Source organism: Lactuca virosa, chromosome 4, assembly GCF_052849685.1.
Source record: "Lactuca virosa cultivar CGN04683 chromosome 4, Lactuca_virosa_CGN04683_v6, whole genome shotgun sequence".
Taxonomy (NCBI): Eukaryota; Viridiplantae; Streptophyta; class Magnoliopsida; order Asterales; family Asteraceae; genus Lactuca; species Lactuca virosa.
In genome coordinates this window covers 219,773,354-219,845,442 of record NC_136429.1, presented here as the reverse complement: position 1 = coordinate 219,845,442, position 72,089 = coordinate 219,773,354, and the positions used below count along the sequence as shown (strand labels likewise).

The window sequence follows — 72,089 nt, the reverse complement described above, 5'->3', positions numbered from 1 at the left end:
TTGTCCTCATTAAATGGTTTTATGACTCCATAACTTGTCCTCAAGTTATGGAGGTTCAAGAGTCACTTCATTAAATGATAAAATGTGTAACCTTAATTAGTTCCATAAGTTACAAAAATAAAGAAAAGTTACATTCTTTTATTAGTTTAAAGTCTTCCATAACTTGTCCTCAAGTTATGGAACTTGAAGAGTTTTTTTTTAATTAAAACTACTTTAAACACATAAGTTATGGAATTAATTAGTTTTGAATATTTTCAAAACTTGCCCTCAAGTTTTGGAATTTGTAAAGTTTTCCCCATGAATACTTTAATTCCAAGTTAGCCCTTAGAATTTTAAAAGTTAAAATTCAACCCTTATACTTTATAGTATTATAAGTTAATAATAAATATATGTATAAGAGCAAGTCAGTCTTACCGTTAGTAGGCCTCATTCACGAAGCCGGTCTATAAGGGGGGTATAAGGTTACTGCCTATAAAATGGCAGTTTAATGGGTGTCCACTCTCACCCACCGCTTCCTTGACTGGTGGAGGGTCGTTAGCCGAACGGGTATGACAAGGACTATAATTCTCCTTCATTAAAAGTATTAATGATAAATACTAAGTAACTAAACACTTATAAATTCCCAATCTTAGTTACTTAGGAAAATGTGAATAAGGTGCTAATCCATGAAATTACACTTTGCACTTTGTTTAAACCGTTAGTGGAGCGTGGATGGTTAACCGGCACACTAACCTGGATTTAACAAAGTAGGCAAAGGGTAACTTAATATTTATCATAGTATCGGTGGAGCTCGTGTGGTTAACCGGCACATCGATTGAGGGGTAAATATTAAGGGTACCAAGTATATTTGCATGGTTACTTCACACCTTGTTTTGTGATCCTCGGCATCCCAGTCACAAAACCTGAAGGGCACACTCGAGATTGAAACATGCCATTGAAAAGTTCCATGAATCTTAAAAGATCTAGGAGTTTCAAATCCAATTAAAAACCTAATTACATTATTTCATTTTTCATGGTGGAAATTGGTAAATCGTCATTTACCTACCTTCAACTATTTTATAACTCGGATTACGGCATCCCTCTTCCAGTTATAAATAGGTTGTTGGATCATAGCCTTAATATTTCATATTAGGTGTTATATTAAGGACTTTAGATCAACTATCTTGAATATCTCCCAAAAGATGTCTAGTTCAGACATCTATGATCTTCCCAAATCTCTTGGAACTTTACTTCCTCCACCTCCTCCAATTATTCTCCCTAACCCACAAGTTCAAGGTCACTCAAGCCCTAATGGCAAACAAGGTCTATGTGTGATCACATCTTAGAGATGAAGTCACATATTGACAAGCTGGGAGAGTTGGGTGTCAAAGTCTTGAGAAAGTTGGATGTTCAATCACTTTCTAAGTCACATAGTGAGTTCCTTTGGGACTACTATGAAACAGACTATGACATGAACCTTAATGATCATATCTATTTGCTTGGTGCTGCTGAATCAGCAATGATTTGGAACGATAGTAAAGCAAATTTGATTAGAAGATCAACTTCCCAAAAACTTTATGGACAGTGACAATGGTGACACTGGAAATCCATAAAAAGCATTCTCTTCCCAATGGAAAGGGATTGGCCATAGTCAACCCGGTTGACCAAATGGTAAGGAGAAAGGCTAAGTCTGAGATAGTCCCATTACCAAAGGGTCCATATGTTTATTTTTCCAAAGGAAGGGGCGTTGATTGCAAAGCTGCCAAGTTTACCTAAGGATGTTAAAGTCAATAAGTCTGACTCTACTTCAGGTAGAGCCCATTATCTAACTCTGTTAAGTTTCTATTCTAAGATCCTCATTACATGATGTGACTGGGTCACATGTTGATGTTTTAAGAATCAAAGAATAGAGAGAAAGCTTAAAGGAAGTATATGTTGATTCTGATCGCGTAGGTGGATTTCTATCGCATCAGAATTTTGAAGCTGTTACTTAGGAGTTATGATATATTGCTTAGGAATAGATAACAACAAGTTTTTCCGTATGCATTTGCACTATAAGGATAAGTTTTTTCCGCAAAGTTTTGAAATAAAATAAAAGTTTTTAATTTTATATTTATTTTAAATATCCTTACAAGTGGCATTTGTGAAAAATGGTTGTTTATATGATTCCATTGATAGCAATATTTGAAAGAAAAATGGACTTGATTCTTTCGTTTGTGGTAGTGTCATAATTTACCAAATAAGGAAAGATTCTCATTCCCAAGGCTTTAGTTAGATAGAAACTTGGAATCATGCAAGTTGAATAGTATGATGAATGAGAACTTTCAAGCATTGGAAAATTAAGACTTGTTCACATGGATGTGTGAGTCAAGTTAAGGACTAAAGGGATCGAGTACACATTCTTGTGCACTGGTCAAGTCCACCACAAAGCTCGTTAAGACTATTCATCATGATTTACTAAATTTTAGTAAATATGGTTATACTTACAAGTTTAAGTATAATTCTGAAACATTGGAAAAGTCTCAATGTATGGCAGAACGAATGGGAAGAATCAAATTAGGCAGACAGATAAAAGTTTCTCAAATCTGAAAAGATGGGAGAGTACTTTAGTATCATGTTTTGTGATCATCTTAATGATTAAAGAACCACATCACAGTTGGTCTTCTAAGGACATCTTAGTGCATTCTTATGACTAAGAAGAGGAGTCATGAATTGTTGAAATGGTTAAATCAAGAAGATGAGTCATACTTCGTTTCAAAACAAGTCTTAGAGTCATACTCCAAGACTATAAGTTGAGTGACATATCTTAAAGAAAGGTTTATAACACTTGTCAAATGTAAGAGTAAAAGTGTCCTACTCTTGTACATTTGAAGTTGGTAAGTTGTGATGTTTTGGATTAAACAAAGACCAACTAAGGCCAATTGTGTGAAGTGTTTGTCTTGATAAAGAATCCGCACTATCTCTTGAATATTTGGCAAGATAGTCTTATATGTCAAGAGGACAGTGGGAGTCTTAAAGATCCTAAAAAGAATTTCAAGAACTAATCAAGAATAAAACCTGAGGTTCTTCACTAGCACACGACTTGAGGTTTATAACCTATCATGTTGACATATTCTGTGCCCATTCCAGTTAAAGTTGGTTTTGCATAGGAGTTCTGAAAGTTCTCAATTGGTTGCATAACAACTTGGAAGCAATGGCAGGCCCTGTACTGCCAGGTGGCAAGAAGTTAAGATTGCATAAGTTCAGTCCATATGAGTTTGGATTTGTCATTATCCTTGTCTTGTGACTATGGTTTTGACGATTCACATGGATAAGAACACATACACCATAAAATCTAAGGGTCATAAGGTTTCTCTCTGATTCATGAAAATGATGGTGAGGAAACACTTCCACCAAGTAGATTTGAAGCAGATGGCAAAAGGTCTAAACAATTGAGACTATGATTACGGCATCCCTTTTCATAGTTCTGAAATTGTTTAGACACACATGCATGCTATCTAAGGAAAGGTGTATGATTTTGATAAAGTTTTATCAAAGCATCTCGTATCAGAAATCTGAACTTTGGTAAGAAGTTCAATAAAGTATTGATTTCTAGAAGTCCAGCTGATTTCTGAGTACATGTCTAAGCTAGTGGGAGCATAAGTGTTATGCTAATAATCATCATGTTAGTGGGAGCATGATAATTATTGTTAGTGTTGCAAGTTAGCAATGTTAATTATAGAAAACAAAAGTTTCAATTCGTGAGGCTGCAGGGATTGAAAAAGTTGTTTTGCTATAATTAAGGGAGAGGATATACTTCATTTCAGTTCTAAAGGCTTAGATTGAGACCTTAATCATCTTTAGTCAAGAATATATATATGAATTTCATGTTGGATTGGTTCAACTTAAGGAAATTCTATATATTGCATTCTCAAAATTCGATTATGATTACGGCATCCCTCTTCATAGTCAACTTTTGAAAACATGGCAAATAAAAATATTGTAGCAAAAGACTGGTCTATAATCATGTCTTTATGTGAGACATCATGAATCGTGTACCATTTGCTTTGGGTACAGGATCGATTGCATGTGCTATAATATTTGTTATTTCTAAATTTTTCCAAATGCCCAGAGGCATTAAGAAGGGAAAAGGTCTAGAAAATGATATGACTAAAATGATTAAGCAATTGTCAAGGACAATCTGAGGTTTACCAAAGATTGGTTGCTCAGGGACAGTTGGAAGTATAGTGCTAATTTTGGAAGGACCATATTGACATATTTTGAAAAGAGGCATCTCTTATTCAGAAGTGATAGTCAAAATGAGAATATGGAGTTGTCTCCATAGGTCGAAGTTATCTGTGTAAGAGTAGAAAACTTAATGCAAGAAGCATGTCCAAAGCAATGTACTTTGAATATGAGACTTAGTTTCCATGGAGTTGATCTCCATTGGAATACCTTATAATGACTGTTGACAAGTCTTTGTGACTTTGTACATATTCATTACAGGAGGGTCAGTGCATATAAGTTTAAAATCTAAACAGATTTCGATAAATGATACGAATTTGAAATTCTCACATTTTTCGATAAGTATTTGGGAGTGTGAAATTAGAATCATTGAAACTATGTTCAATTGGTTTATTTCACAAAGTAAGGATCATAGACAAACATAGAGTGCATACTTGGTGTATAGCAAAGCTATTGTTTAAGAAAAACATAGTGTACATGCTTGGAGCATGGGACAACTAGTGTTTTTAATTCAAGTATAAAGTTGATAAAACCGAAACAATGAATAATGAGTAATCAATATGGTGATAAATAAAAGTGTTTATTTATATTCATAGGGTTTGATACCATATTTGATTCATTTATTCTTGTGTTTCACTTTGCATGTTTTGACTTCCAGAATAACTAAGTCGCTCTTCCTGAATGATTAAGTTATTCAAACCATCCACAGTCGGTCATATGTTAGAAGTAGATATGAATCAAGACTGTCATGGGTTGGTTTGTAGAGGTCCAAGTTGGTGGACAAAGTGGTGCTACAACACTCATGAGTGCTCATAAGTTATGAGTATTAGATTCAACCCGCGCTCATTTGAATCACTTCATGGATTTTATCACGAGTGATCATGAGACGATAATATCTTATATTCTTCAAACCTAGAGATATGAGTTGTTACTATGAGTTGGTTGTACATTGATTGCACGAAAACGCATTCGGTAACTCGATGTTATAAAACATGCCTTTGTGTATGATTCAACAAGTAGTAGAACAAGCCATATGAGTCAAAGTTTATCCATTCCTTTTACCTTCGGGATAAAAGCGATATCTGTGGGCCCCTCGATGATTTAAAGATGATACATGTGAGTGCTTGGCCAAGCCAGGACTGATTTGATTTGTTCAATCAGTCAGTCATCATGAATCGAAAATCAGGAAACAACAAATGGACAGAGAGAATGATTGATAATCCATGTCTCAGTCCATATGATATCTAGAATGGAGGAATATATGATCCGTTATCTAATGGACAAGTCATTGATAAAGGTCAGAGTTCATCGACAAGGTCAGAGTTCGACATAAGCTTTTGAGAGCTACGATTGCTGATCGGTTCCTGAAGTCATACGCAATAATAGTTTTAGACTTATCCAAGTGGGAGACTGTTGGATTAATGTCTAAGTCCATAACTATAATTGGTAAGACTTGACCCGACCCGACATGGTCCATTTGGGTTGCATGGCATCATGCATTTGGATAGACTATAATGAGAGAAATAACACTTAAGGTTGGTTAATATATTATAAGTTCTAATATATTAATAAGGTTATTTAATTAGTATTGATCAAGAATTAATTTGGAATTAATTAAGTGATCAAAAGGAGACTAATTAAATATATGGGTTGATTATGTAAATCATTCATTCTTATATATGTGGGCTTGTGATCCAAGATTCCTTATGTTGGACTAAGTCCATGGGGTGACCCATGGATACTCCATGGAGGTTAAAATCCATGGAGCATAAGGAATGGGTAAAGTTATGAGTTACATGGTGTAACCCTAATAGCCACCATATAAAAGAATCCCATGGCTCAAGAAATCGTGCACTAATGTGTGAATACGAGGGCTAGACGATTTCAAGGAGTGTTCCATTTCTCTCAAGTCATTCCATGTGCATTTGGTGTTGTGTGAACCATTTGAGGTGTCACACTTGGGGCACTAAGCACTCAAGCTTCATGGAGACAAGCTACATCAAACAAAGGTATGTATTCTATCCATTTGATTACCCAAGTATCAAGTATTGTATGCTAGATAGGGTAATGCCTTGGAAAGTTCATAATTGCATGTATAATAGAGAAAACATAGATCCAAGGTATTTAGGGTTGCATGTACACTTAGGAGTGTTAGAATGCGCAAAATCCATCACATCAGTAACCTCACGGAAAAATGGAGCTGTTGGAAGTCGCCATTTGGAAATGGGAAGAGATTACGATGGATTTCATCACCAAAATATCTAAGACGGTGTACAGAGTGGATTCGATATGGGTCATCATGGATTTATTGACAAAGAACGCACATTTTATTCCAATTCAGAAGAGCATTTCGGCAGAGAAGTTGGCCGATATCTACATTCGGGAAGTGGTGGCAGAACATGGGGTACCGATTTATGTGGTATCTGATAGAGATGTCCGGTTTACTTCTAGGTACTGGAAGAGATTCCATGAGGATTTGGGTACTCTTCTGCATTTCGGCACGAATTTCTACCCGTAAACTGATGGTCAGAGCGACCAGACTATCCAGACCTTGGAAAACATGCTTTGAGCATGTGTTCTGGATTTTACCAGTAGTTGGGATACGTATCCTTCTTTGGCAGAATTTTCGTATAACAACAGTTATCACGCCATCATTGATCGACCTCCTTTTGAGATTCCCTACGGGAGGAAGTGTAGGACCCTGATATTTTGGGTGAGGTCGGTCAGTGGGTTATGGGGAGTACAGAGGTGCTACTCAAGACGATGGAATTGATTTAACAAGTTTTTAGTAGGCTTCAGACAGCTCAGATCTGATAAAAAAGTTACGCAGATAGACGTCGGTCAGACATGGAGTTCCAGGTTGGGACATGTTGCTCCTGAAGGTGTTACCTTGGAAAGGTGTCATCCGATTCAAGAAGCGGGGCAAGCTGGGCCCCATGTATATTGGTCTTTTTAGGGTGTTCGCACTGGTGGGAAGGGTTATGTATCGTTTGAATCTGCCAACAGAGCTTAGTCAGATTCATAGCACTTTTCATGTCTCTTAACTGAGGAAGTGTTTGGTTTATGATTACGCAATGGTTCTATTAGAGGACATTCAGGTGGATGATCGCCTGAATTATATAGAGAGACTGATGACGATCCTTGATAGGAGGAGGAAGACTCTGCAGAATAAGGTTGTGGATCTCATGAAGTTGAAGTGGTAGCACCGAAAGGATTTAGAATGGACCTGGGAGCCGGAGGACGAGATGAGAGATCATTACCCTCGAGTCGTTTGGGTGGCAGACTTGGAGGACGAAGTTTAATTCAAGTGGGGGAGAGTTGTAACTCCCGGATCTTGAGGTACTTCATTTTTAATTAAAAAAATATCATTTTGAAGTTACCACGGCATGGTGGAGGCACCACCAAGATGTGGCGAGTCGATAATGGGTCGCATGTTCATCCAAGTCACCACGACGTGGCAGTATTGGCCTCGACGTGGTGGCGACTAGCATGCAACCACTATTTTCCAGGTTTTCTCCCTATTTAAAGGAATGAGGAGGCTAGGTTTTGCTCATCCCCAACCTCCATCAGCCCCCTCAAGCCCTAAACAAAACCATAATAACTTTCCTCCATTATTGAGCTAGTTTTGGTGTTCCTTGAAGCTAATAAGGAAGAAGGAAGCAAAGATCAAGCACGAAAGTCTCCATTCTTCACCCTAGCACTCTTCTAGACCTTTGTAAGTTTCCAAGACTCAATTTTTATCATGCTAGGTTTCTAGATCTTGAGTTTTGTCCCATTAACTTCTTGTTCTTGTAGGTTGAGATGATGAGATCTCATAAAGTTTGCAACTTTATCAATCTTTGGGACATTTGGTGTATTTTGTGCCATAGATCTGTAGTTTGGATGGGTTTTTGATCCATGCATGAGAATAGGTCATCAAACCCTCATTTTTGACCTAATATGGGTTCAAGACATGCATTGGACATGCATGTATATAAAGCACTAAATTTTAGGTTACTTTTGGTGCTTGAATCACTTTTGGAAAGGATGGGCTATGGACTTTATAAATTAAGTGCTTATTGCTTAACTCTTGCATTGTTAAGCCTTTTGGAACATAGGATTTGTGTTGGGTTTTAGTATACTACAACATCCTATGGTGCACATACAACCCTAAATACCTTGGATCTATGTTTTCACTAATTATACATGCAAATGGTTTGCAAGGTATTAAACCTACAACTAGCATGCATTTGATATAAACCATATAATATACTAGTTAGGATAACATACCTTTTAATGGAGCTTGAAGTCTTGATGTATTTGGCCTTAAAGAGCTTAGCCCCAATAGTGTGGAAGCCTCAAGTGGAATCACAACACATCATGAACAAAGGAGGAACTTGAGAGAGAATTCCATACACCCAAAAACACCATGAACTCAAAGAAATACACCAGTGTCTATTTTGGGTAATGAAGTATGTATTTATATGTGGGATTTATAGGGTCATGGATATAACCCAAATCCATACTCATGGGTCTTATGATCCATGGTTCATGTGGCCCAACTCTTTATGTATCCATACATAAACATGGTCCAACATGGATCATAAGCCCAACACACATAAATATAACTAATTAACATAATTAGTCCCCATAGATTTAATTAGTCTCTTTTTGATCACTAAATCAATTCTAAATTAATTCTTGATCAATACTAATTAAAACCATATTATTTCATATTAATATATTAGTACTTATAATGTATTAATAAATCATATATAACCTTCTCTCAAGAGTCCATCCTTATAAATTGTCCTGATGATATGCAACCCAAATGGACCATGCTACTCTCGGGTCAAGTACATACCAATAATAGTTATGGGCTTAGACATCTAATCCAATAGTTTGGACCTTTGGGGTGGTCCTAATGGATAATGCATTAAGTTGTAGGAACCACGACAACCACGACGTGGTCCTAGGTCACCACGGTGTGGCGGCTGGGATTTTCCTGCCAGTTTAGTCGTATACGAACCACGGCGTGGCCAAGTAAAACAAACTTTGTGGCAGTCGGCTGGAGTCAACATCGGCTATTGACTTTGACCGTTGACCTTGAGGGTTGACTTTTGACTGGATTTTGGCTCGACTATTAATGTCCTAAAAGTTAGATTAAGGTTTTGCCTTGTGTGATTTTCTAGGTGGCGTTCAGCACCGGTTGTGGGATTTTGAGGATGTATTGACTTTTGAGCTGATTTGTGAGGTGAGTCTTCTCATAGTGCTTGTGGGTCGAAGGCACCAATGCCGGCCCATTGGATTATGTTATAGTATGCTATCTATCTTTGTAACTCTTGCATGTATTTTATGTGTTTGTATATATACCGGGCGGGGCCCGATGCCAGGCCAGGCCTGATGAGTGTGTTGGGTGAGGCCCATCGCATGATTACTGACACATCTATTACGGGTGTGGCTATGTGGTGGGGTGGCTCCATTGTCTGTATGTTGTGTGGTATTTGGGGAACTCACTAAGCTTTGTGCTTACGGTTTTTAGGTGCTTCCAGTTCGAATGGGAAGAGCTCGGGATGATCCCAGTGCACACACCATGATTTTCCGCTTATTTGACTCTAATTTATTTTTACGTTGTTTATTGATTTACATTTAATACTTTTTGGTTTCTAAAAACATGTTTAGATGACGGTCTATTTATATAAAAGAAAAAAATTATGGTTCTAAGTTTTGTGTCGTTACATACAATTTTTTGTAAAACGCACCAGTAAATGAACATCACGAATTAATAGGAAAACCACACCAAAAAATATAATCGCACCAATAAAAAACCTTCACAATTCATAGTCCAATATAGCCTTCAATGTCCATCCTCGCCGCATCTTCACCATCACCTGCTCAAATCGTCATCACATCTTCACCGTTACCTTCTCACATGTTTATCTTCCTTATCCTTAACTTTATGCAGTTGGTAAAATCTTCAACACCCTAATTTCGTTCATGAATTCTTGCACTCACCTAGTCTTCTATATATGTAAACTGAATCTGAGTATTTGGTGTATTAAGCCCTAATATGGCCATCAAATTTCACGATACGATGCCATGTGTGTAATAACTTAACATAAATCGTAGAAAAGAAGAAAGAACAGAAGATTAATGTGGATGTTAAAAGTAAGAAGGTCTTCACTTCCATCCATTGACATACTTCGTGAAGAAATCTCATGTGCATCAAGTTCTAGGTGTTCACGGCCAAAGCCTCATTCACGGTCGTGAACCTCGTTCACGGTCTGAAGTTCTGGCCTCGCATGGGTTCTTGGTTCAACTTGTTTCACTTCATTAAGCACTTACAATACTTTGAATACAAAGTGTAAACACTTAATTAAAATATTAATCTAACTCATTTAAGATGGAATAAGATTTAAGTTGACTTTATTTGACCCAAATTTGACTTTTCATGAAAAAAATAACGGGATGTTATATTATCCCCCTGTTGAAGGGAATTTCGTCCCAAAATTAAGTCTAAAGAATATACATGGACGAAGGTGAGAGGTACGAATACTCATGTTCCATTTGATCTTCCCGTTCTTAAGTGTAATCAGGCCTTCGCTATGCATCTCAGCGGGCTTTCACTAATGAAGGTAAGCATCTGATTTTTCCTAACAAGTTTGCTGTCTAGGATTTCCATGGATTCTTCCACAAAGTTGAGGCTCTCGCTTACCTCGATCTAATCGAGTAGGATAACAAGAGTCTCGTCGGACAAACAGGTTGAAAGATAAGGACGTGGAAGGTAGGGTGTACGTTATTAGATTCACATGACGAGGTCACTAACCTGGAATTCCAAGGGTTTTCTCTTATCGAAGGCGTAGTTTTTCTATCTGACCCTGGGAGCTTCACGTTGCTCCCAGATTCGTACTCCTTTCTCTGAAGTCTCTCGGAAGATTTCCGGACCAACGACGGTGCTCTCTGGAAATTCGACCTCTAGCTAGTTGCTTGTCACCTAATTTAGTCCAGCGTAGAGAGGATCTGCACTTGTGACCACAGAAGGTTTCGAATGGAGCAATGTTAAATGCTAGTATGATAAAGGACTCGACTAATTGGTAAATGGGTATCCCATGCTCTACCAAGGACGATCACATGTGCTCTCAGCATGACTTCCAATGCTTAAATCGTTCTCTATTCTGTCTGTCAGTTTAAGGATGGTAGGCTATGCTCATGACTAGTCTAGTTCCCAGAGATTTCTGAAGTGACTGCCTGAACTGGAAGATGATTCTATTATCTCAACAGAGATAACAGATATTGGAACACCGTGCAGTCTAACTAATCTCTCTTTTACACGTTCTAGTTATCTTCTCTATTTTGCCTGTTTCTTTAAAATTGTAGGAGGGGTGCGGACTTGGCTAATCTGTCGATGATCACCCAAAATGGCATCAAGTCAACCTGTTGCCTTGGTAACTTGATTTTTAAGCCCATTGTAATCCATTACCACCCCCACTTAGGTATCTCCGGTTGTTGTAGTAAGCCTGCGAGCTTTTGCTCTGAAGTTCATGATAAAACTAATACTAGGCTCATCCATCATAACCTCGTGTATACGAGTCGTATATAATTTAGATCAACAAAACGTTCGGTTGGGTGGCTCTGCCCCAAGTCCACAACCAGACAAGGAACATGAAATAGGGTGGAATCACACATCCTAAATCGTGTTGAGTCTAAATTATATGCCACTCTTGTGAATACATTTAGCAGCGATAGATTAACCTAATGAGTTCTTAGACTCTATTCTTGAACTTGACCTGCGGTACAAGTGGTCTTCCTCGGAGATCTGTTGGGTATACTATGGGTGGTTACTGGCTTCTGAGACTTCTTTGGTGCTTTTCGCTTCAAATTTTATATCTACTGAGCAGGCTAGAAGGTGTGGTACCCTCGCATGGGTACTTCTGAAGTCTTGAAGTGAGAGATGATATGAGGGTTTGCATTATGGATTGGAAGAATTTCATCTGACGGCTGATTAAGGAAAAGTTCTTTTACACAGCATAATAATTTTTATATGGTAAGGACCAAGCCAAACCATGTCGGATGAGGATGTCGTAATTTCTCGACGAAATAGATATTAAGTCGATCTGGAAGAATGATTACTAGGATGATGAACTATCCTATGTACACATGTTTTCAGCTCTTCCGGTTTTATTCTGTTATTATCGCTACGAACCCCTTTTTTATTTGAAAATGGAGGGTTCTAACAATACGATGGTTCTGATAATTTGAAATTATGAATTTTTATGAAAAGATCCCTACTAGGTCTCTCTATAATCGTTTGGTGTACACGAGTCATGTATAATTAATATTGGTAAGACAGTTGACTGAGCAACCATGCCCTAAATCCACAACCAAACAAGGAATAGGAAATAAGGCGGGATCACTCACTCTAAATCTACAAATCTTAATTATAAATGACCCTAATGTATACACTAAGCCATCATAGCTTACCTGTTACGGTTCTCAATTTTATATGAGTGCTGTGATTTGGTTCGAACGAGAGAGTAATCATATATATAATTAAATTATTGGGGTTTGGAAGCGTACCAAAATATAGCAAGATTCTTTGATGCTTCCCCATTCTCTAGGGTCAAACTCCTCCTTCTCCCCCGTCGTTCTTCTCTGTTGGACAGTCCCTCTTGTAATGTCCTATTTCACCACAAAGATGACATATTGGACTGGTTCCAACGTTGGTAGTTGAAGTGATGAACTCCACCGGAGTCCTATAGAAACGGGCGAGGTGCCTCTTCATGTTGCATCTATTGCAATGCAGCTCTCGGTAGACTCCATGATGATGGTAGTTGCACTTGCTGCAGTGTGGGAGGTTTCTTAAGTATGGTGTGGTCAGTGTTGGGATAGCAGGGCTGATGGGGGTATTGAATGCCCCAACTTGTTGCCATTGAGATGGTGCTTGAGTTGAACAACTCCCTTTCTCGTTCTCGAACTTTCGTTTCAGGATATTAGGTTTGAGGTTCGGAGTGTCTTTACAAGTAGGCACTTGTTGCTGAAATTGGTTATCACCACGATCGGGATTGCCGATCACATTTCCACTAACATTTGTGTTGTTAGCATTAAGGTGAGCCATGACAGCTGTTACGGCTGCTGTGACTGCAACTTGAAACATAGCTGCATCTATCTGAAGGATTGGTGTTTTATCGGAGGGTTGGTTACGTTTCTTCGGAGGCATGATTCTATTATAAGATGAGAAAATGAGCTCGTGAGCGATTATGTTTGGCTCTAGATGTATTCTAATCATTTATATGAATATAAATTTTTCGTTTCGTTATACTGATCTCAAAGATTCGACCCACATCCCTATGATGCAGTCCTGGTAAAAGAGTAGAAGGAAGTTTGCAGAATGGTTACCAGACGAGTGTCATCCGAACGAAGTTATATTTTGTTTGTGGATACTATGATCCAACTTTCGAAAAGATTTGAAAGTAATTCATAATAGAGTCTACATAAAATAGACTTATGAGTTTGAGAAGTAATCACTCTCGATTGAGATTTCGTGATCCGATTTATTGTTATTAGCCGTGACAGGAAAAGACGATAAGCTCGAAACCTAATGTGAGTAATGTAATCACTAACTCACTAGGTTGCATTAATTTATTAGTTATTATTGTGACGAAAAGACACTCAAACACGTCGCGTGTAATACGCATGGTTTTCCTATGTTCTTAGTTCCATTCTGGGCGGTAATGATTTGTTCTCTCCTGGTATCTATATGTTGTCCTTCTCCTCCGTAGGTATATTAAATTTTTGTGTCATCTTACTTCCGATTCTGACACTGATCCCCATTACTTCATAATGAAGAGTTCGAATCCCGGAAGTTCATGCGGACCTCTCATCGGTGCCCTTAATAAGGTAAAGGCATTTGGTGGTTTCTATAGTTTCTTTACTCCTCATTTGTTTCTTTCTCGGAATTCTCCTAATGAAATTCTGCTGGATCCTCGCTGATTCCTCGGTTAATTGTTGGAGTGGTTACATCTATCTAAGTGTTTTACACGAGAATGGGAATGTCTAAAGAATCCTTGAGATTAATAAAAATTAAATTTTTATGAAGATGATCCTTTCTGGTCTTTCTATAATCACAAAGTGTGTACATATTATATATAATTAAGATCAAATAGACCTTCGAATAAGTGATTCTATTCTAAAACCACAACCAAACAAGGAACAAGAAGTAGAGTGAAAACCACCTATTCTAATTCTATAAAATCTCAATTATATATGACCTTAAAGTATACACTTAGTAATTATAGAACTACCACAAAAGGTCTTTTTAACAATTCCCAAAAGTTATTTATGGTACCTAAAATACTTCTATGGTATTTTAATTATAAGTTTGATTCTTGGACTTCTAGACATAAGAAGTTGATAAGTTTTTAGTTTTATTGTTATAGCATCTTAAAATACTCCTATAGTATTTTAACCTTTATGTGTTGATTCTAGAATTATTCTGGCACCTAGGTAAGTTTTAGACTTGTTGCAACACTACAATCACTACCAAACACATGTTGGTCATATCTCAAATTAATATAGTTGATCAGGCTATATTGATCCCAGATATGATTACATAACTGTCCACGTTTAACCACAATGCCCAACATCCAAATACTTTTGTTTTGTTCTTCTTGTGATACTCATTCTAGTATATATATTCTACATGTACTTATACTTTATAAAATATTGTTATATCTTAAATTATAATTCTTGGTCAGAGTGTTTTTATCCCAATGTGTTTATAGTTGTATGTCTTTTATGACTGATATACTGAGTTCACTATAAACTTGGCTCTGATACCAATCTGTCACACCCCAAACCAGAACGGCGGAAACGTTCGGGGGAGGATGACGTCATGTAAGTATCAAAACACATGCATTATAGTAATCAAAGTACAAACAACCATTGCATTAATAAGCATAAGTTTTACATAAGTGTTTAAACATTACATATTCAAACATCAAAGTAGATACGGTAGAAGACAAAAGACGCAGCACGGTACTAGGCAGTCTTCTCAAAAGCTTCGAGGGTGTACCTGTCTACTGGATTCCTGAGAATACAAGTTATTTTGAAAGAGTAGATCAGCATTTAAGCTGGTGAGTTCATAAGTATTTTAGTTATAGAAAGTATACTCCAAGTCCTTGGAAAAGTTCCCGGTTCCTCCAGAAAATCCTATATTTTCTGATGTGATAATATGATGACCACAATAGTTCTTTCTGCAATTACTTAGTTTATACTAGTTATATATAACCTAATATCGAACAGACAGTTAAATGTGTGTATCTGCCCTAAGCCCACAACCAAACAAGGAATAGGAAGTAAGGCGGAAGTCACACATTCCACTGTCAATCGGATATTACTTATATATAACTCTGATGTATAAACTAAGGAATTATAGAATCAACCATTAAAGGTCCTTTATGTTATACTAATTTAAAGAAAGTGAATGACTACATTCCAGAAAATCCTATACTTTCTACTTTACAATTGACAAGTAGTTTTAAATCCCCATAAACCATTCTGATAAGTAGTTTTTAATTCCCCATAAAACTGTTCTGATAAGTAGTTTTAAATCCCCATAAAATCGTTCTGATAAGTAGTTTTTAATTCCCCATAAAACCGTTCTGATAAGTAGTTTTAAATCCCCATAAAACCGTTCTGATAAGTAGTTTTAAATCCCCACAAAACCGTTCTGATATGTAGTTTTAAATCCCCATAAAACCATTCTGATAACTAGTTTTAAATCCCCATAAAACTGTTCTGATAAGTAGTTTTAAATCCCCATAAAACTGTTCTGTTTTGATTATGGAAAGTGATTACTATAGTAGTATTTCTTAAAAAGAATAAACTACTGGTGAATAACTACCCTAATATTAACTTGGTTAATTAGGGTTAAAATGTGATAAAGTTGTAACCATGCTGGACTAGAATGAACACGACGACCTTCTGTTGTCGAAACTGAATATGTGACATTTGTCACCCCATGGCTGGTCTGTCGGACTATAGCTAGCAGTCGGGATGTGGGATTGTCAGTCCTATATAGATCTATACACACAATGCCCGCTCTCCCTCTAGGAGACTCTGGTTACAAGAATGTAACATAGCAAGTATTTCTATGTCCTGAAGACGTAATATCACATTTTATTTTAAGTAAAGATCGAATAATACTCTTTTCTTGACAAAGTAGTTTAGACCTCGTATACTTATCTGGAAAATAGATTTCTGATTTGTTCCATAAATTAAACCTATTATAATTTATACGTTCTATCTGATTAGCATGATCTCTCATGAGTGTACCCCTTTGCTCAGTGTGATACAAAGGTAATGATACCGATTGAAGTAACCTTTTATATTCACATATGTATAATGTATATAATTAAGAAGGAAACGACTTTTAGACAAATAACCCCACCTTAAGCCCACATCCAAACAAGGAAAAGGAAATAAGGCAACTCATTAGTCCTAAGCCCTTTAAGTCTTATGTATATACTTATACATATATGAACATGATTTTGACAATTATAAGTTTAAATAGTTATAAAAACATTTCAAAAGAGTTTAACGATATTCTAAAAAGATTTTATATGACTTTTAAAAGAGTTTACATGACTTTAAGTCATTATGGAAGTATTTGGTAATCCTTAAAAGCATAAGGAAATCTTTTATGTGATTGATATCACATGCAATGATTTACATAATTAAATTGTGTTCAACTTGTATTCCCCCCCCCCCCCCCCCCCCGTGTAAAAAGCATTTAAAATCATTTAAAAGGTAGATTATAGGGGTATGAACTCACCTTATGTTGGTGATTCGATTGAAGATATGATATAGGATGATAAGTTTCCCGAATGAAGTCCCGAAGCACAAACGAGTCCTAAATGACATATACTGATACATATAGGCATGAATTTAGTGAATCTAACCACAAATGTGTTTAGCAAACAGCCTAGGATGAAAGAATGACTCACCAAAAGAGTGTTAGAAGCAAGTTATGAGGCTGAAATGGAGTTCATGGCCAGGAAGGAGTGTTCACGGCCCAAGAACATGAAGAACACTTGAAGTGTTCACGGCCAAGATGATGTGTTCACGGCCCTAGGATGGTTCACGACCTAAGAACACCTGATGATCTTGAACAAAAGGTGATGAATCAAAGGGTTTCACATGAACAACAAGAAAAGGGAAGTGTTTCTTACACTTTTAAGGAGAAAGGAGGGTTCATGATTGATGATATTTGAGAGAGAATAGGGTGGTTCACGGCTGGAAGATGAGAAAATGAAGAGAAAATGGCAACACCCTATTATATATACGAGGGTTCATGGTCCGAAGGGTTCACGGCTGTGAACCTCGTTTACGGTCCGAAGGCGGTGCTGGCCGAGAAGCTTTCACGGTCCGAGGTGTTCACGGCTGAAGCCTCGTTCACGATCCGAAGTTCTGGCCTCGCATTGGTTCTTGGTTCAACTTGTTTCACTTCATTAAGCAGTTACAACACTTTGAATACAAAGTGTAAACACTTAAATGAAATATTAATCTAACTCATTTAAGATGGAATAAGATTTAAGTTGACTTTAGTTGACCCAAGTTTGAATTTTCAAGAAGAAAATAACAGGGTGTTACATTTGTTCTCTCTTCAACTAGTTTGAACATATGTTTTTTTTTTCTGACAGATTAGTTTAGATATTTATTTTGAACCAAGCACCACTTCTTGTGGGCACATGTAAAGATCACAACTTCTTAATCTATCAATAAAAAACATCCAATTTATTCTTGGGTTTCCACTTGGTGATTATAGTATTACAAATCAATTAGAACTGTTTACCTATAGGTTATGAGTACAATTATAGTCTTAGATGATGTACACTGTGCTATGGTAAGGAAGGTAGGAATATATATTTGTTGTCACATGTGCAAGTGGGAGACTGTTGGAAATATGGTCATGGTCATATAAAGTTGGTGACATTCCATAATTAGCAGGGTCTTTTTCGGCTACACGCATGATATGATCTAAGCTAATTTTACAAAAGAGAAAGATAAAGGAGTCAGTTTTTATTAATTCACCGAAGTTATGGTAAATTAACTAGAAACTAAGTAAAGAGATAAGATCCTGGAGGGACTGGTCCCCTATATAAGGTCAATCTCCCCTCTCCCATATGGTTTAATCCCTCCTTTGGTCCCTATCTATTTTATTTACATCCTTTCCAAGGTTTTGTGGTGCAAATCGACAACCCTCTTAGGATTGTTCACTATTTGGTTAAAACCTGTTGGGTCTAATAGTGTTGCGTCCTTGGGCTCTGTCCTTAGCCCAGTTTTGTTATCCGGTTTGGGACTGTCCAACCGTGTTTGTTTTATTAGGGTTTAGTATTTAAGGTGCATGCATGCATCCTTTGTCAGTAGCGCTTTTATTATTTTGATCATTGTACTAAAAACCCTAGCTCGCCTCTATAGTGGAAGTTCTTTATCGAGCTCTGCTGAGGCGTGACTACATTTGAATCATTAAGCATTACTTGATTCTATATCGTGTTTATTGTGTTTGATTGCTTTTAACTGTTTAACCTGTTGAAGATCTAATCGATTTAAGAGTTTTTCAACTCATCAATTGGTATCAGAGCAGGAAACTGTGTAATTCATACACATCTCTTCTGTTGAAAAAGATCTTAGGGTTTTCCGCTTTGATTGATATTGTTAGAGCCGTCATTTGCTATTGACGCGGTTCTTTAAATATTCGATCTTACCCTAACGTTATTTACAAGTCTGATCTTAAGTAGGTGTTTGAAAAAACATCGTCATGTCCATGGATGATACTCAGTCTAACCCAATCAATATCTCCAACAGCATAGGATCGACAACAAGGATTCCTATATTGTACACTCATGATTATGAGGTCTGGACGCATCACTTTGAAGACTACGTGATTGGCTCTGAAGACAATGGATACTTGATCTGGGAGGCGATTACTGTAGGTCCATTCGCTCACACAAAGACTTCAAGAATCGTTAAAACTCAAAAGGAATACAATCAACTCGTCAGTGATGTGAAAGACATTACCCAAGATGAGAAGGAAAGGTTTCAGTGCAACATCAAAGCTTTAAGAATGATTAGGTTTGCTTTACAATCAGACACGTTTCGGTTAGTAAGCTCATGCTCAACGGCAAAAGAAATATGGGACAGATTGAAAGAATTGTATTCTACGGATGAAGATCTTGAGCATTCAATCCAAACATTGTTGCTCTCAGAATTTGGTGACTTCAAGCAGAAGCCAGAAGAGAAGCTTATTCAAGCCTTCGATTGCTTCAATCATCTCCTTAGTAAGATGATAAAGCATGGGATTGAAAGGAAACTCATTGAACAGAAGGTGACATTCATGAATGGCCTTAGAACCGAATGGATGGTTGTGGTGTCTACTGTGAAGGCTCATGAACAATTGAAGAATTATTCTCTAGCAAAATTGGTGGGAATATTAAAGTCACATGAGAGTGTCGTGACTAAAGAAACGAATGTGGTTTCTGGCATGGGTTCCTTGGCCCTAATCTCCAAAGGAAAGAATGTTGCTGAAGAAGAGGAAGATTTGGATCTTGATGAATATGATCTAACAAGTGAAGAGTATGCTTTGATGGTGTCAAATCCCAAGAAGTTCATCAAAAGAAGGTTCCCAACAAATAAGAACCGAAACTGGAAAGGGAGCTACAGTGCTGAGAAAACAAAGGAGGAATCGAAGAGTATTTCTCAGACCGAAGAACCAAAGAAGGAAGTAAAACTTGGTGGTGACTCAGGAATTAATTGTCACTACTGTGGAGGAAAAAATCACTTCGCCAAAGACTGTATGCTGAGAAAGATGTCAGAAAAGAATGAAGATGAGGACGAGGAAGCGAACCTCACACGACGATTGGAAGAAATCAAGAAGAAGAAAGCTAGATCTAATAACACTATGAATTCTCTTATTGTGCAGGGAAAATTTGTTGACGATGAGTTCGGAGGTGTTGAAGATTGGTCCACCGATTCAGAAGATGAAGAAGTGAGGAAGCCTACTCATGGCAGGGCTTTGTTGGTGAAAGAAGAGGACGTTGCAGGAAAGTGTCTAATGGTGACTTCTGGGGTGTCACATATGAGAGGCTATACCACTGATGGGGGAGTGTATGAAGCAAAGGAGCGAGAAGACAGGTGTTTTGCAGCGAAACCTGTCAGTGAGCAGATCAACGAATGCGATGAGTTGATCAAGAAGGTACAATCTATTCTTGTTTCCTTACAAATTCCCATCACAAACTATGAAAAAGAACTAAATGGATTAAAATCCAAATTTTCTAGTATAAGTGGTAGCTTAACTCAAACTCGCGTCACAAACTCTAACCTAACTGATCAAATCAGCAGGGTATCATCGAAGAGTGAGGAGAGGCGTATGTGGATTGAGCAGAAGGAGAAGGAGTTGATTAGGTCTAGGGATGAAACAATTTATTTGCAAAGAGATAATTTAAAGCTTTTAAAACAACGAAATGTTTTTTGTTTGATTGCTAAAAGATTATATTCCAACATTACTCAATTGCATCTTGATTGTGAAATAGGGAAGAAGATACATAGTATGATTTTACCCTTCCTTGAGTTAAAGGAGAATGAAATCGATGCCGATGCATATAACTGTGAAAACGTTGTTTCTTCTGATGATATTTCTCCTGCTTACAGAATTGGTATTGACAAAATAGAGTCCTTCATTAAGTCAAAATACCATAAGGACATGCTCAAAAACTTGTTGGATGAAAATGACAAATTAAAAATCAAAACCGTAACTGTACAGAAATTTGACTCTTCGAATGCCAAGTTGAGTTCAGAAAACAAAATTGATGTTGAAAACACTTCTGAATTCAATGAGGATGAAAATGACAAATTAAAAATCAAAACCAAAACTATACAGAAATTTGACTCTTCGAATGCCAAGTTGAGTTCAGAAAACAAAATTGATGTTGAAAACACTTCTGAATTCAATGAGGATGATGATATGAGTGTAATATCTGTAGAAGATGAGGTAGACGGTTCCGAATTTGTCAAAAGCTAACCCGAAACCAACAAAAATCTTATTTCTGGAAATTCTGTTGAGTTCGCTCGTTTGTCCAAAGACAAAACCAAAGTTCTTAAGGAAAAGGCTGTTGTATATCAAAAGGTCCAAACGACTCCAAATCAAGTTTATGCAGTTCATGGAGTTACTCAGCAACAGACAGCCGAACTGACAGCATTAGTTGCAGAAGATAATGCTGATGGATGTGATGAGTATTTCTGGTCAGCAGCGATTGACAACACTGATGAAACAAAAGGTCTATCTAAGAAAACATCATAGAGAGTAAAAGGAAGGTATGTGGCAGAACCAGTTAATGATCCTACACGCTTTGATGTGCCCAGCACAAGTGGCACCAAAAGTCCTTCAGGTGAACCGGTCATGGTGTCAAGAGAAACTTCTTCGCTAAAGAGCGAAACTCATGCTCAAAGACCACAGAAAAAGGCCAACATTCACAAAAATCCAAAACAGGTGTTAGAAAGAAAGCATCAACGAAATTTGAGATACAAGAATAATATCACTGAAAGGAAACAGTTTTGGCGATCTCAAAATCCTAATTACGTTCGCTATGAAAAGCCTTCTAAGTTAAAGGAGGAAGGAAAAGCAAACTCCACTTCTCGTACTCAACATGAAGAAAGCAACCGAAAGAAGAGTTTCGGTCCTTAGAATCAAAACAACCAAAAGGGTGGTTTCGGTCCACAAAGGCACAGCAACCAAAAGAGAAGTTTCAGTCCATAGAAGGACGACAACTGAAAAGGAAGTTTCGGTCATTAAGATGAGAGAAACCAAAAGGGTGGTTTCGGTTCTAGACCAATCAATAAGGGGAACCGAAGAGAAAGTAGTTTTGGTTCTCAACCAAGTAAGAGCAATGACCGAAAACTTAAATCTGCTCCCAAGTCTCATCTTTCTCATTCTCACTCTCACTCACAGAATGATCGAAAGGGAAAAGGAAAGCTCTTTCCAGAAAATGAAAAGAAGACGTCGTTTAAAACCAATTTCGAAAACCGAAAGTCTGCCAACGTCAAATTCACAAATTCAAAAACTGAACCTAAAGTACTCAAATCAGATAAAATCAAAGTTTTCACCTTAAAAAGAAAAGATGAAACAACCTTAATAAAAAGAACCTTTTTAGTTGATGTTTCTCTTAAAATTCCATGTTCTGTAAAAGGATCACAAGGACCCAAGAAACTTTGGGTTCCTAAATCTGCTTAATTTTTGCAGGTTATACGTGACGAGTAGTTTGACGATGAATGGTACATAGACAGTGGCTGCTCGCGTCACATGACAGGAAGAAGGGAAGAGCTGAGGGAGTTTCGGTCCCTTACAAATGGTGGAAGTGTCAAGTATGGTAATAATTCTTTTGGCACGATTAAAGGTTATGGTATGATCACCAATGGCGAGTTCTCGATAAGAAAAGTGGCATACATTGAAGGTTTACAACACAACCTTATCAGTGTTTCTCAACTGGTAGTTGGTACCAGGTTAAAAGTTTCGTTCGATGACGATGGCTCAGAGATTATTGAAAAGAAGACGAACAATATTCTGCTGAAATCAAAGCGAAAAGGAGAGATGTACCCTCTGAATCTCAATCCCATACGAGGGAAACCAGCAATCTGCTTACTAACAAAGGCTCATTCAAACGAAAGATGGCTTTGGCACCGAAGACTCTCCCATCTCAATTTTAAAGACATCAACAAACTGGTGCTTGGGGATCATGTTTGAGGTCTTCCTGTTCTGAAGTTCGACAAAGAACATTTGTGTGCTGCGTGTGAAATGGGAATGCAAAGTCGACAAAGTCATCCTTCTCGAGTCAATACGAAAATTATTGAACCACTTAAATTGCTTCATATTGATTTATGTGGTCCATCTTCAATCGAAAGTATTGGCGGCAATAAGTATATACTTGTAATAGTGAATGACTTCTCTCGGTTTACTTGGGTGTTCTTTTTGAAGCAAAAATCAGAGGCCACTCCCAAGCTTAAACTCTTTATCAAGCAAATAGAAGTTCAACTGCGAAAGGTAGTTCGCAACATAAGAAGCGACAACGGGTTGGAGTTCAAGAACAGAGACTTTGAAGATTTTCTTGCAGAGAAGGGAACAACTCATAACTTCTCGGCTCCATGCTGAGCTTCGCTTCGCTTCTCTACCTCTATATTTCTAGGCTGATGCCATTGCCGTTGCGTGTTTTACACAGAACAGATCTTATCTCAACAAACGTTTCTCCATTACTCCCTATGAGATCTTGAACAACCGAAAGCATCATGTAAAGTTTTTTCACGTGTTTGGTTCAAGATGCTTCATCTTCAATTCAAAGGAGCACCGAAACAAGTTTGCTGTTAAAGCAGACGAAGGAATCTTTCTAGGTTATTCCTTAACCTCCAAAGCATATAGGGTTCTCAACAAGCGTTCAAAGAAAATCGAGGAGACCTATTATGTTACCTTCGATGATAACTACGTCAAGAAACTGAAGACAACCGAAGGTTCTATAGAGGAAATATTTCCAAAATCTGGTCAAGTTACGGTACCAATTTCAAACCTCTTTGAGCAATACATGCTGCTATTTGATGAACCAGAAAAGGATATTCTCTCTGAATCCGAAGCTGCAGACAACAAGGTAGATAACTTGAAGATGATAATTGATGATGTTGCACAGAAAATGGCAGAAGAACAACCTAAAACAACCGAACAGCCACACACAAGCGTACCTCCAAAAGATAGTTCTCATATTCAGGGGGAGGGTTTGTCTTTTCCTAATAACCAAGATTCACCATTCCAGGGGGAGAGCTCATCATCATTCGTTCCAACCGAAAGTCGAGTCCAGGGGGAGAATTTTGAGCCAGAAACTAAGGAAGTATCATCATTCGAGGGGGAGAATGCGAATACAAACGATGATGATATTCAGTCAGAATTTGAAGAAGAAGTGAATGCTGAACTGGATCCCTCATATGATCCTCGTTACCATCCTCTCACCAAATGGACCAAAGATCATCCACAAAAACAAATTATTGGTGATTCGACAGAAAAGGTTCTCACACGAAACTGCACTTTTCACTAAATTTGAATTTTGCATGTTTAATTTGTTCGTCTCCAAAGTCCAACCAAAGACAATCAAGACTGCACTCGATCATTCTGATTGGGTACAGGCGATGTAGGACGAACTCAATGAGTTCGAGCGAAATAAAGTGTGGAGACGGATTCCAACACCAAAGGATGCTTCCGTGGTTGGATTAAAGTGGGTTTTCAGGAACAAGATGGATAAGGAGGGAAATGTGATACGCAACAAGGCAAGATTGGTTGTGAAAGGTTACTTTCAAGAAGAAGGAATAGATTACGAAGAGACCTTCGCTCCAGTAGCAAGGCTAGAATCGGTTTGTATATTTCTCGCCTATGCTGCACACAAGAACTTTGAAGTATTCCAAATGGATGTGAAGTGTGCCTTCATAAATGGAGAACTGGAAGAGACGGTGTATGTAGAGCAACCACCGGTTTTCATGAACGAGAAGTATCCAGATCACTGCTACATTATGGACAAGGCAGTCTATGGTCTCAAAGAAGCACCAAGGGCATGGTATGAAACTCTAACTAGATTTCTCAAAATGTCTAAGTTTAAACAAGGTTCGGTTGACCCAGCCTTCTTTCATAAGAAAGAGGGTGACCACCTTATGATCGTTCAGATTTACGTTGATGATATCATCTTCGGTTCCACAAAATCCTAGTTTAACAGCTGAATTTAGGAAGTTGATGGAGACTAAATTTGAAATGAGCGCAATGGGTCCTATTAACTTTTTCCTTGGCTTGAATATAAGACAGGGACCCGAAGGTATTTTCATTAATCAAGAGGCTTACACAAAGACCTTGCTCGCCAAGATTGGAATGATGGGAGATTCGAAAGTAAAGGTACCTATGGCGTTTGGCACAAAGCTAACTCCTTCTCTGGACAAACCGGCTGCTGACATGACCCTCTATCGTCAAATGATAGGGTCTCTAATGTATCTAATAGCAAGTCGACCAGACATAATGTTCTCTGCTTGTTATTATGCCAGGTTTCAAGTAAATCCACGCGAACCTCACCTGCTAGCTGTGAAGAACATCTTTCGGTACCTGAAGCGAACCTCTTCTCTCGGTTTGTGGTACCCAGCCAAATCAGGGTTCTTTGTCCAAGCTTTCTCAGATGCTAATCTTGGGGGATGTGGACTGGACCGAAAGAGTACCACTAGAGGATGCCAATTTCTGGACGGCAAACTTGTTAGCTGGCAATCCAAGAAACAAACTTGTGTGTCTCTCTCCACTGCCGAAGCAGAATATATAGCCGCTGCATCATGCATATCTCAGGTCATTTAGATACAAAGTCAACTTCGAGACTACGGTTTGAACATGAAGAAAATCCCTCTATATTGTGACTCAGAGAGTGCAATTAGGATTTGTCATAACCCAGTGCAACACTCAAAGACGAAACATATAGCACTGAGGTATCACTTTATCAAAGATCATGTGGAAGATGGTAACGTTGAAATTCATTTCGTAAGAACCACTGATCAATTGGCTAACATCTTTACTAAGGCCTTGCCAAAAGCAAGTTTTAATAAAATCCTTCAAGGCTTAGGAATGATGGAAGCTGAATCTGTACTGAAATCTCTTTTGTCTCAATAAAAGTTAGAAGTGAAATAGAGCGAACACTCGATCCATTTCGGGTTTGGTTCTTCCGGGAACCGAAATGAACCGAACGCTCGGCCTATTTCGGGTTCGGTCTCACTGGGCTCGGTTCGCTTCTCATCTCCAAATGATGGTTTCGGTTGTATAGTATGCATTCTCTTTTCTCGCAATTTATTTTATGTTTTTCCTTTTATTTTCATAAAATCCAATAATATTTTTCTTTCTGTCTTAATTCTTTTCAAGAAAATCTTATAAAATCCAAAAATATTTTTCTCTTCTGTATACTTTGATTCTCTCTTAATATAATTTGTATATAAGGACCATTCTCAATGATGGAGCTGGGACAGGTATAATTCTTTATCTATGTACTAGCTAAGTGTCCCTAGAAGCATGTTGACCCAAGCCTCAAAATACTTTGAGTGAAGCCTTAATGACTTGATATATACAAATCATGTCTTCCCAATCAGGCTGTCAAATTCACTCTAATCATGAGCTACCTTATTCTTCTCAAATGGAGTTAAGAGTTTTTCTGCTTAGTCTATCTTTTATAGCAGAGGTACATTCGGCTCTTTAACCACCTCTTATTTATTCTCCATCATACTTCATCTCATAAATGTAACCCTTGAGACTCTCAACATTACCACTGAGGCTTACGGTTACACATCTTCTGTGTTAATGATCTTAGTTTCGTGCCACTACGTGCTAAGTGAAACCCAAAATTCAAAACCTTTAAAGCATTGGCGGTGAACAATTATATGTTCTAGCTTTCACCTTTGAATTAACGAAACCACTTTTGTGGAAGTGTCTTGAAATCTCCTTTTATTTTAAGAGATCCTTATGAAAATGTCTTGCACCACGACTTTTCTTCCCAAAGGATCCAGTTTTTAATTTTTTCTGAGATTTCTAATTAACGTTTTCAACAAGTCACTGAATATGTTCCAAACCTACTTGTTTAACAGGCCACATCGGTCTCACAAGTACCTCGTTCTATTCCGGTCTTATATCGAGTATCAGAAGTCAGAACTGAAGCGAAAGCCACCCTTAATAGCCTTATATATAAAAGATGCCTTTCAATGCTTCTCAACAAGTTCTTGATCGTAATTCAACGGGAATCCATACAAGCACTTTGAAGTCTCTCTTGACTTTGAAGGAAGAGATTCGTGCCCGGGATCCACTGCTTTATGTCTTAAATGACATCACTAATTTCCACAAATAGTTTGCTTTATTTCTCTATCTTTGACACTATCTTGCACGAAAATCTTGTATTTTCCAAAGTCTTGTTTGGTTATTCATAAGCTATTCATAAAAAAAAATACATAGCTTCGGTTCCTAAAGATGTGATGCAGTTATTTCCAAACGAAGGGATACGTCGGTATAAATCCTTTGAAAAGAAGATAAGTATGGAAGGCGCGGGAATTTGAATCGTTACCTAATCATGCGTCATTAGCTGTCTTGTCGGAGTTGCTAGTTGTCAAATCACGCCTTTTTAGGCTTTGTTTCCCAAATTAATGGAATCATTGCTTGCGATTTTTCTCTCTCTTCAAAATCGTATATAAGGGATTGATTTATGTGGCATTCTTCTCTACCACACTTCATCTCTCTCAAGCAAAGCAAGCGATTTGGTATTCACTGTTCATCTTCTTCTTCATCAAGCTTCAACAATGGCAGAATCTTCCTCTATTCAAGAAACCACTGCACACTCCACTCTTCTCGCAATCAAGTCCAACCAGAAGTTGTTGATCGATCTTACACCGTTCCTCTACGATACTTACATGTATCAAGTGGTGGAATGTCTAAAGTATTCCCCACTCGTCAAAGCTCTCTCAACGGTGGAAGTGGTACCAATGGATTGACTCTCACAAATATATTCCACTGCTACGTACAAAAAAGGTGCAGAGAAGATTTACTTCGACATTCTCAACCAGAAAGCTTCAATCTCCAAGAGCCGCTTTTGCTCGTTGCTAGGCCCTTATGACGAATCCATGGTGAACCCTGATTCCATCTCTACAGGCCAGCTTTTCTCAATGTTCTACAACATGGGGTACACTGAAACCCTAACTACTGTGACCAAGTTTAAGAAATCATGCCTTCCTCCTCAATGGAATGGCCTCTTCACCCTTCTTTTCAAAGGGCTTTCTGAACGAAGTGCAGGATCTAATGGTGCTAGCAAGTCTTTCATGACTCTGCTTTATGGATTGTACCATGGTGTCAACCTTGATTATGGTTTGGTTCTGTGGCTTCAACTTGTCCAAAGTTTTTCATCATCTTCTCGCCACACAGAAACTTCATGTGCTCGGTTCTGGACCATTATCACTCAATGGGTTATGGAGCGTTATCATGTTCCTATCATGGTAGATTTACTGCTCTCCTCCATTACTACATTTCATACCACAAACATCATTGTCACTCATCCGTCGAAGTTTCTCTTCGTTGGCTCAATTCCTGAGTCAATGTATGCTTGTGTATCCCCTGCGAGCAAGATTATTCAGGAGTACAAGAAGCTTCCCTCTTCTGGTCCTAAGGAACTTACTCCTGAAATGATAAAATCTATTGAGGAAGCAGACAAACCTACCAAGCGAGGCAAGAAGCAAGAAGCAAAAAAGGGGGATAAAGGAGATCAAGTATCAAAGGTTCAAACTCCTAAGAAGCGAAAGTCTGAGAAGGCAGCACCTTCCCAGCCCAAGCAGAAGAAGGTCAGGAAACCTGCTCGGAAGCTTATTCTTCAATCATCAAGCGAATCAGACTCCGAGTACGTGCCTACTGGTCATAAACACCCCATTCCTAGCGCATATAAGAGCGAAAGCTCAGATGATGAAGGTTCGGCTCGAGGTAGTACACCACCTCGTTCGCCTACACCAGAGGTACATGTTCGCCCCGAAGCACCTTCTCCTCCACCTGTTTCCATTCCTATTTCCTTACCTCCCATTTTCCCTATCATCACATCACAACCTTCCTCTACCATTCCCATTCCTACACCTATTTTCTCTGAAGCTACAACTACAACCACTACTGGAGTTCCGACCAACGTATCTGATACGGGGGTTCGTTCTTCAGCACCCGAAACCCCTGTTACCACCAAACCTCCATCACCTACCCAATCGACAGAAACCAATACCATTCTTGGCGGTGAGGACTTGGAGTTTGATTCTACTTACTTCAGTCCTTATCGTGTCCAAAGAGATGATGATCAAGACGCCCCACTTACCAAACGACACCTCAAGGTTGTCAATGACAAGATTGATCAGTTACTGTCCTCGTCCTCTGCTGGTGCATATTCTGAGGCAGCCCTTAAATCCTTGTTCTCTTCCATTGTACAAGAACATGATACCTCAATTTCCAATGCTACAAAGGTTATTGATGCTTCCACGTCACAATGCCAGAAGGCTTCGCTTGTTGTTGAAGCCTCAACAAAAGACTGCAAGGATACGACCGCAAAAGTCGAAAAACTAATATCAGAGGCTCAACTCTTTTTGGATTCTTTGCAAGCAGCTGCTCAGAAAAATGCACAAACAGTGAACGCATCTATTGACACTCTCACACGTTCACTGGAGGAAGAGAATACATAACTTGAAGTGGCTCGAAAAGCTATTGAAGCTGCTAACGAAGAGCTTCATACTAAAGTTGATGATCGCTTAACTCAGCTTGAGGCCGAGCTTGCAGTCGAAAACAAAATAATGGATGAGCTGGACAAGCGAACTTCCCAGCTCAAAATTCAGAATTTAAAGCTCCGAACCGCAACCAAAGAACTTGACGATTTGAGGTCTGAGCGAGAGGTGATTTGAAGCTCAGTGGGTGATGTCCATTCCATTTTGTTGCATCTTCTTGAAGCCCATGACTCTATTTTGACTATCTCCATACGACGCCACTTAGCTGAGAAGCTACGACCTGCTTTGGATATCTTAAGTAGGATTGAAGGTGTTCCGGAGACTAGTATTCATCCGAAACAAGGGGGAGAAAAGGTTACACAAGGCAAGGCTGACAAGGCTCAATCACAAACCCCTCCAGAACCAAAAGCTACTGCTGAACCGAAGGATAATGCAGCTTCGGTCAGTAAGAGGGAAAAGAAAAAGAAGAAGATTGGAGATGATGATGATGATGATGATATTGAAGACATCATGGAAGGGAATCCTTCTAAACTTAATCAGAAAATTAAGCCTACTGATAAAGAACTTCAGGAGAAGCTTCAGAAAGAAAAAGAACTTCTCGAGAAGGAGTTGAAAGAAAATGAACTCCTAGAGAAAAAGAAGTCCATGTTTCCGGAATGGACTATTGAATCACTCCAGAGAGAAGTCATTGATGAACCAAGCACTCACTGGCTTGAACCTGTTATGTCGTTCGGTCTTGAGAACTCGAAGGATGCACAATTCGATATGCCAATCACCCGAAAGGAATTTATCTTCCATTGCTTTGACTCAACGGCTGTCGTTCCCTCTCCAGACCCGAAGGTATATCGGGATTTATTGGAGTTTTATCTTGAGTTCGCTCAGCCACAATACTTGACCTGGAGCACACAGAAGATTACTACGGTCAAGGTATTGAAGCCCTCTTCGCCTGGGAAATTCGTTAATGTTAAATTCAAACTAACCCGAGGCTCGGATAGCTCGGTCCATACTATTTCCCTGGCTGATCTACCAAACTTGAACCCACACGACTAGATACTCCTCAACAATATTTTGATGTCCAATCCTCAAGAGTATCAGCCGATCATTAATCATGTCAAGTGAATGCTTGTTTGTTACATTCACGAAGTAGCAAAGATGGATCAAGAAATCGCATCTGCCATTCACAAGCGAACTACGATAAAACCGATTGGAAGAACTGGCAATGTGAATGCGATGGTCAAGGGAAAAATCGATCTTAAGTTTCATACAGTGATGTTTATTAGGGGCGAAGTTCAAAAGTGCCTGTTCGCTCTTATTGACAAGCACCTGTTCTCTACTGCTTGCTTGGAACACATTTTGGAGATCATACACAGGTGTAATCAGAACAGTGAAGTTGACAAGAAGTTGTTCACCGATATGCTTCGTTGGTACATTCAGTTTCGGCAGACACTTCTTGCGATCATCCCTCGGCTGTTCAAGGTTGTGAAGAAGGTCAAGGTCACTCAACCGAAGTAGTCTCTCGCCTCATTTGACGCAAAGGGGGAGATTGTCTGGTCTAATAGTGTTGCGTCCTTGGGCTCGATCCTTAGCCCTGTTTTGTTATCCGGTTTGGGCCTGTCTAACCGTGTTTGTTTTATTAAGGTTTAGTATTTAAGGTGCATGCATGCATCCTTTGTCAGTAGCGCTTTTATTATTTTGATCATTGTACTAAAAACCCTAGCTCGCCTCTACAGTGGAAGTTCTTTATCGAGCTCTGCTGAGGCGTGACTACATTTGAATCATTAAGCATTACTTGATTCTATATCGTGTTTATTGTGTTTGATTGATTTTAATTGTTTAACCTATTGAAGATCTAATCGATCTTAGAGTTTTTCAACTCATCAAAACCAAATTTTCCAATCAGACAATTTGGATTGGACTATTTTTTTTCGGAAATTCGGATTTTTGGATTGATTTTAAGCTAAATCAAATTATTATTTTGGATGTCGGATTGGTTTTGGTTTATAAAATAAGAACCAAATAATCCAAAAAACCGAATAATGACTTATTAATTTTTACACACACACACACACACACACACACACACATATATATATATATATATATATATATATATATATATATATATATATAAAATCATTTATAAATTTACTAAATTATTTTTTAATTATTAGAAACTTTTATCCAATATAATACCTTAGTATGTACTTCTTATAAAAAAAATTTGTCAATGAAATATTAAAATGTAATAAATTTTTCTTAATAGTTGTTTATAAATTATAACTCATAACTAAAAAGTTTATTTAGTTACTTTTATAGAGTTGTCTAATATTTAAGTTAAAAACCGAATTGCAAAAAAACTGATCCAACCAAATTGTAATTTGGTTGGATCGGATCAAATTTGAATTTAGTTTGGACTATTCGGATCCGTGTTCTAATAATCGAAATCTCTTTGGATTTACTTCATTGGACTGGATCAACCGATCCATCCAAACAAACACCCCTAGTCCTTCTGCTTTGCCTAGAACTTACGATTTTTGCATTAAAAAAAGGAGCTTTGTCAAGCATTTCTAGATCATTGTCTTAGAGTGCGACTTCATTTAAGCAACTCTACTTAAGGTTCTAGATCTAATTAAGTGGGGGAGAATTATAACGCCTGTTTTCAGAGATGTTAAGAATAGATTTTTCGAAAATAAGAAGAAAAAAGACATTTACGAAGAACCCTTGATTGCACCCTGTATATTTAAGGGTCATGAAGCGTAGATGTTGTGTAGAACATGGCGCACCCTAGGTGATGTATGTGGCGCGTCGCCATAATTAACTCAAAACCATATGCCTAGTGTTTTCGACCCTATTTAAAGGCTCTAACTTTCAGGATTTCATCGTTTCTACAGCCTCCATTGTAAGATCTAATTTCCAGGTATTCATTTTGACCCTTGAGTTAAGATTTATTTGCATGATTAGTCCATAATGGCATTTTCATAATTTACGGATACAACGTGGTATGCTTGGCGTACACCTTAGTAAGCAGGGCATACCAAGTTCCGTGCTAGTACGTTGAGCGCACACTAGTACGCATGACATACGTAGCCAGGGTGCAAACCCTAATTTTTAGGGTTTGGACCCTATTTAAGCACCTTTATAGCCTCATGCACCCTCTTATATTCAGCCCCTTCCTCATTTCGAAACCCTAAAGTATGTGAGTGCATTGTGAAGCTTGAAGAGCCCTTTTTGGTGTCATTTTGGAGCCTTTGGTGTAGAAGGAAGAACCTTGAGCCTGTGGTGTTTCACTCAATACTTTGGATCCAACATTTTCTCTTCATTGTGCATCTTTTGGAGGTAAAAATCTTCAATCTTGGTGTATGTTTCTTATGGATCTAGTTTTAGCTCAAAGTTGTCACCTTTTTGTCCCAAATTGGTCTTGTGAGTAGGAGATACCCCAAGACATTTTGATTTGTCCTTTCAGAGGCTTTAGGGTGTGATAAGTCATAAAAATGTGTTCTTGGTCATTAGTTTCTTCCCATGCAATAGCTAGTTTGTCTTAATGGGTAAAGAACTTATGTTTTTTTGGAGATAAGGTCTTAATAGCCATGTTAGACTATAAAGTTGGAAACATTATGGTTGAGGACATCTTGTTGAGTCTAGATCCGGATTTTGGACATAATTGCTTAAGGATTAAGCACTTAATGGCTTATTTGGAGAGCAGTCGCGTACGTTGGACGTACCAAAGGGTACGTTGTGCGTATGTGGTCATCTGCCCGACTCCGGTCAACCATGTAGTATGCCCCACGTACTCACTAAGTCAAATAGGTTGACTCAGTTAACTTTGACTTGAATTTTTACTAGGGTTTGACCTAGGGGTATTTTAGGTATTTTGACCTATATGTTGAGATTGTGTCCTTGAATTTATTAAGGTGATTGGTAGAGTTGATCTCGGAGCGATGTGCTATTCAGTTTGCTTATCTGTTTGTGAGGTGAGTTTTCTCACTATATCCATGGGTCGAAGGCACCAATGCTGACCCATTACTTGTTATGTGGAATGCTAGTTGTCTATGTGATGCTTGCATGAAAGAATAGGATATGGACCCTGGCAATTCTATGAAAGACCAGGATCTGTCCCTAGCACTTGTATGTAACACCAGGATTTAGCCCTCGACATTGCAAGGAAAGACCATGGGGGTAGCCCATGACACTTATATGTAAGACCGGGATTTGTCCCTTGGCATTGCATGGAAAGACCATGGGGGTAGCCCATGGCACTTATGTGTTTTGGGTATACGGTATTTTGAGGAATTCACTAAGCTTTATGCATACAGTTTATGTTTATGGTTTCAAGTACTTTAGGTTCAAAAGGGAAGGGCCCGACGTGATGGGACAACATCCTCCTCTCATGATTTCAGCATTTGAAAAAATTATACTCTAATGTTTTGAATATTATTACTTGATGTTGGTTTTGAACAATTAATGAATGATTTGATAGCATGTTAAATGAAAATTTTTATTATCGTTTTCAGGACGTTACAAGTTGGTATCATAGCCTCTGTTTGAGGGATTCAGGCACACTTTCGGGTGTGTCAGAACTCAAACTGAGGAAATGATAAATTTTCTTAATAAAAATGAAGTTAAACTTCTAAAAGATTTTTATTAAGAAGAAGGGATGCGATGCGTGCAATCGGTCGAGCTCAAGTAAGTGGTTCCCAAATTACCCATGCCTATATATTATGAGTAGTATGCTTGATATGAGAATTGCATGCTAGATTAGGGCTAAGGATACCTTTAGGGATCATATGATAGAATTTCCTGATTTACGTGATGCCTTATAGCCTAGTGGAACTTGATGCTATGTATTACTTGGAATTGATATTGGCTCAGTTAATTGCTAAGTGTATGCTTTCAAAGTTGTATACGATTAGGACTGTATAGCCCTAGAATGATCGATTTGACCTCATTTCATGTTCCTTGTTTGGTTATGGACTTAGGGTAGAATCATCATTTGATAGTCTATGTGATCCTATTTTGTGTATAACTTGCATGTAAAAGGCAACTGGCGGTGTTGATTGGGGTTCTTAGTTTTGCGAGCGGTGGAGTTGAGAATTCTTAGGAGAGTATAGGATATGTATGATGTATAGCATATGATTGGCATATGGCTTTAGTGTGGAGACTTAAAGGAATCAGAACTGACCTTGAGGAAGGTACAGGTAGGTGTGAAAGGTAGTATTGGGCCCGTAATACTAGAAGCACAAGACTTGCACCTGAGACAAGAGAAAATCTAGAAACTCTAAGGAGGCCGTGTAGAGGAATCCCATCGAGTCCTTTACTGATTATTTATATGTTGTGTTTCAGTTTGGAGGATGGTGAAGATTACTCGAGGACGTTCTGGCTTTGGTTCTAGTTCAGGTTTTGTCTCCGACACAACACCGATTGATGAGTATCTATGTGAGTTCATTTCGGTTGAGGTTACTCGCGGTATCTTGGATTCTACCCCTGTGTTGTTTGGTACCATCAAGGAGGGGATTATGAAGCTGGTGGATGAGAGGCTCAAGAGCTTTCAAGCTGAAATTATTGCGGGTCAGATAGGAGCTCGAGCTCCCTCATTCCGGGAGTTTAAGGCCTGTGGAGCTCCTGAGTTCTTTGGGACTAAGGACCCCATCGCTAGTCGACACTGGATCGCTGACATGGAGAATACTCAGCATACGAGTTTTTTCTCTGAGGGGGAAAATGTTGGATTTGCATCCTGCGTGCTGAGGGACCGAGCATGGGACATGTGTGAGGAGGTTAGCCGAGCAGTAGGGTCAGGGGCAACGACAGTCACAACCTGGGAGGCTTTTCTCTAGAGGTTCCAGAGGATGTTTGCACCAGCGATTGAGGTGCAGCAGCTAGCGTGGGAGTTCCAGGACCTTTGCCAAACTACTGAGACTGTGGCAGAGATTACCGCCAAATTTAGGGAGAGGGATTTGTTAGTCTCGCAGTACGCTGCGAATGAGGAGACACGGAAGGCGAGATACCATGACATGCTGAGGGAGGATACCAGGGAGTTCGTGAGATTTTCAAGGTGGAAGACCCTAAATGATATGATTGAGAAGGCCTGTGAGAAGGAGATTGAGTTGGAGCTTCGGATGAAGCGGAAGCCGGAGCAGGTACAAACAGTTGTGGGCCAGGCGAAGAGGCATAAGACTTCTGATGTTCGCACTACAGGCTAGCATGGATGGGGCCGTTGCGGCAAGTGTGGCAAGCCGCACAGGGGGCATGTCGAGCGGCCGGTTTAGATTGTTGTATGTGTGGCCAGTCGGGCAACATGAGTAAGGACCGCCCCAGGAGTGCTCTGATTTGCTTCCATTACAATCAAAACGGCCATAAAAAGGCCAATTGTCCGAGATTGTCAGGGGGAGCTATGGCGTCGCCTGCACCAACGACATTGAGGATTAGTGATGGCCGCTAGGGCAAGGCGGAGGATATTGTGGTTACTGGTATGTGTTTTATCTCTATCCATGGGTCGAAGGCACCAATGTCGGCCCATTACTTGTTATGTGGAATGTTAGCTGTGTCTACGATGCTTGCATGAAAGCCCAGGATCTGGCCCATGATAATTGTATGAAAGACCAGGATTTAGCCCCTATCACTTTTATGTAAGATCGGGATTTTGCCCTCGTCATTGCAAGGAAAGACCATGGGAGGTAGCCCATGGCACTTTTATGTAAGACCGAGATTTAGCCCTCGACATTGCAAGGAAAGACCATGGGGGTAGCCCATGACACTTATCTGTTTTGGGTATGTGGTATTTTGAGGAAAGCACTAAACTTTGTGGTTACAATTTATGTTTATGGTTTCAAGTAATTTCGGTTCAAAAGGGAAGGGCTCGGCATGATGTCATAACATCCTCCCATCATGATTTTCGCATTTGAAATAATTGTACTATGATGTTTTGAATATTATGAATTAATGTTGGTCTTGAATGATTAATGAATGATTTGATTGACTTTTAAATTAAATTTTTTATTACCGTTTTTGGGACGTTACATCCATCTCCATAGAACCTTAGAGTGAAACCATAGCCCATATTTGTGTGTTTTGGATATTTTTTGTGAATTTGGAGTGTTCCTTGAAGATAAGGGAGTTAGTTTAGGTGCATTGAAACTTATTCCAGTGAGATGCAACCTTCTCATATCATTTCAGACACTTGTAAGTGTTAAAGTTCCAATCGTTATGGTCCCTTGATTGTAGATCTAGCATTTTGTGCATTGTTTGGTCCATTTGTCATGTTTCCTTGGAGTTTGGAAAAGTCCATGTCTAAATATTATTGGAATTTGTTTTTTGGACCTTTTATGACACGTAGAATGCATTTTTGTGTCCGGTTAAGCCTTCGATTATAATCTTTATTTTTAGGCTCAGTACGGATCTAGTCTTTTGGAATGGACTTATTATAGGTATAGATATGGATAAAGTTGAAAACTTTATCCATTAAGAGTTCTTTTAAAGGTTTATGGAAGATTTGAGCATTTGACATAAAGGATTAAGAGCTTAGCCAAAGAGGTTGTTTTGGCCTTGGATACGATGCACATGTTATGAGTCGCGACGCATCTCCAGAGTTTAGTCATGAATATCTTGTTGTGTAGTGGAAGTGGCGTTGATTTTAAATTTCACTTTGACCGTTAACCTTTGAATTTTAACGCGTTTTCTTTTTAGTCAAACTTTGATGTATTTTAGTATTAGACTAAGGTTTGGCCTCTAGTTGGTATTAGGTGGTTTGTGTTAACTGTTTTATCATAGGAGACTACTGTTAAGATTGTGGTTGTTGGATTCAGTTGAGTTTTCTCACTATGCTATGTGTAATAGTATATGTTCAGTCTGTAGTAGGATGTATGTGTGATTTTAGTATATAATTATCTGATAGACTAGAATAGTATTGTGTTAATATTGCTAGGTAATGAGGGTATTCCTTAGGGGTTGAACGTATTTAAAATCAGATAGCCTTAGAACTCTCAATTTGACCTTATGGTGTGGTTGTTTTCTGATTTGTTGCCTTAGGGTAAGATCATCTGTTAGACTATCTATCTTATTGTCGACTACGTATGACTATGCATTCATAAGGTGACTCATTAATATTAGCATAAACTTTGGTATAGTTTGTATGATGGTTGACAGTACTATTGGAGTACAGATGTGTGATTAGTCTAACATAGTCTTTATTTATTGTTTTCCTCATTGTGTGATTTGTTCTTATGACTTGTATGGTATGTTGACGGACTAGTGTGAGACTTTGAGTCTGACAGATCAATATGAGGCTCTGAATCTTTAGGTGTTGACAAAATAGTATGAGACTGTGCGTCTGGAATAACGATGCAAGGTTGTGAAGCATTATGTGGTATACTTTATATGTGTAGTGGAATGTGTGGCATACTCGGGAACCCACTAAGTTTTATGCTTACATTGTTTAGTTTAATGTTTTCAGGTTGTTTAGCCATGGAAAGGAAGGGCACAACATAACTGGACATTCGCATCGGTGTTATATTGTTATTTTGAGATCCTCTATTTTTTATGATTTAACGAAGGTTCAACATTATGATTTATGGTTTTGAAACAAATGGTTATAATGTTATGTATTTAAAGGATGGGTTTTGGATATTTGATCTTACTTTAAAAATGAAAATTTTGGATTGAAATTTTGGATGTTACAGTTTGATTGATACACACCCATGTCTTACGTTCATAAGAATATCATAGAACAAATTAATATTTGATCAGTTAGTAATGACTATTTATAGATCTAGGTTATGAGTATAGTTATAGTCTTGGATGATGGACACCTTGTTAGGGTAACGAAAGAAGAACTATGAAGTTGTTGTCACATGTGCAAGTGAGAGACTTTTAAAAATATGTTAATGGTCATATAATGTTCGTAAATTTCTATAATTAGCAGGGTTATTTTGGGTTACACACATGATATGATCTAAGCTAATTTGACAAAATAGAAAGATAAAGGAGTTATTTTATTAATTGAAAAAAGTTAGGGGTCAGTTAATTAGAAACTAGGTAAAGAGATAAAACCATAGAGGGGGTTGTCCCTTATATAAGGTCGGTCTCTCCTCTCTCTTATGGTTTAATCCTTCCTTTGATCCATATCTATTTTTCTTACACCTTTTTCCAAGGCTTTATGGTGCAGATCGACAGTCCTTCCCGTCTACTTGGAGCTTACAATTTTGACATTCAAAAAAGGAGTTTTGTCAATCATTGCTAGATCATTTTCTTGGGGTGCGACTTCATTAGAGCAACTCTACTTTAGAGTCTAGATCATCTAAAGTACACCAAAATGACGTTTGATCAAAGGCTACAAGGGTATTTAATATATAACTCTTTTTGTTATTTATGTTACTTAAAGGTCACTAGAACAAGATCAATGATGGAATATGAAGACTAAGTTTTTTTTTTATAGATGACATGCTTTTGTTGCTTTGTGCTTTAATAATCATCATAACCCAACAAGATATTGATGCCAATCGTTTCTTTTATAGCAATATTTTGACAGTCAGTTGTCGAAATCAATACAACAATGATAATGGATCCTCTTGACGAACTCCGAAAGAATTGAAAATCATTGGTAAGTGACCCATGAACAACTACCCAAACATGCGATGGAAGCAAGGGCGGACCTGTGGTGGTGCACAGTGTTGCACCGACAACTATTGGATTTTTTCCTATTAATGTAAAAAAAAAATTGTTAGTGTGCACCTATAAAAAAACGAGTATATTATTATTACAGTTCATAAATTTAATCAAAAGTTAATAAGCCTGAGTTGGTCTAAGTTGTAAGGTAAAGTTTACCTCTTTAAGTAGGTCACTGGTTTAACTCTTCCTCTCAACAATTTTCTTTTTCATTTTTACATTCAATTTCTTTTTATTTGTTATTTTTATATTCAGTTTTCATTTTAATGTACCATTTGGTACTGTTCTCCTCATGTAGTTTCTTCCATGCACATTACCCACATATACGTACATATGTATTACATATGTTTCAATCTTGTTCGTTTGAGATTTTTTAATCTTGTTCGTTTTGGATTTTTTTTAAAAGGTCAAAAGATGGACAATAAACCTTGGGTGACATATTTACTTATTTAGTATCCACAATATATAAATTCAATCTTAAGACCTATAAATAGTTGGTGTCAAGTTACCTCATAGGTAAAATACATAAACTTTCTATTTAAAAAATTAAGAACTTGATCTAAAAAAAGTCAACATTTCATTATTGTACAATGAATAGTTGCTACCTAAGTCCCCTAGTTAGTTTTATTATTGTTTTTCATAGTTCAAACAAAAATATAATTTAACATAATCATTTGATTTTAGGGAAATCTTTAGAAAGATTCTAATATTTTTGGTTAGTTTACAAAACGGTTTCAAATTATTATTATTTTTCACAAAAAAGTTTTAAAAACCGGTTAAAGGTTGCATTCTGACCATTTTTTATGGTTCAACATGTAACAAATTAATTTGTGACTATTTCATAAAAAGACCTAAAATATTGAGACTTTTCTGCAAAATCTATTATTCTTATTTTTATTTTTTATTGAAAACTCAAATAAATATATTATTTTTTAAAATTGTTATTATTAATATTATTAAATAAATGCATATATAAATATATTTTAAATACATATTTATACATATAAAAACGTATTTATACGTAAAAAATACATATAAATTTAATAAATATATATGAAAAACATATTTATATATTTTTATACATTAAAAATGTTTTTAAAGTCTTTTTTTCATTTAAACGTATTTATATGCTGTTGACAAAAGAACTAAATTATAATAGAATATATCCCCAATTACCATCATAGTGAATTAATTTTTGTGTCACACCTACTATAAAATCTTGTGTCTGCCCTAGATAGAAAAGAGGCAACTTGAGCTCCAATTACACCATGTTTGACTAAATCCAATATACAGTATCATATCATCTAGAAATTACACCGTGTTTCACTCCAAATTGAAACGAAATATTCCACAGTTTTATTAATCAAATAACATGGTTGAAAATAGTTAAGATAATGATGGTCAACCACTCTAAGAAACTTGACTTGAGCAACTTAACCCCATTGGAAAGAATTTTAAACCATCGTTGACGCAAGCTCAGTTTTAGGACCACCGTGTACCTAGCGGTATCCGGTGTTGCCCTACCTCCTTGGGGTTGAGGGTTCAAGTCCCGTCGTGGACATAGGTGGATTTAAGGTGTAGTTTATAGGAGGAGGTTAGATTTGCCTAAAAAAAAAAAGTGTAGCGTACAAGAAGGATTGAGAAGGAAAATTGCCCCACCTACTTGCTAACAAAACTAGAAACTCTAAATTATTTTATATCAGTTATTAAATAATAGAAATTAATAGATAATTTGTAGAAGATATTATTTAGTGATGTTTTTTTAGTCGCGCAAATTTTGACATATATAAAGATTTAATAAATCAAGGCACATTGAATTACTTAAATTTAAAATATGAAAATTATTTAAAGTTATAATGTTCAGGCAATCAAATATTATTATATGTGATTAGTTTTGATTATTAAAAATAATAATAAATAAGATAACCACAATAAACATTCCAATATATCATTATATCGTTTATATTTTAAATTTAAGATATAAAAAATTATTTTCTGTCCATTATAATATACCTTTTACATGTTATTTATCAATGAGTTTTAAATGGAACTAGTAATTTGCCCACCGTGCGTTGTAGCGCCAATCCAATCCGTTTTCTAAATTGAATTTTAACGATTGTATTAATAAAAGTAGATACCACTTACTAAACTCTCGGTGGTTCAGATAAATACGAAAGGTTAGAAAGTCAAAAATGTGAAAGTGACATTTTACAAAGTTAAAATCCGAGAAGATCAAAATGATATTTTACAAAGTTTAGAGATGTTAATTGTATATACTACAGGGTTAAACACAAAACTTTAAAAAATAGAACGGATGAAATTGAAATTTTATAAAGTTTAAAGTTGAAAGACTAAAAATGATATTTTTATAAAGATAAGCGTGGGAAAATAAAATTTGGAAACACTGTTCATTAGAACGAAAGTTCCTTTTAATGTCATTTGTAATACCAATAATTGCTGTTAATAAAATTCAGTCAAAATATAAATATCAATTTAGTAATTTATAGTAATCTAATATATAGTAAATTTTGTCTTAGTAGGGTTATTTGTTTTGAATCTGGTTCTAAATTGATTATATGACACCGTAATAGTTAAATGTTTAGAAATTGTTCAATCCACCAAAAACTAAAACCTCAAAAGTCTCAAAAGTCAATTTGCACACCCAAACGCCTCAAAAGTCAATTGGCGTCATGTATAATTAAGGTGTTACCATAACTTCAATGTAATGTCTTGGTATAGAAATGAAGTTCCAATCTCTTGTTACAATATTGGTTCTTCTTGGTGTATTGGTTCATGCCCAGAATGATCAATCAGGTACGAAAGCATTATTTCTCTAAATACTAATTAATTAATTATATAAACTCTTGATCAACCTCTTTTCCCCTCCCATTGCAGGCTTCATCAGCATAGACTGTGGGATTGCCAAAGGGTTAACATACACCGATAATGTAACAGGCATAAACTACATATCCGATGCTGAATTCAGAGATAGTGGCGAAATTCATAGCATAATGCCCGCATATAACTCGTTAGACATTTATAAACATGCTACCACCCTCACAAGTTTTCCACAAAACACCAGAAACTGCTACACCCTAAACCCAACCCAAGGAAAGGGTAACAGGTATCTCATAAGGGCAAGCTTTATGTATGGGAATTATGACTTGAAGGGTCAACTTCCAGAATTCGATGTTTATCTTGGAACTGAATACTGGGATACCATGAAATTCAATTCGTCATCTCAACCAATAAAAATGGAGATCATACATGTCTCATCAACAGATTACATTCATCTTTGTCTGGTAAATATAGGTCGTGGGACTCCTTTCATATCAGCCATAGAACTACGGCTTGTAGCAGGCGACATGTATAAAGAAACCGATTTTGGATCATTATACCTTTATGCACGTGCAAATTTAGGAACCACACTTGGAACAGTCAGGTCAAATTTATACAATGTTTTCTATAAAAAAAACTAATTTTTAAAGTAAATTAGGTCCCTATGGTTTGGGGTAATTTACGCGTTTGGTTTCTAACTTATTTCTTTAACTCGGTAGGTCTCTATTATTTGTTTTTGTTGCGCGCTTGGTCCCTGTCGTACCTAAAAAGACTATTTTGTTATTGATTTTTTAATTTATTTAAATAAAGACACACCCCCAACCCCACCCAACCTCAACTTATCTTACCTAAAAGACTATTTTAATTTATTTAAATAAGGGCATAATACTCCTTTTAGACAAGGACCAATTGCGTAACGAAAACAAATAGTAGAGACCTTCCGAATTAAAAAAATCAGTTAGGGACGAAAATGCTAATTACCCTAAACCATAAGGACCATTCGTGTAATTTACTCTAATTTTTTTACCACCATTCAAGTTGTAACTTTGTTTTTCTTGTTTCTCGGCTTTAGGTATAGCAATGACAAGTATGATCGAGTATGGAGTCCAATTAATTGGTCTGATAGTACTTTCTTATACACTCGGGAACAAGTGTCTGTAGGGTTGTTGAACGTCTTTGACCCGCCATCAGAGGTTATGAATTCTGCTGCCACGCCAAGAAACCCTAATGATCCATTTATAATAGAGTGGGATCCTTTCAATACCAACGATAAATTTTTCATTTACATGCACTTTGCTGAGGTTGAATTACTGAAAGAAAACCAGACCAGAGAATTCAACATTTATCTCAACGGGAATCTCACATATGGACCTTTCTCTCCGATATATCTGAACGCAGCCAGTATTTATAGCACAGTGCCTGAAACGATAGCACCAAGATATACACTCATAATAAATAAAACAAAAAATTCAACTCTTCCACCCATCATCAACGCTCTTGAGCTTTATGTATTAAAGCAGCTCCCACAAAGGCAAACAGATCACCATGATGGTATGTCTACAATCTTTCATATATTATTTATAATAATCAATATTACTTGACGCAGCTCATGTTCTTTTCTCTTTTCATTACATTCGATATTAGTTGCTGCAATAGGAAGCATTAAATCTTATTACAGAGTAACCAGAAATTGGCAAGGAGATCCATGTGCACCACAGGAATTTGTTTGGGATGGTCTCAGATGCAGCTACAATGATACGGAGATGTCTAGGATCACATTCTTGTATGCATACAATTTCATGACTCTTGAAAGTTACGGTTTTTCCCTTCTTGATATTATTTATTTACCGTTTAATAATGTGAATCAGGAACTTGTCTACAAGTGGAATTAAAGGAAAAATAGATCGTGGATTTTCTTATCTCACAATGATAGAAACCTTGTAAGTCAAACACTCTTTTCAGCAAGATGTATTAAAATAAAGTATTTACAAAAGTTAATTCCTAAAACTGTATGTGCCATTTTCTTTATTCGTATTTCAGGGATTTGTCCAACAATAACTTGACAGGAACTGTGCCTGATTTTCTGTCTGGAATGAAATTCTTGAAAGTCCTGTAAGTTATCTAACCCTCGAACTAGCATGCATCAGAAATCTTGTTGCTTGGAATTATTAATAAATTAATGTTGGTTACTGTTTGTTATAGCAATTTAAGAGGAAACAATTTTATTGGGCCGATTCCAGAGGAGCTTCTAGCAAAGTCAAAGAACGGATCATTGTCAATAAGGTTTGTTACTAATTTCCACGTGCGATGACTGGAATTTTTATACTATTAATCACTGTTTTCAGAATTTAACATTTATGCCTCAAAATCAGTTTCGATGGTCAGAGTACAGATGAAGATGCAAGTTCTTGTGTGATGAATCGTTGCAAAAACAAGAAGGATAAAAAATTCATTGTTCCAGTAATAGCAACGGTTGTTTCTCTCTTTGTGATCCTGACTGCAATCACCACCATATGGATAATTAATAAACAAAAAGCTCAAGGTATGATCGAGAAACTATTCAATTTCATACAATAACCTTGTACAAAATATATTTTTAATTAAAAGTCACAATTGCACGAAATACGGACAGGTTTAATTTGTCAAAGTAATTTGCATGCAGACAAAAGCAAAACAAGCACCGATGGGTTGGAGATAAAAAGACAAAAGTTCACATACTCAGAGATAAAGAGCATCACTGACAACTTCAAAGTTGTTATTGGGAAAGGAGGATTTGGTGAAGTTTACCATGGTTATATCGGTGATGTTCAAGTTGCTGTTAAGATGCTTTCTGCATCATCTCAACAAGGGGACAAAGAATTTCAGGCCGAGGTAATGTTCGGTTCATAGAGTGGGGACCACACATATATATCGTTGGATCAAATTAAAGAACACAATCAAAATCAAATTTCAACTTTTCCAAGATCTTTTCAAATCATTCATCAATCCAATAAAGCATCACTACGGAGAGTATCATTCATAGTTGCAACCAACAAATTGTTTTTAATCATAACAAGACATTCCTTGATCTTGAACCATGACCCACCTTGAATAACTTATTTTTAGCCAAAATAACAAGACACTCCTGGATCTATCATCCATAGTTGCAACCAACAACTTAATTACGGGAACATTTTTACTTCACAAAAAAGCATACTCTTTCTTAATCATATCGATAACAACAATTAAAGCAAATTTCAAACATACATACACATACATACATACATACACAACACAAACACGAGCACACACACATAAATTAGATGCTTAAAATGAAAACCAACAACAAAATTTTTGCAGTGAAAGTTGCATGGAAATTGAACAAGTTCTCTTATGAACAGGCCAATCTTCTCATGAGTGTTCATCATAAAAACTTGACTACGCTCGTTGGGTATTGCAATGAAGGCAACCACAAGGGAATTATCTATGATTACATAGCTAATGGGAACTTAGAAAACCATTTATTCGGTATTTGTTATTCATCACATTTCATCTTTAATTTATACTTCTCTCTATCCCAAAATTATATTTATTTTTTCTTTTTGGTTTGTCCCAAAATAATAATCTACTTCTAAAAATAAAAAACATTTTTACCAAAATATCTCTCATTATTACTTAACCAACTAACCATTTAATTGAACATTAAATACAAAGTAAGTACAAAACTGTTATTTTATTGTATAAAGTTCGTGATAATTAATGTTTATTTAATTTGTGTGTTTTTTTGTCTGTGGACAATAATTTTGGGACGGAGAGAGTACATACATACATACATACATACATACATACATACATACATACATACATACATACATACATACATATATATATATATATATATATATATATATATATATATATATATATATATATATATATATATATATATATATATATATATATATATATATTTGAAATGGCTTGAGCAGATTCAAGTTTAAGCGTCTTAAGTTGGGAAAAAAGACTACAAATAGCATGTGATGTTGCATGTGGTTAGTAAGCAAATCCTTAGAATCTACTTAATTGCATTTAATTTTGGCTTCTATAATCATAATGATTAGCAACCACATGGGTTCTATTTTAGGTCTAGAGTATCTTCATCATGGTTGCACGCCGCCTATAGTCCATAGAGATGTTAAGTGTACCAACATCTTACTGAACGAAAAGTTTCAAGCGAAACTAGCAGACTTCGGGTTATCCAGAGCTTTTCCGACAGAAGGTGCTACGCATATTTCAACATTAGTTGCTGGCACTCCTGGGTATCTTGACCCTGAGTAAGTTTTTCCGAATCTTATCTATAATAACTCATATTTAAGTTTTTCTTGAATCCTTTGAATTTGATTTTTTTAACTGCTATCTCCAACGATTTTTTAAAATATAACATAATTGTACGTGTGACTGGTGTACTGCTTTCTTCAAGTTTTATGTTTTCCTTGGATCTTTTGCTTAAATATAATATGAATTAATCTGGCTTGCAGGTATCAGTCGTCATACAGATTGACCGAGAAAAGTGATGTTTATAGTTTTGGGGTTGTGCTTATGGTGATAATTACAGGACGACCAGCAATAGCCAGATATGATAATGACAACAAACATATAAGTCGATGGGTTAATTTAAAGCTCTCAGATGGGAATGTAAAAAGCCTGATTGATCCTAGGTTACAAGGAGAATTTGACATCAACTCAGCAGGGAAGGCAGTAGAATTGGCACTGACTTGTGTTGATGACATGCCCAACAGACGACCAACCATGAAGGAAGTGGTTATGGGTTTAAGTGATTGTTTGGAAACTCTTCAGGAGTGCAAACCAGAAAATTTGACAGGAATCATATCTCTTACTTTGGAGAATGCAACTTGATACAAATCATAGATGTTGAATTAAACACACATTTGTTATGCGAAAATGCTTTTTTAAAGATCATTTGTAACTGATATATATTAGCTCATGACAATAAAAGTATCAAAATATGTAGGGTTTATCAGACTTGTGAAAGGAACAAATTAAAGTGATCAAATGATCAATCACCGGGTATTACTTTCTGAATATGTAACTCACGAATTTTACCAAAAAGATTCAAGTTTTCTACTACGTTGTAATAATTAAATAGGTAGTCAACAGTCGATGCAAATTGAATCTCATCTGAAAAGTAACACCTAGGGCTTACAATTCAACGTCTGGATATAGAAATTTGCAGCTATCTTCTATGACAATACGATAATACTAACAATTTTACAGTGAGAGAGAGAGAGAGAGAGAGAGAGAGAGAGAGAGAGAGAGAGAGAGAGAGAGAGATCACCGAGTATGAACATAGGGAGAGAGATATGCTCAGAAGGGTAGTCCCTAGATGCTGAAAAGAATGATCAAAGGCAATACATGAATACCAAAACCAAAAATGCAAGATTAAAAAAATGATGAAAAATATTTAAAATTCTTTAAATTTCACAAATCATTCAAATAAGAAGGGGTTGTCCAAATAAAGGAGGTCGTTTGATGTGTTAGAGCTTCGAATCAATGAAGTAAGAGATGTTCTTATTGTTGTTTGGGTCCAGTAGGTTTTGTAGGCTATATAAAAAGCCTTTTCTTTATTTTTCTGAATAGATGAAGTGCAGCCGTTTGTTGAGTCTCAATTGTTTTCATCCTTTCACTTTGTATTACTCACTTTTAACAGAGGTGTACATCGGTTATGTTGATGCACAAAGAAGGGCCTGATATCTAACATTTGGTATCAGAGCCTAGGCTCCATGGAAGAAAGCTAGCGGCAATTTCATGACAAATTGTATGAAGAGTTGAAGATATTGCTGCTGCAGACAAGACCGCCAGGAAGAAGAAAGAAGAAAGAAAGAAAGACGATAGAAAGAAAGAAGATAGAAAGAAAGAAAGAAAGAAAGAAGATAGAAAGAAGAAAGAAGGTAGAAAGAAAGAAGATAGAAAGAAAGAAAGAAAGAAAGAAAGAAGATTGTAACAACCCATTGTTGTTTACTTGAGAAAGAAAGAAACAGAAAGGTATAATTCTTTTTACCCAATTACTTGCAAAAGTTTGAAGAATGGCAGGAGGATCAAACCAAGGGGGTTCAAAAGAAATTGCAGTTCAAGGTACCGTTGTACCATTTCAGTGCCCTAAATTAACAGAAACTAACTACACCACTTGGTCTATTATGATTGAAACTGTGTTAAGGGCAAATGGGCATTGGGATGCTATAACCAAAGATGTGGTTGAGGAGAAGAAAAATTATACCACTAAAGGTATAATTTTTGAAACTCTACCAAAGAATGTTCTTTTGCAGTTTGCTAAACACCAAAAGTATCAAAGGGGTGTGGGAATCAATCAAGGTCCGGTATATAGGAGCCGAACGGGTGCAAAAAGCAAGACTACAAACATTGAGAAACGAATTGGAGATGCTAAAGATGAAGGACAATGAGTAAATCAATGACTTTTCGGGAAAAATAAGTGGTATTGTTGCCAAATTCAAAAGTCTTGGTTCAACTCTTGAAGAGGAGGTGATTGTAAGAAAATTTCTTAATTCGGTTCCAAAGAAGTATTTGCCCATTGTAGCTCCCATTGAACAATATTCCGATCTTGAAACTTTGACATTTGAAGAAGCGGTTGGAAGGGTTAAAGCTTATGAAGATAGGCTTCAAAGTATTGAAGAAAAAGTTGAAGAGCAAGATCAACTCATGATGGCAAGTGAACAAAAATATGGTGAAAGTAGTGGACACGGAAGAGGACGTGGAAGGAACTTTGAAAGAGTTGAAAGGGGCCGAGGAAGAGGATGAGGTCAAGGTGATAAAAGTGGATTTCGGTGCTTTAACTGTGGAGACTTTGGGCACTTTAGTTATGAGTGCACAAAGTGGAATGATAAAGACAATGATAAAGAAGCAAACTTGATTGAAGAGGAAGAACCGACACTACTTTGATGAAGAAACGAGTCAATATTAAGGGGGTGAAGATGTTTACAGTTCATCCTTTTCTTACAGAGGAGGAGCGCATTGAGAGATTTCTCGTAGTTGATGTAGGGGACTTGGACGATTGTGTCTGTATTCAAACTTCCGAAGTCGTTTAATCATTTCGGAAATTTTATGGCGAGAGAACAAGCCACGACATTGAAGGTCGTCGAGCTCATTGACCATGCGCTCGAACTCGTATTGTACTACGCCCGTCATCATTACTATGTCGGAGAAAGTGAATAACAGTATGTGAAGGATTTTTGCTAGTTTGGTTATTGACAGCACTGGTGTTGGTTACTTTCCCCTCTCTTCCCCGTACTTGCAACTTTTTGATTAGTGCACAATTGGCCCCTAATTAAAATGAATACCTATCTGGTCCTCATATATATTTTCATTTCTTAAGTGTGATAGTCGACGATGATTTTACAATGATTTTATGATGATATTTTATGACCATTAGGTTAATAACTTTTTTTAAATTTCTCGGTGATTATTAGTTTATGGTTATGGTTATTATTTGTTTATTATATTCTAGTTTTAATACTAAAGGAATAACATTATTACTTATAAAACTCCTAAAAGTAAGTACTTTTGAGTTGACAAAAGATCAAATGGCGTTTGTTAACTTGTAAAATTCGTTTTTTTTTAACGTCAAGCAGGACTTTATTAGCACAAAAACTATCCAGGGGCTCGGAGGAACAAAAACAGTAAAAAAAGAAAAAATTGAAAAAAAAACAAGTAATTTTAAATCTTGTTATAACATTCTAAAATGGGATCACAGCTCCATTGTATCCATCTTAATTGAAGACCTTTCCGTTTACAAGCATTAATCCATAAGTATGAGAGGGATTGAACCTCATGAGTCAGCACCAAATGCGACTTCAACTTTGACGAGTAAGCTTTAAGGTTTCTATAGCTCCAGATCACCCAAATGAACACCAACATTATAGCTTCGTGAATTAGTGACAATCATTGGTGACCACCTAGCTTTGATATATATTTAAGCAACTCATGCACCGAAATAGAGGGGTAATCTAACAAACGCCACCAACTGCACACATGTTGCCAGATGTCTTTCAATGTCGGGCACTTGACAAAAATATGGTCCCTCGTTTATGGGGCTCCGTTGCATGTCCTACATATGCTCGTTCACACAATACCGAGTTTGTTGAAATTTTCCATAGATGACAGCTTACCATGACAAATTCTCCAGGCCAAAATATATTAGTTTCCTAGGTACAAGAGGATTCCAAGACCAACTACCATGGGAGGATAGACTTGTCAATGATATTTCTGAGAGATGTGACTGTGTAATCCCCTGAGTGGTCTAATAACCATTTCAACATACTTGATCCATCAACATTGATTACTGGTTCAAATTGATCTAAATTAAAGCACCACATTTTCCTTCTCAAAATTTTTAGAGATATTAGCAATTGATCCCCATCAACCATTCCGCCTCTTAGCAACCAAGGGACTATGAAAACCCCGCTAGGACCATAAATACATATTATCACTTCAACCCATATAACATTAGGGCAATAGGTAAATCTCCACCGCCACTTCCCTAAAAGAGCAATATTTTGTGCCTTTAGACTTCCAATCCCGAGCCCACCCCTATCTTTCGATACAAGAACCTTATCCCATACAATCCATGCCAACTTTTTATTCTCTATGTCCCCACCCTAAAACAAAGAAAATGCAATGAAAATTATTCTTGGTAATTAAGCAACAAATGCACTTGGTAATTAAGCGACAAATGTAGTGGTGATTATTTTTCGTCACTAAGTTTCCAATGCAATGACTATTAATTTTTGGTCATTAAGAGTCAAATACAGTTATGGTTAATTTTTTCACTAAGTCTCCAATGCAGGTGTAACACCCGGTTCCTGGTACGTATTTAAATTCAAGTAACTCCATGTTTTGCTTTGGGACTCGGCGAGTTGGAGGCCCAACTCGACGAGTAGACTCGACTTTTGATCGCGGGGTTAAGTGACCTACTCGACGAGTCGGGAGACTGACTCGACGAGTAGGATTTTCTGGATGAAACCCTAATATTTGGGTTTGCACCCTATTTAAACAACTTATAACGCCCAAATCCAGCCTCCATCGTCCCTCCCATCCCAGAGAAAACCCTAACTCGAACCCTAAGCCTCTATTGTGTGTTCTTGAGCTTGTTGGTACCCTTTTTGTGTGTTTTTGAAGTTTGAAAGGAGGAAGGAAGCTTGGGAGTTCAAGTAGAAGCAAGAAGATCCAGAGGTTTTGCTCCATTCTCAGCTCATTCAAGATAAAAAGCTGGAACCTTGACCATCTATCTCTTAGATCTTGATTTGGGACTATTTCCTACCCCTTTTTATGAGTTAGAGAGGCTATAATCGGATTTTGTGTGTGTGCTTGGAGTTGCACTTCAGATCTGGAACTATTGGGGGGTCCTTATGGCATAAAGGTGCCAACGTTGTTGCCACAAGCACCCCATGCATCTTATAGATTTCTTTTATGAAATTGACTTACAGGGCTATTATTGTATATGTAAACTGTGGGAGGTATCAGAGATACCATGTGTACATGCCTAACCTTCGAGTCTGTATACACAACAAGATCTTGTGACTTTCATTAGCAGTTGGTTTCATTTGGAGAAATACCTTTTGTCTTATGGTTCTAACATACTACCAGTTAGTAGTAGGAATCTATGGGTGGAATCTCCTTATACAAAGCCACTACCACCTAATGAAAGAAAGATAATAGGAAGGCCATCCGTCAAGAGAATAAGGCATGTTTCTGAACATGAGGAAAAGTTATCACAAGTCTCAACTAAGGGAAAAATTGTCCAGTGTAAAAAGTACGTGCAAAAGGGTCATAATAAGGTATCTTGCAAAAATCCCAAGGTGATCCCTGATCCAAAACCAAAGAGGAAAATAGGAAGGCCTTAATTAGATTCTAATCTTACTCATTGGAGAAGAGGTGGTAGAGGAGGAAGAAAGGGGCCAACATGTGGTAGAGGCAATAAATGTGGTTCAAGAGGCCAGCCGGTGGTAGTGGTGAGATGGGGAAAAAGTTTAAATGTAACAACCCAAATTTTGAGTAAACATTTCATTTTTAATTCAACCAAAACATTAATTATCTTTAAGCCAACATTCAATATTCTTTTTCTAATTATTCAAAAGTACTATATAAGAAAAACAATTATCATAGTACAATCATAAAATCATCATAATGCGGAAACATGGGTGGATGCGCTGCGATCAAGCCGAACCTTTCCCTTTCGCACCGGAAGTACCTGAAACCATAACCATAAAAATCATAAGTATAAAGCTTAGTGAGTTCCCCAAAGTACCACATACCATACACACCATTGGGCCTAGCCCTCACATTGGGCCCAGCCTGCATATTGGGCCTAACCCACCATAATAGGCCTATCCTTGGCAATCTAATGGGCGTAGCCCAATCATACAAATGAAAAAGGAACAAAGACAGTCAGAACCTACATAACATACAATGGGCCTAGCCCCTTCTGATTCATGGGCATAGCTCAACATACAAATGGGCCTAGCCCGACATACAATGGGCCTAGCCAAATCATACAAATAGGCCTAGCCCAACATACCATGCAAGAGTCACAAGAACAACTAGCTTAACAAAACCTAGTGGGTCGGAAATGGTCCCTTCGACCCATGAGTGCAGTAAAGAGTCTCACCTCAGACTGCTAAATCACACAGATAAATCTCTGGCTGCTGGTCGACTAAAAATCCTCGCGCTATCAATCATATAATAACATCCAATTAATAATTGGATCCGAACTCACACTAAGAGTCCAAATTAGGGTAAAAGACCTTTTTACCCTTTCCCTAACTTGGCCCAAGGCCACAGCCCAATCCAAATGTCCAAAAATCCCAAATTCCTAAATAATAATCCAAGGCCCAAAAATGGCCCACTTTTCCTAATTGGGCACAAACCCCTTCATGGGCCTTCAACCAAAGGTCCAATAAAATATCCTTAGCCCAAAATAATCTTTTGATGGCCCAACAAGGCCCCAATCATTTAAAGTCCAAACATGGCCCAACACCGTGAGCCCAAACATCTCGAAGCTCATCTGCTAAGTACGCGGGGCGGACTCAGCTCGTACGCTAAGCATACTTGCTTTAAGGATTGTACGTGCGACGTAGCAACATGTACGCCCATTGTACTTCCAACTTGGCCAACTTTCTTCATTCAACACTTATTCGATTAAGACTTAGTCCCAAAACTTAGATATGACTTCCCTAAGGTGGTTTATCATGTAGAGTTGCCAACTTTATGTACATGCATAGCTTAATGAGTCTCTAGAGCTCAAAAGAGCTTAAGAAATGACTTAACACATGCATGAGACCAAAACTACCATAAAGTTTGCACCTTTATGCTTAAGAAACCCTTAACATGCCCAGATCTACAAGGATAAGCTCCATAAACGACCTTAGCTCACAAGCACCAACCAAAATGGACCAAAATAGAAAAAAACAAGCTGAGGAGTAGATCTATGAAATGAGTTGACAAGCTAAAAGCTTTATACCTCACAAGCCATGAAATGGAGGTGCTTAAGGTGGATCTCTTTCAACCTTCTCCTTCCCCTTCAAGATGCACAAAATACACCACAAAAGCTTTACAAGAGCCCAAAAGCACCACACAAAGGCTAAGGAACGAGTTTATGGTTTTAGGACATGGAGGCTGGTCGAGAAATGACCAAATGAGGCTATCATCTGGCTTATATAAGGTACAAGCCCTAAAATTAGGTTTTCAAACTTGCTAATGTATGCTAAGCGTACTCCACGTATGCCCAACGTATGCTGATGAGCTCCGCGACCACCATCGACGAGTAAGCCCAGCGTACAAGGAGTATGGCTAGTGTACTCCAACTTTCCTGAAGTTGAAAATTCTGCCGCCTAAGGACCAATTCTACAAAACATCAACACACCAAGGGGTCTAAACTTCAAGTTATTTGAAACGAGTGCTCTAACTCTCCCCCACTTAAATTAGATTGCAAATCATTCTTTACCATCCAAGGCACGCTAGACAGCTTGAGCAAAACAACAACAACCACCATGCAGGCCGAGTAAACAACCTCGGCCACATAACAGCCTTCCAGAGATGCAACCGAGCCCAATCTTAGTAGGGTTCCCAACCCTAACACTGAACGAATCCTTGCTCAACCTAAATTCACCCCCTTTAGAATAACCACTTCCACTCTACCCGAAATTTGAAAGATTGAATTGGCCTGACTCCCCGAAAAACCGGCCACACTGAACCACTGGTAATTCCATTCCACTTGTCTTCCAAACTGACCACCCAACTCCTAATTACCTGATGTTCCCACTGGAAAAACAGAATCACAGACAATTTGATGCTGACGACAACTTTTCACTTGACCAAAGGGATTAGATATTCCTTCGAGAAAGAGCTCCATCCTGCTGATAATGATTCCATGAATATAAAGAATGACAAGAGACAACCTAGGAGTTAAACCTTCTAGATCTGAACAAAACATTGATCCCATAACTGTCGATTCAACATGATAATGCTAAAAATCCCGAAATCCCATCACTTGCCTAACCTCCACACAGATGGAACCAATCTGAAACATAATCACAAGATTCTCGACTGAAAGCCCATTGGATACATATCTCATAACCGGAGATCCAAGGATTTACATTTGCATTTCACCTGAAATCTTCAGATCCACAACATCCATTCACTAAACTGGGATACAAAATCCCACACCACCGCTGAGACTACCAGTCTCACACCTGGTCCAGCCACCAGGTTCCTGAGAGTCCAACCGATGAGGCTACCCTAGCCTATGCACCACACTATGCCACTCCCTGGCTGCATAATCATCCTACTAAAGACAAAATCCAATTCCCTGACCCAACCGGTCCCTACCAGGTCTCACCTATATTGCCATTATCACATGGGCCTTGCTCACGGGTCTCACCTAGTCTATTCCAATGAACGGGCCATGTCCACGGGCCTCACCTCATCAAGAGCTACACAAGACCATCCTCGCCTCAGACCCCAATGGTCCTCTCCCCATAACAGAGAGATGCTCTTCGACCCACTGCCCGCCTTGCCCAAGGTACGAATTAATCCTCCTTTATACTCACGACCACCCCAACGATGGTCTACCTCAATCTGGTGAATGCTAAGATTCCATCGCATTCTTACACACTTCCATACTATCTGCCAATCCATTGAACACTATGGCCATCTTGCAGTCTTACGATACGTCTTTCCCGCCATGGTCACTGCCCATGGTCTTACCACACCTCTACCATATCGACCACAATTATCCTTAGTCGAATCCCAATCAGGTGTTTAGGTCATGCTTCGAACCCCAAATCCTTCATCAAACAAGAACAATCAGTGAGGCTCTAACACAACCCTCAACCTGGATCCATCCACATACCCTCCGTGCGCCACTACTGATGTGCAACTAAACACGAATATCCTTTCTTATGCAATCCCTTAGACCAAAAGATTCTCCCCCGCTTGGATTCGACTGCGCTCTTCCACTCCTCATGATTTGATGGATTTCTAATCCATCTCACAACCTGACGACTAAAATCGTCGACAACCTGAGCTTACAGATGACATCGTTCCATTATTAGCCAATCTCGATGATCGCACAACTCTTAAAATCCAGATGAATACTCCCCGAATCTAGCCCGATACCCGAATCGATTCTCATGATACATCACCAAATCCTTAAGTCCTTTATGCTGGTGACAAAGAACATAACCCTTGCTCTGAACTGGTGAACCTTCACTCTAACTTCCCATCCTCAGAAGAATCTTAGAATTCTAACCATCTTCAACCCTTGCGATAATCAAATTCCCATGGCACTTCCAATGACCAGACATACTCATACGTCTACCACCTTCATCTTCTTTCTACCGCTCCTTCCCTAGCAACGGTAGATATTGGACCCAAAGGTCCCATCGTAGACGACTGTCAATACTACCTGAACGAATGCTAATACGACTAAACTCTGGCTTCATTGGAGAACTGACCAGCTAATCCGACCATAGACCTTCCAAACGATACCCCTAAATTGACCCCATCAAAGAATCGAAACAACAACCGAACAAACTAAAACCCGCTCAACAAGATACGACCCACTAATGACTCTTGGCATGCAAAATGGCATATAACAATTCTTGATTATAAAACCTAGGCAAAAACAGATAACTAACCCAGAGATAATGCTTACCCATACCCATCAAGATTCCAAAGCAATATAAATACAAATAATAATCAAGAAGAAAGCAAAATATTACATACCCGAAATAGCATTTGATGAAACCCTGGCCTCCCCTGACTGACACTGCCATGCTCGGCTCCTCGCTGCTGGGGCTCATGCCCTACCCTTACGATTTTCAGTGATCCTCAAAGTAACCAGAGCAGGTGCACTCATTCCTCTACCCCTCAACATCGAACAATCGACCTTTCTTGTGGCCCACCCGATTACAGTGAAAACACATCGGATCCGACCCACGGGGGAAATCCCGACTAAAATGACCTATCTGACCACAACTGAAACATCATCGACTTATCTCCTGACATCCTCCCTCATGAGTCCTCCCACAATTGGCACAACGACCCCAACCCTGATGGCCTCCTAAACGTGAATCCTGAGTCTTGGGCCTCTTCACCTGGCCCACTGAAAGCTGAGTCTGCTCTGGCTTCCTCTTCCCGAGGTGCTCCAAATCAATCTTACGCTCTCAGGCTCTAGCAATCATATAATTCAGGGTCTCACACCCTGACAGGATCACAAGCTCCCTAATGTCATCCCTCAGCATGTCATGATATCTCACTTTCTTCATCTCCTCGTCCCCTGCATACTGCGGAACCAACAAAACCCTCTCCCGGAACTTGGCATTGATCTCTGCCACAGTCTTAGTCGTCTGGCGAAGATCCTGAAACTCCTCTGCCAACTGCTGCACCTCAATAGCTGGTGCAAACTCGGCCCTAAACCTGGTCAAAAATTCATCCCAAGTCATCGTCTCCAGGGCTTCGCCTCCCATAGAGAAGTCTACCTCCTCCCACCAATCTCGGGCTCTGCCCTTCAGAAGACAGGAGGCAAATCTGACCTTCGACCCCTCCGGGCAGAAAATCGTCCTAAAAGTGTTAGCCATATTCGCTAGCCATCTTCTACCGGCAATGTGGTCCTTCTCCCAAAAGAATTCAGGAGCTCCACAAGCACGGAACTCATAGAAAGAAAGAGTGCGAGCTCCAACAATAGCTATAACCTCAATACGGAATGTGCCCAGACGCTCATCCAAAATCCCCTCTTTGACCTTACCAAAGATCAATGATTCTGCTCCAAAATATCGTGGGTAATCTCCAACGAGATGAACTCCCACATCCGCTCGTCAATCGGATCTGTACCTGCACCTGAGCTGGAACCAGAACATGAACCCCCTTCCTGAGTGCTCATCACTATACTGAAAAAAAACATGCAAATAATCAGAACATAGCCAAGAATCCTCATCCCACAGGCTTCCTAGATTCTCCAAGCCTCTCCCGATTCGAGTATAGATCCTGTTCTTTCAGCATTACGGGCCCAATACTACCTTCCACACCTATCCATATTTTCCTCAAGAATCATCCCAAATCCTCTAAGTCACGTTCTCAAACTGATACTTCAAGAACTCCCTAAAGCAACAGGACTAAACCCACTAAAGCACTACCTAGGCTTTCCTAGGGTTCCGACCTCACCCTGCCATCAGCTGCTGAAGTGCTCCCTATAATGTCAGTTAGCCACCTCATGAATACAATCACATAAAACAAAGCTTAGATAATCCTTCGAGTAAAAGAATCATCACTACAACGGTTAGACTCAAACGAGAGCAGTGTAATAGGGTCAAGTCCATCACTCTGAGATTATTCAACCATTATCACATGCGACTTAACATATTCACTTAATAGCTAACTTACATCACTTAAGAGTTCCACAAAGCACAAATCAAGCAACATTCGTGCAGTAGTACTCCAATCTATAGAATAACCAAAGAACATTCAAACTAGCTTTGAACAACTCATTCTAGGAACTTCAACTCTCACTTTCGGTTGCCTTATGCATGCAAATTATACACAATACAAGATCAAATAGACTGTCGAATAAAAGTCTTTACCCTAGGACCACAACCAAACGAGGAACAAGAATTAAGGCCAAATCAATCATTCTAGGGATATATGATCCTAACCGTATACAATTTTTAAAACATACACTTACCAATTACATATACCAATACATATTCCCAATCTAGCATAGCATCCAATGCTTCCTAGGCTACAAGGCATCACATATCAGGCCAATATATCATGCAATTCCTGAAAGTATTCCTAGCCTTATCCTAGCATGCATTTATAATAACATATAATCATAACAAACATGTGTGGGTATTCGGGGAATCACTTACTTGAGTTCGGCCGATTGCACGCATCACACCCCGCTTTGTCTTTACGAAACCCTTTTAGAAATTTCTTGTCTTTTACAAAAATCTTTTTAGAAACTCCTTTTCTTTTTAAGAAAAATTACCAATTCCTCAGTTTGAGTTCAGTCACACCTGAGAGTGTGCCCGAATCCCTCATACCAAGGCTCTGATACCAAATTGTAACGTTCTAAAATTTTGAGGTAAAAATTTCATTTTTAGTTCAACCAAAACATTAATTATCTTTAATCCAACATTCAATATTCTTTTTCTAAATATTCAAAAGTACTTTATAAGGAAAAACAGTTATCAGAGTACAATCCCAAAATCATCATAATGCGGAAACATGGGTGGATGTGTTGCGATCAAGCCATGCCCTTCCCTTTCGAACCGGAAGTACCTGAAACCATAACCATAAAAATCGTAAGCACAAAGCTTAGTGAGTTCCCGAAATACCACATACCATACACACCATTGGGCCCAGCCCACAAATTAGGCCCAACCCACCATAATGGGCCTAGCCCTTCCAATCTAATGGGCCTAGCCCAATCATACAAATGCAAAAGTCACAAAGACAGTCAACGCCTACATAACATACAATGGGCCTAGCCCCTTCTGATTCATGTGCTTAGCCCAACATACAAATAGGCCTAGCCCGATATACAATCGGGCTAGCCGAATCATACAAATGGGCCTAGCCCAACATACCATGCAAGATTCACAAAGACAACAAGCATAACAAAACCTAGTGGGCCGACATTGGTGCCTTCTACCCACGAGTACAGTGAGGAGACTCACCTCAAACTGCTGAATCACACAGGTAAATGTCTGGCTGCTGGTCCACTAAAAATCCTCGCGCTATCAATCACAAAACACCCAATTAATAATTGGATCCCGACTCATACTAAGAGTCCAACTTAGGGTTAAAGACCTTTTTACCCTTTCCCTAACTTGGCCCAAGGCCACATCCGAATCCAAATGTACAAAAATCCCAAATTCCTAAATAATCATCCAAACCCCTTCATGGGCCTTCAATTAAAGTTCCAATAAAATATCCTTAGCCCAAAATAATATTCTGATGGCCCAACAAGGCCCCAATCATCTAGAGTCGAAACATAGCCCAACACTGTGAGCCCAAACATTTCGAAGACCATCTACTGAGTAAGCGGGGCGTACTCAGCTCGTACACTAAGCCAACTTGCTTTGGGGCTTGTATGTGCGACGTACCAGCTTGTATGCCCAGCGTACTCCCAGCTTGGCCAACTTTCTTCATTCAACACTTATTCGGTTAAGACTTTGACCTAAAACTTAGATTTGACTTCCCTAAGGAGGTTTATCACGTAAAGTTGCCAACTTTATGTGCATATATAGCTTAATGGGGATCTAGAGCTCAAAAGATCTTAATAAATGACTTAACACATGCATGATACCAAAACCACCATAAAGTTTTCACCTTTATGCTTAATAAACCCTTAACATGCCAGATCTACAAGGATAAGCTCCATAAACGACCTTAGCTCACAAGCACCAACCAAAAGGGACCAAAATAGACAAAAACAAGGCAAGGAGTAGATCTATGAAATTAGTTGACAAGCTAAAACCTTTATACCTCACAAGCCAAGAAATAGAGGTGTTAAAGCTGGATCTTTAAGCTCCTCTCCAAAGGACGAGTCTTCAACCTTTCCCTTCCCCCCTTCAAGATGCACAAAATACACCATAAAAGCTTCACAAGAGCCTAAAAGCACCACACAAAAGGCTAAGGAACAAATTTAGGGTTTTAGGATGTGGAGGCTGATATAGAAGTGACGAAATGAGGCTATTATATGGCTTATATAGGGTACAAGCCCTAAAATTAGGGTTTCAAACTTGCTCACGTACGCTAAGCGTACTCCACGTACGCCTAGCGTACGTGGATGAGCTCCAAGACCACCATCGACTAGTACGCCCAGCGTACTCCAACTTTCCTGAAGTTGACAATTTTTTCCCCTAGGGACCAATTCAGCAAAACATCAATACACCAAGCGGTCTAAAGTGAAAGGTACTTGAATCGAGTGTTACAATAAAGGGCCCATAGTTTGAGTTTGAACTAAACCTGAGTTTGAGACTAAACCTGAACCAGAAAATGACATACCATAAAATGATATGGAAGATGAAGGGGATGACATTGACATTGTTGGATTAATGTCTAAGTCCATAACTATAATTGGTAAGACTTGATCCGACCCGGCATGGTCCATTTGGGTTGCATGGCATCATGCATTTGGATAGACTATAATGAGAGAAATAACACTTAAGGTTGGTTAATATATTATAAGTTCTAATATATTAATAAGGTTATTTAATTAGTATTGATCAAGAATTAATTTGGAATTAATTAAGTGATCAAAAGGAGACTAATTAAATATATGGGTTGATTGTGTAAATCATTCATTCTTATATATGTGGGCTTGTGATCCAAGATTCCTTATGTTGGACTAAGTCCATGGGGTGACCCATGGATACTCCATGGAGGTTAAAATCCATGGAGCATAAGGAATGGGTAAAGTTATGAGTTACATGGTGTAACCCTAATAGCCACCATATAAAAGAATCCCATGGCTCAAGAAATCGTACACTAATGTGTGAATATGAGGGCTAGACGATTTCAAGGAGTGTTCCATTTCTCTTAAGTCATTCCATGTGCATTTGGTGTTGTGTGAACCATTTGAGGTGTCACACTTGGGGCATTAGGCACTCAAGCTTCATGGAGACAAGCTACATCAAACAAAGGTATGTATTCTATCCATTTGATTACCCAAGTATCAAGTATTGTATGCTAGATAGGGTAATACCTTGGAAAGTTCATAATTGCATGTATAATAGAGAAAACATAGATCCAAGGTATTTAGGGTTGCATGTACACTTAGGAGTGTTAGAATGCGCAAAACCCATCAGTGGTATCAGAGACAAGGCTTGTTTTCTTGTTATACTTGCAAAATTAGCTGAAAAATCGAATTGTATTAGTTTAAAAGTTATGCTAATTACTTGGAAAAAAATTTGATGTGAATTATCTTTGTTCATATGAGTTTATTAGATTAATAGAAAAGTTAATTGATTATGTGTTTTCAATCCATTTTAATCTAAGAGTTGATTCTAAAATGTGTTTTTGTAACTTGTCCTCAAGTTATATGAAAAGTCACATTTAAGTTTCATAAAACTCATAAAAAGTTGGCAATGGTTACAAAAATGAAGAGTCTTGTCCTCATTAAATGGTTTTATGACTCCATAACTTGTCCTCAAGTTATGGAGGTTCAAGAGTCACTTCATTAAATGATAAAATGTGTAACCTTAATTAGCTCCATAAGTTACAAAAATAAAGAAAAGTTACATTCTTTTATTAGTTTAAAGTCTTCCATAACTTGTCCTCAAGTTATGGAACTTGAAGAGTTTTTTTTAATTAAAACTACTTTAAACACATAAGTTATGGAATTAATTAGTTTTGAATATTTTCAAAACTTGCCCTCAAGTTTTGGAATTTGTAAAGTTTTCCCCATGAATACTTTAATTCCAAGTTAGCCCTTAGAATTTTAAAAGTTAAAATTCAACCCTTATACTTTATAGTATTATAAGTTAATAATAAATATATGTATAAGAGCAAGTCAGTCTTACCGTTAGTAGGCCTCATTCACGAAGCCGGTCTATAAGGGGGGTATAAGGTTACTGCCTATAAAATGGCAGTTTAATGGGTGTCCACTCTCACCCACTGCTTCCTTGACTGGTGGAGGGTCGTTAGCCAAACGGGTTGGACAAGGACTATAATTCTCCCTTCATTAAAAGTATTAATGATAAATACTAAGTAACTAAACACTTATAAATTCCCAATCTTAGTTACATAGGAAAATGTGAATAAGGTGCTAATCCATGAAATTACACTTTGCACTTTGTTTAAACCGTTAGTGGAGCGTGTGTGGTTAACCGGGACACTAACCTGGATTTAACAAAGTAGGCAAAGGGTAACTTAATATTTATCATAGTATCGGTGGAGCTCGTATGGTTAACCGGCACATCGATTGAGGGGTAAATATTAAGGGTACCAAGTATATTTGCATGGTTACTTCACACCTTGTTTTGTGATCCTCGGCATCCCAGTCACAAAACTTGAAGGGCACACTCGAGATTGAAACATGCCATTGAAAAGTTCAATGAATCTCAAAAGATCTAGGAGTTTCAAATCCAATTAAAAACCTAATTACATTATTTCGTTTTTCATGGTGGAAATTGGTAAATCGTCATTTACCTACCTTCAACTATTTTATAACTCGGATTACGGCATCCCTCTTCCAGTTATAAATAGGTTGTTGGATCCTAGCCTTAATATTTCATATTGGGTGTTATATTAAGGACTTTAGATCAACTATCTTGAATATCTCCCAAAAGATGTCTAGTTCAGACATCTATGATCTTCCCAAATCTCTTGGAACTTTACTTCCTCCACCTCCTCCAATTATTCTCCCTAACCCACAAGTTCAAGGTCACTCAAGCCCTAATGGCAAGAAAGGTCTATGTGTGATCACATCTTAGAGATGAAGTCACATATTGACAAGCTGGGAGAGTTGGGTGTCAAAGTCTTGAGAAAGTTGGATGTTCAATCACTTTCTAAGTCACATAGTGAGTTCCTTTGGGACTACTATGAAACAGACTATGACATGAACCTTAATGATCATATCTATTTGCTTGGTGCTGCTGAATCAGCAATGATTTGGAACGATAGTAAAGCAAATTTGATTAGAAGATCAACTTCCCAAAAACTTTATGGACAGTGACAATGGTGACACTGGAAATCCAGAAAAAGCATTCTCTTCCCAATGGAAAGGGATTGGCCATAGTCAACCCGGTTGACCAAATGGTAAGGAGAAAGGCTAAGTCTGAGATAGTCCCATTACCAAAGGGTCCATATGTTTATTTTGCCAAAGGAAGGGGCGTTGATTGCAAAGCTGCCAAGTTTACCTAAGGATGTTAAAGTCAATAAGTCTGACTCTACTTCAGGTAGAGCCCATTATCTAACTCTGTTAAGTTTCTATTCTAAGATCCTCATTACATGATGTGACTGGGTCACATGTTGATGTTTTAAGAATCAAAGAATAGAGAGAAAGCTTAAAGGAAGTATATGCTGATTCTGATCGCGTAGGTGGATTTCGATCGCATTAGAATTTTGAAGCTGTTACTTAGGAGTTATGATATATTGCTTAGGAATAGATAACAAGAAGTTTTTCCGTATGCATTTGCACTATAAGGATAAGTTTTTTCCGCAAAGTTTTGAAATAAAATAAAAGTTTTTAATTTTATATTTATTTTAAATATCCTTACAAGTGGCATTTGTGAAAAATGGTTGTTTATATGATTCCATTGATAGCAATATTTGAAAAAAAAATGGACTTGATTCTTTCGTTTGTGGTAGTGTCATAATTTACCAAATAAGGAAAGATTCTCATTCCCAAGGCTTTAGTTGGATAGAAACTTGGAATCATGCAAGTTGAATAGTATGATGAATGAGAACTTTCAAGCATTGGAAAATTAAGACTTGTTCACATGGATGTGTGAGTCAAGTTAAGGACTAAAGGGATCGAGTACACATTCTTGTGCACTGGTCAAGTCCACCACAAAGCTCGTTAACACTATTCGTCATGATTTACTAAATTTTAGTAAATATGGTTATACTTACAAGTTTAAGTATAATTCTGAAACATTGGAAAAGTCTCAATGTATGGCAGAACGAATGGGAAGAATCAAATTAGGCAGACAGATAAAAGTTTCTCAAATCTGAAAAGATGGGAGAGTACTTTAGTATCATGTTTTGTGATCATCTTAATGATTAAAGAACCACATCACAATTGGTCTTCTAAGGACATCTTAGTGCATTCTTATGACTAAGAAGAGGAGTCATGAATTGTTGAAATGGTTAAATCAAGAAGATGAGTCATACTTCGTTTCAAAACAACTCTTAGAGTCATACTCCAAGACTATAAGCTGAGTGACATATCTTAAAGAAAGGTTTATAACACTTGTCAAATGTAAGAGTAAAAGTGTCCTACTCTTGTACATTTGAAGTTGGTAAGTTGTGATGTTTTGGATTAAACAAAGACCAACTAAGGCCAATAGTGTGAAGTGTTTGTCTTGATAAAGAATCCGCACTATCTCTTGAATATTTGGCAAGATAGTCTTATATGTCAAGAGGACAGTGGGAGTCTTAAAGATCCTAAAAAGAATTTCAAGAACTAATCAAGAATAAAACCTGAGGTTCTTCACTAGCACACGACTTGAGGTTTATAACCTATCATGTTGACATATTCTGTGCCCATTCCAGTTAAAGTTGGCTTTGCATAGGAGTTCTGAAAGTTCTCAATTGGTTGCATAACAACTTGGAAGCAATGGCAGGCCCTGTACTGCCAGGTGGCAAGAAGTTAAGATTGCATAAGTTCAGTCCATATGAGTTTGGATTTGTCATTATCCTTGTCTTGTGACTATGGTTTTGACGATTCACATGGATAAGAACACATACACCATAAAATCTAAGGGTCATAAGGTTTCTCTCCGATTCATGAAAATGATGGTGAGGAAACACTTCCACCAAGTAGATTTGAAGCAGATGGCAAAAGGTCTAAACAATTGAGACTATGATTACGGCATCCCTTTTCATAGTTCTGAAATTGTTTAGACACACATGCATGCTATCTAAGGAAAGGTGTATGATTTTGATAAAGTTTTATCAAAGCATCTCGTATCAGAAATCTGAACTTTGGTAAGGAAGTCAATAAAGTATTGATTTCTAGAAGTCCAGCTGATTTCTGAGTACATGTCAAAGCTAGTGGGAGCATAAGTGTTATGCTAATAATCATCATGTTAGTGGGAGCATGATAATTATTGTTAGTGTTGCAAGTTAGCAATGTTAATTATAGAAAACAAAAGTTTCAATTCGTGAGGCTGCAGGGATTGAAAAAGTTGTTTTGCTATAATTAAGGGAGATGATATACTTCATTTCAGTTCTAAAGGCTTAGATTGAGACCTTAATCATCTTTAGTCAAGAATATATATATGAATTTCATGTTGGATTGGTTCAACTTAGCAAAAGACTGGTCTATAATCATGTCTTTATGTGAGACATCATGAATCGTGTACCATTTGCTTTGGGTACAGGATCGATTGCATGTGCTATAATATTTGTCATTTCTAAATTTTTCCAAATGCCCAGAGGCATTAAGAAGGGAAAAGGTCTAGAATTGGATATGACTAAAATGATTAAGCAATTGTCGAGGACAATCTGAGGTTTACCAAAGATTGGTTGCTCAGGGACAGTTGGAAGTATAGTGCTAATTTTGGAAGGACCATATTGACATATTCTGAAAAGAGGCATCTCTTATTTAGAAGTGATAATCAAAATGAGAATATGGAGTTGTCTCCATAGGTGGAAGTTATCTGTGTAAGATTAGAAAACTTAATGCAAGAAACATGTCCAAAGCAATGTACTTTGAATATGAGACTTAGTTTCCATGGAGTTGATCTCCATTGGAATACCTTATAATGACTGTTGACAAGTCTTTGTGACTTTGTACATATTCATTACAGGAGGGTCAGTGCATATAAGTTTAAAATCTAAATAGATTTCAATAAATGATAGGAATTTGAAATTCTCACATTTTTCGATAAGGATTTGGGAGTGTGAAATTAGAATCATTGAAATTATGTTTAATTGGTTTATTTCACAAAGTAAGGATCATAGACAAACATAGAGTTCATACTTGGTGTATGGCAAAGCTATTGTTTAAGAAAAACATAGTGTACATGCTTGGAGCATGGGACAACTAGTGTTTTTAATTCAAGTATAAAGTTGATAAAACCGAAACAATGAATAATGAGTAATCAGTATGGTGATAAATAAAAGTGTTTATTTATATTCATAGGATTTGATACCATATTTGATTCATTTATTCTTGTGTTTCACTTTGCATGTTTTGACTTCCAGAATAACTAAGTTGCTCTTCCTGAATGATTAAGTTATTTAAACCATCCACAGTCGATCATATGTTGGAAGTAGATATGAATCAAGACTGTCATGAGTTGGTTTGTAGAGGTCCAAGTTGGTGGACAAAGTGGTGCTACAACACTCATGAGTGCTCATAAGTTCTGAGTATTACATTCAACCCGCGCTCATTTGAATCACTTCATGGATTTTATCACGAGTGATCATGAGACGATAATATCTTATATTCTTCAAACCTAGAGATATGAGTTGTTACTATGAGTTGGTTGTACATTGATTGCACGAAAACGCATTCGGTAACTCGATGTTATAAAACGTGCCTTTGTGTATGATTCAACAAGTAGTAGAACAAGCCATATGAGTCGAAGTTTATCCCTTCCTTTTACCTTCGGGATAAAAGCGATATTTGTGGGCCCCTCGATGATTTAAAGATGATACATGTGAGTGCTTGGCCAAGCCAGGACTGATTTGATTTGTTCAATCAGTCAGTCATCATGAATCGGAAATCGGGAAACAACAAATGGACAGAGAGAATGATTGATAATCCATGTCTCGGTCCATATGATATCTAGAATGGAGGAATATATGATCCCTTATCTAATGGACAAGTCATTGACAAAGGTCAGAGTTCATCGACAAGGTCAGAGTTCGACAGAAGCTTTTGAGAGCTACGATTACTGATCGGTTCCTGAAGTCATACGCAATAATAGTTTTAGACTTATCCAAGTGGAGACTGTTGGATTAATGTCTAAGTCCATAACTATAATTGGTAAGACTTGACCCGACCCGGCATGGTCCATTTGGGTTGCATGGCATCATGCATTTGGATAGACTATAATGAGAGAAATAACACTTAAGGTTGGTTAATATATTATAAGTTCTAATATATTAATAAGGTTATTTAATTAGTATTGATCAAGAATTAATTTGGAATTAATTAAGTGATCAAAACGAGACTAATTAAATATATGGGTTGATTGTGTAAATTATTCATTCTTATATATGTGGGCTTGTGATCCAAGATTCCTTATGTTGGACTAAGTCCATGGGGTGACCCATGGATACTCCATGGAGGTTAAAATCCATGGAGCATAAGGAATGGGTAAAGTTATGAGTTACATGGTGTAACCCTAATAGCCACCATATAAAAGAATCCCATGGCTCAAGAAATCGTACACTAATGTGTGAATATGAGGGCTAGACGATTTCAAAGAGTGTTCCATTTCTCTCAAGTCATTCCATGTGCATTTGGTGTTGTGTGAACCATTTGAGGTGTCACACTTGGGGCACTAGGCACTCAAGCTTCATGGAGACAAGCTACATCAAACAAAGGTATGTATTCTATCCATTTGATTACCCAAGTATCAAGTATTGTATGCTAGATAGGGTAATACCTTGGAAAGTTCATAATTGCATGTATAATAGAGAAAACATAGATCCAAGGTATTTAGGGTTGCATGTACACTTATGAGAGTTAGAATGCGCAAAACCCATCAGACATATCATCTATGGATAACAATGTAAAGCCGATTAATGATTTAAGGGAATCAAAGTAAAGTAATGCTAATATAATGGGTACTCTTGGACTTAATGAATCTCAAATCAATGAGTTTGGATCTACCAAACCAATCCTAATGGTAAGTGTTTACTGCTTTAGGTGTTTTTAATTTTAATTAAGCCATTTTGTGTAACTTAATTGTTTTTTATTCAGGAAACCAATGTTGAAGAGACTCAAGAACAGGGTATTGATGATACTTAGTCTCAACATGATCAAAGTAAAGATGAGGAAGATGATATTGAGGATAACTAATCTCAACATGACCAGAGTAAAGACGAAGTAAAGGGTATTGATGATACCCAATAAACTAGGGGGACGATGAGGAGGCCATAAGATAGGATCACCAAACTGAAGTTGAGGAAAAAAAAACCATTGTGTAACTAACCGCCCTTTTTGTTTATTTTTTGGGATGAGTGCACAAAATGCACTTCTTTTGGATTAGGGAACATGATTGTGATAGCCCTTTTTTGTTAGAAAATAGTCATTGTGTTGGCTTTTGTTTATAACTGTTTGGGTAACTAATTGCCCCTTTTGTTTAATTTTTGGAAAGTCAAACACTATGGCATACTATTTTTATAAACTATGTTGGTTTCTTATAGTCAATGTAGTTTGTGTTTTGGTTAACTGATTTGCATGTCTACTTCGGAATATTTGGTCATTTTTTGGTTTAGAATGTCAACACATAGATTGATGGTTGTAAACAACTTACAAAAACAACCATACATTTCATAAATTCAATATCATTACATTACAAAATAAACATCTAACATTTCATACCATTACATTGCAAAATAAATAATCGTACTTGATCAACCTAACATTACATAACCAAAACCCAAACAATTACAATCAAACAATTACATCTAACATTCTCCATCCTGGTTTTTTCGGTTTCTACAAAATCCACTTGCCAACTAGATCATCACAATTGCACCGTCTTCTTTGACCTTTCCTAGCTGACCGATTAGCACTACGGTTGGAGACGGGGGAAGAGGAGACCATCTTCCATCTTTGTGATTTTGGTGACTAGCGATTCAGGGTTTTGATGGACATAGCAAATCGGTATATGGTTCTTAAATAAGATGAGTGAGATGTTTGTGTTGACTTAGCTTCCACGTAAGCAAAATAAGCCACATCAGACATGTTACCGGTTGCAAGCCTTGTTGACGGGAGAAAAGGATCAGGTCGTCATTTTAACATGTATTCCTTGCTTTTTCATTAATTTATTTTCGTTTAGAACTTTTCTTAATTTAGCGTAAAATATTAAGATTTTATCGGAGATTTTCCTTAAAAGTATGGTAATTTCAATAATTCATATGGTTATATTTGTGAATATTTTTAATAATATTCTTAAACAATGATAGATAATCTTGAGTAATTATGGTCCAGTCGAGCATCATCAAGAATTCCATATATTAACCTACTAGTCAACGCCAAAGTATATGATTTGATAATTAAATTAAAGATACTTAGTACTCCTAAACAATGAAGGATAATTTTATAAATTATATTACATTCCAGCACGTACCATCAAGAATTATGTGTGTTAATCTATAGTCAACCCCATATTATATAATTTTATCAGGTTTGATTACAATCTTTAAACCAAGAATCACGCTGGCATGCTACAGGGTGAATGAGGGTGTCAACAAAGAAACTGCCGAGCCTCTAATTAGGGTATTTAATTAAATAATTTAATTAAGAGTACATTCAAGCTAGCATAGAAGAAACTAAATTGTGCATGCATGTAACTCTTCATTCATTGGTGTTACGCCTAAACAAGCCATATCTTAATAACTGTATGTTACATGATTGCTCTTCTAAAAGAAAAAACAACATAAGTCATCAACATTTGTCACTCGAGTAGAACAATAAAGAAATGCTTTGACAACAAATAAGTGCAAAATAATAATAATAAAGTATATAGATGCATTTTTCTAAGCATGTATAAGATGATCCCACGTCTAGATACTTCAGAATATGAACTTAGGAAAGAAATGAAGATCTTCCAAGGCTTCTTTCCATTGGTTCTACTTGGTTTACTTCTTACATCAGGATCAGTTCAGGCGCAGGATGATCAAGATCAATCAGGTACTAAATCAAAGATTCAGTAAATACTATCGAATCAATTGATGAACCTCTCTTCCTCCTCCAATTGTAGGCTTCATAAGCATAGACTGTGGGATTGTCCAAGGCTCGACATACACAGATAATGAAACAGACATCAACTATGTATCAGATGCCGACTTCATAGACAGTGGCGAGATCCATAACATATTGCCCATATACAACTCGTTCACCCTTGATACACAGCTTACCACCCTCACAAGTTTTCCACAAAACACAAGAAACTGCTACACCCTAAAACCATCCCAAGGAAAGGGTAATAGGTATCTGATACGAGCAAGGTTTATGTATGGGAATTATGACTTCAATGGCATGCTTCCAGAGTTCGATGTCTATCTTGGACCTGATTACTGGGATACAATGAAATTTAACTCGTCATCTAAACCAGTAAACATGGAGATCATACATGTCCCTTCATCAGATTACATACATATTTGTCTTGTAAATACAGGTCGTGGAACTCCTTTCATATCCGCCATAGAATTAAGGCCTTTGGCAAATAACATGTATGAAGAAACTAGTCTCGGATCAATGTACCTTTTTGCACGTGTAAATTTTGGAACTTCATTTGGAACACTAAGGTCAGCTTTCTAAATGTTTTCTTACAACTAACTTTATACTTAGGTTTCATTGAATATTTAGCAAAACATAAGTACTTATAACTTCAGTTAATTTCTTGATTCTTGACATAGGTATAAAGATGACAAGTATGATCGACTATGGAGTCCAATTAGTTGGGCAAATAGTACGTACTTATACACATTTGACAAAGTTTCTGCGTTTCTTTTCACAACCATTGATCCACCCTCTGCTGTCATGAGTACTGCTATCACACCAAGATACCCAATGGAGTCATTTAGGATAGGGTGGACTCCTGATAATGCCACAGATAAGTTTCTCATATACACACACTTTGCTGAAATTGAAATACTGAAAAAAAACCAGACAAGACAATTCAACATTTACCTAAATGGGAGCCTCTGGTATGGAAATTTCTCTCCGAAAAATCACACAACAACCACTATTTATAGCACAGAGCCTGAGATCGTAGTACCCACGTATACACTCACTATAAACAAAACAAAAAACTCAACGCTTCCTCCCATCATCAACGCTCTTGAGGTTTATGTATTGAAGCAGCTCCCACAAAGGCAAACAAATGATCGAGATGGTAAGTGTACAATTTGTCTTTTGATTTAGAACAGAGTAGGCTTAAATAGTTAACATCGATCCCTTATCTCCTTTCTTTTGTCTGTATAATGGATATAATTAGCTGCTGCGATGTGGAGCATTAAGTCAACTTACATAATAACAAGACACTGGCAAGGAGATCCATGTGCTCCACAGGAGTTTGTTTGGGAGGGCCTCAGATGTAGCTACAATGATACGAAGTCTTATAGGATAACATTTTTGTATGAATACATTTCCAAGATCCCATCGTTATATAATTTATACTCTGCTTGCAATAATTTATTCACAATTTATTTGAAATCAGGAACTTGTCTAGCAGCGGACTGAATGGAGGAATAGATCCAGGATTTGCTAATCTCACAATGATAGAGACCTTGTAAGTCGACACTCTTAGGAAGATATATAAAACTAAAACATTTACAAAAGTTAACTCCTATAACTGTATGTGTTATTCTCTCCATTCCAATTTCAGGGATTTGTCAAACAATAACTTAACAGGAACTGTGCCTAATTTTCTCTCTGGACTGAACTTCCTCAAGGTCCTGTAAGTTATCATCCCCTTACGCTATCATCAGAAGTACTCTAGTTTTATGAGATAAAACTAATCTTATTATTATTCGTTATAGAAATTTAAAAGGAAACAATTTCATTGGACCAGTTCCAGCACAGCTCCTAGAAAAGTCAAACAAGGGATTATTGTCATTGAGGTTTGCTACTGATTTCTGAATATTATGACGAT

At 37.5% G+C, this 72,089-nt stretch overlaps 2 protein-coding genes and 1 pseudogene across 3 annotated transcripts in view; all 3 read left to right on the top strand.

Moving 5' to 3' along the window:
* Nucleotides 1-41,882: 41,882 nt before the first annotated feature.
* On the top strand, nt 41,883-42,650 carry LOC145105618 (putative leucine-rich repeat receptor-like protein kinase At2g19210 pseudogene; annotated as a pseudogene). Its single transcript, XR_013707372.1, has 2 exons — nt 41,883-41,985; nt 42,067-42,650. The product of XR_013707372.1 is annotated as a putative leucine-rich repeat receptor-like protein kinase At2g19210 pseudogene (transcript).
* Nucleotides 42,651-43,132: 482 nt separating this feature from the next.
* Nucleotides 43,133-47,019, top strand: LOC145168729 (LRR receptor-like serine/threonine-protein kinase IOS1). The gene is made up of 11 exons (XM_079087451.1): nt 43,133-43,560; nt 43,654-43,792; nt 43,878-43,949; nt 44,050-44,121; nt 44,212-44,292; nt 44,382-44,551; nt 44,672-44,880; nt 45,390-45,516; nt 45,978-46,040; nt 46,133-46,322; nt 46,527-47,019. The coding sequence occupies exons 1-11, from the start codon at nt 43,206-43,208 to the stop codon at nt 46,903-46,905; spliced, it is 1,857 nt and encodes a 618-aa protein (XP_078943577.1). The 5' UTR covers nt 43,133-43,205; the 3' UTR covers nt 46,906-47,019.
* Nucleotides 47,020-70,010: 22,991 nt separating this feature from the next.
* The window catches only part of LOC145108015 (putative leucine-rich repeat receptor-like protein kinase At2g19210), a 4,251-nt gene continuing 2,172 nt past the window's right edge, over nt 70,011-72,089 (top strand). Inside the window, exons 1-7 of the mRNA XM_079044997.1 lie at nt 70,011-70,123; nt 70,194-70,740; nt 70,852-71,330; nt 71,433-71,571; nt 71,655-71,726; nt 71,823-71,894; nt 71,977-72,057. Coding sequence (XP_078901123.1) covers nt 70,030-70,123; nt 70,194-70,740; nt 70,852-71,330; nt 71,433-71,571; nt 71,655-71,726; nt 71,823-71,894; nt 71,977-72,057 — 1,484 coding nt within the window. The 5' untranslated portion in view covers nt 70,011-70,029. The remainder of the gene's footprint in view (nt 70,124-70,193; nt 70,741-70,851; nt 71,331-71,432; nt 71,572-71,654; nt 71,727-71,822; nt 71,895-71,976; nt 72,058-72,089) is intronic.

Bases quoted from the DNA above. Each gene is read 5' to 3' on its own strand.
- LOC145168729 (XM_079087451.1), top strand. From the start codon at position 43,206: ATGAATTCTGCTGCCACGCCAAGAAACCCTAATGATCCATTTATAATA. The intron at 43,561-43,653 runs GTATGTCTACAA...ATTCGATATTAG, and splicing joins GCAAACAGATCACCATGATG to TTGCTGCAATAGGAAGCATT. The intron at 46,323-46,526 runs GTAAGTTTTTCC...TCTGGCTTGCAG, and splicing joins CCTGGGTATCTTGACCCTGA to GTATCAGTCGTCATACAGAT.